Here is a 68275-nt window from a genome sequence, read left to right on the forward strand (position 1 = left end):
ACTCCTTCTTTAAAAGGGGAACAAGAATACCCTTGGCAGGGAAGAGAGAGGCAAAGATTAAAACAGAGACTGAAGGAACACCCATTCAGAGTCTGCCCCACATGTGGCCCATACATATATAGCCACCCAATTAGACAAGATGGATGAAGCAAAGAAGTGCAGACCGACAGGAGCCGGATGTAGATCGCTCCTAAGAGACACAGCCAGAATACAGCAAATACAGAGGCGAATGCCAGCAGCAAACCACTGAACTGAGAATAGGACCCCCGTTGAAGGAATCAGAGAAAGAACTGGAAGAGCTTGAAGGGGCTCGAGACTCCATATGTACAACAATGCCAAGCAACCAGAGCTTCCAGGGACTAAGCCCCTACCCAGAGACTATACATGGACTGACCCTGGACTCTGACCTCATAGGTAGCAATGCATATCCTAGTAAGAGCACCAGTGGAAGGGGAAGCCCTGGGTCCTGCTAGGACTGAACCCCCAGTGAACTAGACTGGTGGGGGGAGGGCGGCAATGGGGGGAGGGTTGGGAGGGGAACACCCATAAGGAAGGGGGGGAGGGGGATGTTTGCCCGTATACCGGGAAAGGGAATAACACTTGAAATGTATATAAGAAATACTCAAGTTAATAAAAAAAATATATAGAAAAAAAGTTCTCCTCTCTCTCTCTCTCTCTCTCTCTCTCTCTCTCTCTCTCTCTCTCTCTCTCTCTCTCACACACACACACACACACACACACACACACACACACACACATACACACACACAGACAGAGAGAAAAAGAGAGAGAGCTGGAGACAGAGAAAGGAGACAGAGACAGAAAGAGAAAGGAAAGAAAGGAAGGAAGGAAGGAAGGAAGGAAGGAAGGAAGAAAGAAAGAAAGAAAGAAAGAAAGAAAGAAAGAAAGAAAGAAGCACGTGCACACATGGGCACACACATATTTATCTGCTGCTCTTACATATAAGGAGAGGATATCCTCCACAATGCACATATTTTGAAGCAGAGTCTTCTTATATTGTCTAGGATGGCCTCATACTTGCTATCTGCCCTCAACCTCCCTGAGCACTGGGAACATAAGCATGCACCACTATAATCCAGCTTGTGCTCTCTTCCTTAATTCTGAGTTTGAAATAGAAAGCTGGCAGTTAGCATAAGGGCTTTTGCAGATATTCTTACTTGAATAAAATACTAAAACATAATCACTGTCACTAACATCTTCTGTAAATCCTTCCATCACAAAAGACTCTTGATAGAAATCACTGATTTAACAGACTTAAAATCATGTAGTTCCTAGACTAGCAACAAAGTATTATCTATAAGCTTTTTAGAAATATAAAATCTTACACCCCCATCCCAGAACTAATAAATCAGAGTTGACATTTTTATTAAGAACAGGTATTTCATCTACACACTGAAGTTTCATGTTTCCCTAAGAACACATATGCTCACAAAATTGATTTTTATGTGTTTCTTTCCCATTTCCCTGAAAATATTGTCCATTAACCTAAATGTTAACACTTAGAAAATACATTTGAACTTTCATGACAATGTGCAGCTAATTATAAAAATGTTCTTGAACGTTTTCTAGAACAAATGTCAATGTATGTATAGAATTAATCTATATTTACAGAATTTTCATAAGCCATTGTTCACATTTTAATTTCTGCTTACACAAAGTGAATTTTATAAAATTTCCAACAGTTGTAGTAAACAAATTACATGGCTGCATAACTTCTAAAAACCAATTAAATACATTCATAAGGTTGTTTTTGTTTTGTTTTGTTTTGTTTTGTTTTGTTTTGTTGAGGTAGGGTCTCATATTACCCAGACTAGCCTAAAACTCATTGTTGGGAATTGGTTCTAATGCTTTGTCTTATTTCGGCTCCCAAAAGCTGCACTTCCAGATCTGAGGTTTCTATAATAATTGCTGTACAGTCAATGGCTGGGCAAGGAGACAGCATGACTTTTAGATTTCAAGGGCAAGGGACCAAGGGAGGGGGAAAGAGGAGGAGAATCACTATGACCTGGAAGAGAGGGGTCAGATTTAAGAGCTGCAGAAGAGAAAACATTCAGCAATGTAGATGGAAGGGGAATGCAACCCTATGTGTGTGTATGGGAGAGGGGGTGCTGCCCAGAAGGTAACAGGGCAACAAAAATAAAATATAGATTTAGAAGGTGTTCACCCAGGAATATCAAAGGTGAATATGTGCTAGCCATGGGAAAGTTTAGAAGTGTCCAGACATTGTGCTAGTCAAGGCATATCAAAATTAGCTGATGTGTATGTGTGTGTGTGTGTGTGTGTGTGTGTGTGTGTGTGTGTGTGTGTGTGTGTGTGTCTTTCCTTCACAAATCCTAAGAGCTCTTGGGCAAGCGCAGGGTGCACAATGTGCTGGGAGCCAAAGCAGTTTAACTAATTCACTGCTGCAGCTCACTGTGTAGCTGGATGTATCACTGAACCTTTGATTCTTCTGCATCTTGTTCCTGCGCACTGTAATTACAGGCATGCATTACACATTCGCTTTATATAGATCGAACCCAGGGCATCTTACCAACTAATCCTTACTTATAAGTTATATAAACAGACTTACATATGCACATTGAAATGTATTCTTTGTCATATTCTATACCCAGTTGGTGAAATTGATCATACTTACTTAATCATACAATTCAAGAAGCACTACCTAAAGACTAATAAAAGTCTGCAACCCTGACAAAATAATTATAATATATTACTAAAGTCAAATAAATTAGCACACTCTTGTTATAACCCTAGTAAAATCAGGATTGTGGGCTCAAGGGAGGCCTTTGCCACATAGTGAGCTCCAGGATAGCCTGAGCTACATAATAAGAATTTATTTAAAAAGGAAAAGAAAACACCAGAGGAAAAAATTAGTTTTCATTATTGAGGAATTTTTGCTCAGTTAGGTTACACATAGATATGTTATAGTTTGTGGTTATTAAGAACAGAATTTTGCCCTGATTATTTTCACTCTGCTTGTCATTCATATATAAGAAGACTACTGCCATGTTTCTGAAAGTGTTTATTAACTCTAAAAGTTTTTGGTAGAGTCTTTCAGGTCCCTAATATAGACAATCATATCATTTGAAAATAGGAATACTTGGATATCACATTTATATCCCTTTTATTTCCTCCCCCTGCCTTATTGCTTTATATAAGACTTAAACTACTATTAACTAGGAATAGAGAGAGTAAACAATTTTGTTTTCTTCCAGATCTTTGCAAAAATATCTTGAGCTTTTCTCCATTCATCATAATGTTGGATATACGTTTGTTATATATAACCTTTGTTATGTTAAGATAGGGTGTCTTTCTCAAAAGACAAGAGAAATATATATATAATATATATATATATATATATATATATATATATATATATATATATATATATCAGCAGTTGTGATAGCATCCACCAAACCTATGCAAACTCAGGCCAGACAAAGTCCCAGCATGGAGGAAGGAGGTGGTCATGAATTCCTACTACTAGCTGGTGAACTGTTCGTAACTGAGAGCTGCTATGAGAAGAGGATTTAGCTATATTTTTTGTTTTATTTATATTTGGTAAATTGAACATATTCCAATAGAATTTCACAAACACGAGAGGATAAATGCAGCCAAAATTGAACTTGGTTCTCTGGGAAGGGGGATTGTTTGTTTGTTTGTTTGATTTTTTTTTGCATTTTTCTACTGAGGACACAATGTTGGGGGATATGGAATAAAGAGTGAATCTAGGAGGAGTTGGCAGAGAATACAGGCTTGATCAAAATATAATGCATAGCATTATCAAAGAAAGAATGAATATATTGTTTAAAAGATATGTTTTCCAACAAATAGAGGCCTTATATCCAAAATATACAAAGAACTCAAGAAGTTAGACTGCAGGGAGACAAATAACCCTATTAAAAAATGGGGTTCAGAGCTAAACAAAGAATTCACAGCTGAGGAATGCCAAATAGCTGAGAAACACCTAAAGAAATGTTCAACATCTTTAGTCATAAGGGAAATGCAAATCAAAACAACCCTGAGATTTCACCTCACACCAGTGAGAATGGCTAAGATCAAAAACTCAGGAGATAGAACATGCTGGCGAGGATGCGGAGAAAGAGGAACACTCCTCCATTGTTGGTGGGATTGCAGACTGGTACAACCATTCTGGAAATCAGTCTGGAGGTTCCTCAGAAAATTGGACATTGAACTGCCTGAGGATCCAGCTATACCTCTCTTGGGCATATACCCAAAAGATGTCCCAACATATAAAAAAGACACGTGCTCCACTATGTTCATAGCAGCCTTATTTATAATAGCCATAAGCTGGAAAAAACCCAGATGCCCTTCAACAGAGGAATGGATACAGAAAATGTGGTACATCTACACAATGGAATATTACTCAGCTATCAAAAACAATGACTTTATGAAAGTGGTAGGCAAATGGTTGGAACTGGAAAATATCATCCTCAGGGAGGTAACCCAATTACAGAAAACACACATGGTATGCACTCATTGATAAGTGGCTATTAGCCCAAATGCTTGAATTACCCTAGATGCCTAGAACAATTTGAAACTCAAGACAGATGATCAAAATGTGAATGCTTCACTCCTTCTTTAAAAGGGGAACAAGAATACTCTTGGCAGGGAATAGAGAGGCAAAGATTAAAACAGAGACTGAAGGAACACCCATTCAGAGCCTGCCCCACATGTGGCCCATACATATACAGCCATCCAATTAGACAAGATGGATGAAGCAAAGAAGGGCAGGCTGACAGGAACCGGATGTAGATCTATCCTGAGAGACACAGCTAGAATACAGCATATACAGAGGAAAGTGCCAGCAGCAAACCACTGAACTGAGAATAGGACCCCATTGAAGGAATCAGAGAAAGAACTGGAAGAGCTTGAAGGGGCTCGAGACCCCATATGTACAACATACCAAGCAACCAGAGCTTCCAGGGACTAAGCCACTACCTAAAGAGTATACATGGACTGACCCTGGACTCTGACCTCATAGGAAGCAATGAATATACTAGTAAGAGCACCAGTGGAAGGGGAAGCCCTGGGTCCTGCTAAGACTGAACCCCCAGTGAACTAGACTGTTGGGGGGAGGGCGGCAATGGGGGGAAGGTTGGGAGGGGAACACCCATAAGGAAGGGGAGGGGGGAGGGGGGTGTTTGCCCGGAAACCGGGAAAGGGAATAACACTCGAAATGTATATAAGAAATACTCAAGTTAATAAAAAAAAAGAGATACTGGATTTTCCCAAAGGCTTATTCTATATCTAATGAGATGAACAAGTCATTTTTGTTTTAATGTCTATTTATGTGATGATTAACACTTATTGATTTGTGTATATTGAACCATATTCACATTTCTGCAACAAAACCAATTTAGTCAGGCCGAATGATCTTTTTTGATGTTATTTTTAATTCAGTTTGCCAAATTTTTGTTGAAAATATTTATATCTTTGTTCATCTGGGGGTTCGATTTGTATTTTTCTTTGTCATATCGTTATATGATTTGGGTATCATAATACTTGCTTTATAAAAAGAATAGTATTGGGCTGGAGAGATGGCTCAGCAGTTAAGAGCACCCGACTACTCTTCCAGAGGTCCTGAGTTCAATTCCCAGCAACCACATGGTGGCTCACAACCATCTGTAAAGAGATCTGATGCCCTCTTCTGGTGTATCTGAAGACAGCTACAGTGTACTTATATATAATAAATGAATAAATCTTAAAAAAAAAAGAATAGTATTGATGTTATTTCTTCTTTGAAGCTCTGGTAGAATTCTTCAGTGAATCCATCTCATCCTGAGATTTTTTTTTAAACACATTTAACCTTTTTTTTTTTTTTTTTTCGGATCTGGGGACCGAACCCAGGGCCTTGTGCTTCCCAGGCAAGCACTTTACCACTGAGCTAAATCCCCAACCCACTTTGATTTTTATAGTAAGGAGGCTGCTTTAGTCTCAATACTGGTTAAGTTATTTCATTTTTGTTTAATTTTCAGACATTGTATGCATTAGAATTAATGTTTCTTTTAGACTTTCCAATTTAACGGGATAGACTTTTTAAAATACATCATTATGATTTTCTGAAATTCACTGATATCTAACCATTAAGAACCCAAATAAATAAATTGAGAAAAATATCAGACGACAGAAAGACCTCCTATGCTATAGACTAGCAGTATTAATATTGAAAAAAATGGACAAACTACCAAAATCAATCTACAGATTCAGTGCAACCCCAGCCAAAATACCAGGACCTTTCTTCACAGATAAAGAAAAATAAATAATCTCTACATATATATGGAGGCACAAAACTATCCTTGGATAGTCAAAACCCTGTGGATCTTTTTGTCAGAAGAATTTGCTTAATGTCAATTGTTTTAACATTGGCATTTTCATGAATTCAGAAAGACCAAATTGGAAAAGCACCCATGTCATGAGCTACCACACATGACTTTAAAAGATCAGCTTTAGACTAGTTTTAAGCATCAGCTCTTAATCCAACCAAAAATTCAGAAATTGAAAGTATCTTTACCTCCAAAATTACTTGCCTAACCCATATTCTACTTCTTAGACAGTGCTCATAGGCTCACTTGTAGAATGTGAGTGCGGCTAAAGGTCACTGTTTAATTCTGGTTATAGTTCTCAATTATTAATCTCTGTGCAATGTGAATCTTAAAGAATACTGCAAGAGGTATCACCACACCTCATTTCAAATTATACCTTAGAGCCATAGTAATAAAATAGCATGGCACTGGTACAAAAAATATACATATTGACCAAAGGAATAGAATAAATGTCCCGTATATAAATCCACACAATTATAGCTACCCAATCACTAACCGAAATGCCAAAAATTATTCATTAAAAAAAGACAGAATCATCAACAAATGGTACTGGGAAACATGAATTTTAACATGCAGAAAATAAAGATAGGCCCATATGTCTCACTTAGCACCAAACTCATCTCAAATGGATCAGGGATCTCAATGTAAGACCTGATATCCTGAAACTGATAAAGAAATAAGAAAAAAGTATATTTCATCTTATAGGCAAAGATAAGGACATTCTAAAAAGGAATCCATTCATTCAAGAAATAATACCTAAAACTGACTGTGAAAACAGGGTCCATGAATGAAGCTATGTGAAGATATTTCTGAGACATCTTGAGATTATAACAAAAGAGTCTTATAATCTCTGTTCCTCCATAACATGGGTCATTCTTGAAGAGCACTTCTGTGCCCCTCCCAAGTGTAGGAGTGAGTTTGTTGCAGATTATTCATTACAGCTAGATATTGTTATTTGTTTATATGTTTCTATGGAAAAAACATGCTTTTGCCACATTAAGTTTGTCCTTGAGATTGTATACTTCACATAGTTTACTTGTTAACCCTCAGAGTATAAGTTGTCTGATGCTATAAATAAAATTTGCTATTGCATAAGACGTTATTCCACTGCATTTTTCTTTTTATTTATTCTTCTTTCATACAATGTATTCTGATCACAGATTCCTCTCCTTCAACTCCTCATGGTTCCCCGCTGCCTCTCTCTCCCTCAGAAACCCCATCCAATACCTCTGTCTCACTCCAGAATGGGTGGTCTCCCAGGGACATCAACCAAACACAGCATAAGTTATAAGAAGACCATGCATAAATCCTTACATCAAGGCTAGGCAAGGCAATCCAGGAGGAGAAAAAGGATCCCCAAAACAGGCAAAAGAGTCAGGTATACCCTCACTTTTAGGAGTTCCCCACCCCCGCAAACACCAAACCAACAACCATAACATACCTGCAGAAGACCTAGTGCAGACCCATGCAGACTCCATGATTGCTGTTTTAGTCTCTGTGAGCCCTATGAGTCCTGCTTAGTTGATTCTGTTGCCCATGCTGTACGAGTATCCTTGACCTCTCTGTCTTCTTCCTCTCTTCAGAAGGTTTCCCCAGCTCAGAATGAAGGCAATAATAGATGGAGACCTGCCTGCTGTTTGGCTATGGGTCTCTGCATCTGCTCCTGATGACCGCCATAGGAAGCCATCTTGGTGCCAGTTGAGCTAGGCACTGATCTATGAATATAGCAGAATGTTATTAGGAATTAATTCACTGATTTTTTTGCCAGTTGTATTTGGGTCTACCCTAGGACTCTAGCTATCTAGCCTCTGGTTCCTGGCCATCCAGGCAATGATGGGAATGGGCTCCCTCTTGTGGAGTGGGCCTCAAATTTGACTAGCCATTGGTTGGCTGTTCACCCAAGTTCTGCATCTCCATTGCCACAGCATATCTTGCAGGCAAAACAGATTGTAGGTGGAACATTTTGTGTCTGGGTTGGTGTCCCAGTCCTACCTACTCTGGAAGCCTTGCCTAGTTACAGAAGATGGACAATTCAGTTAAGGCTCTCACTCTAGTTAGAATAGAATAGAACCAGGAATACAAATGACAATAAGCGCTGATGTGGATGTAGAGAATAAGAACCCTTATACACTGTAGTTGTACAGCCACTCTGGAAATTAGTCTGGTAGTTTCTCAAAACACTAGAAATAGATATGCCATGTGATTCAACTAAACCACTCCTAGGTGTATATCCAAAAGACTTTATATCATACTTTGGAAATACTTTGTACATCCATGTTTGTTGATGTCTTATTCACCATAGCTATGAAATGGAATCAATCTAAATGTCTATAGACTGAGAAACAGATAATGAAAATGTGAGATATATATACATATATATACACACACATGTAAAGAAAAAATTGGTATGTAAATGAAGGAACTGAGAAAATTATATTGAATGAAGTCACTGTATTACTTTTCTGATACTGTGCAAAAACATTATGACCAAGGCAACTTATAGAAGGAAGGGTTTATCTGGAAATACAACTCCAGAGAACTAAGAATGCATCACAGCTATGATGAGGAATGATGGCAGCATGCAATAAGAGAAAGTAACAGGGCTAAGTGCTGTCTATGTTGGAGTTTTGATCAAAAGCAAGTAAGGGAAAGAAGAGTTTATTTCATTTTACAATTTTCAAGCCACACCTCATTACCAAGGGAAGTAAGGTTAAGAATTCAAAGCAGGAACCTAGAAGCAGGAACTGAAGTGGAGGCTATGGAAGAAAAATTCTTATTGGTTTACTCCACGTGGCTTGTACAGCCTGATTTATTACACAACTTAGGACCAACTTTTAGGGGAAGCACCACCCACAGTGGTCTGGACCCTCCAACATCAATCATTAATCAAAACAGTACCCCCACAGACTGCACTACAAGTCATTCTAATGGAAGCATTTTCTCAGTTGAAGTTTCCTCTTCCCAAATGAATCCATCTCGTATCAAGTTGACATACAACCAAACCAGACTAGTGTAATCAAAATATGTTATATAAAAGTATGAAAATGACACAATCACATCCATTGTTAAGTATGATTAATAATATATGTTAATAAAATATTTAAATGAGAATAATAAATATTTGTAAAACTCATAGTTTGAACAGATAATTTATTCAGAAACAGCTAATATGGTAATGTGGTATCCCTTATGGGTAGAATCAAGGCATCAATCAAGGATATAGCCATCTGAATTGACTGGTTATATTGGTAAGTTCAGAGAAACTTAAGATTTGTTTCCCAAGAACCTCTGTAGAAACTGCTAGAATGCCTTCATAACTTCATAACTGGCTTCTGGGATGACTAATTCTAGTAAAAGCCACAGAGAAACCATCCTTATTTATATTCTAGCCTTAGAAGTCAAACAACACTAGTTGTGCCATACTCACTAGAAATAAGCCCATAAATCTAGTCCACATTCAAGATATCATATTTTTTCTAAAATCTTATCAATTTCATAACACTAGAAAGTTATTATTCTTCCAATTTTACATAAATTCTGAGTCTCAGAGAGGTCAAATATATTTTACTAGACCAGAAGGCTAAAAGGAGCAAGAATTTTTGTTTTTTTGGTTTTTTTTTTTTTGTCTTTTTATTTAGTCTGTGGTTTTACTTCAGTAGCGGGACTCACACCAGAATCTTGCACATATTAGCCAAGTGAGTATGGGATCTACGCTAACTTCTCAGCCTACAATTCTGGTTCAGTTTGGTTTGGTTTTGAGACAGAATCTCATTCAACAGTCCAGAATGACTTGTCATTTACTATGTAACACAGGCTGGCCTCCAATTTGCAACCATCTTTCTGTCTCCACCTTCCAAGTACTAACTAGGATGACACCACAACTAGCCCAGAACCCTCTCATCTTTTTTCAAAACTTCCAAATTTTGTTAAAACAATAAATCTTCAGATTAAAGAATTCAATTGAACAGCAAACAGAATGGACACAGTAAAACTACACAAAAATTAATCACTGTGTTGTTTAAAAATAGATACATATGTGAGAAAAATAAAGAGAAAAGGTAATTTTACCAAAATTCAGGAAGGACACAAAGCATCAAATGTATTAACAAATTCTTTTTTCTGAAGAGAACTACAAGTTAAATAAATGTTACTCTTTGAATATTACACAAAATCTGTACATATATAATAGATATCACAATAAATAGAAATTTAAGTTGGTTCATTCTACACTAACACAAGTCATTTCTTTCTTGTTTCTTTAGATTCATTTTTAATCATGTGTGTGTATGTGTACCTATGTGAATGTATGCCACATGTGTTTGTGAGTGTCTAAAGAGGTCAGACTCTGATCCTCTAGAGCTGGAATCACAGGTGGTTGTGAGTTACCTGACATGGGTGCTGTGAATAGAACTCAGGTCCTCTGGAACACTGATACATGCTCTTAACCCCTAAGCCATCTCTCCAGCTCCACACAAGCCATTTATAATGACATAATTCTCCCACAAGATTATGACCTCTATATGGTCAGGGACCTATTTTGGCCATCATTGCTCATTCTAATTCTTCCCTGCTTCAGTTTTACCACAAATGATGTGTCACCAACCAGACCTCTCCTCTCATCCTGTATCCCAACAGCAATCTAGCATGCAAATCCTACTTGCCCAGTTGTGTTTGAGTCAAGTGAGACAAAAGATGGAGACAGAGACTGGGGATATAGTTCTAGTAAAGCAGTTGCCTCTTATATGTGAAGCCCTGGAGTTAATCCCTAGCACCAAAAGCAACAACAATAAAAGTAAAAAACAAAAACATAGAGATCAGCCCTGAACTACTATATCCAAAATGAGACCTGGTTCTCAGCTGAGAATGAAAGAGAGAGACTTTTAGCACTTCAGACCTCGGACCCCTAGAGCCTTTGACAGCCTTAAAGGAGACTTTAGTGCCTTCTTTGAATTTGGGCTAATGGAATCCAAAAATCTACTCCAGGTATTCTAGTGCCATTGGTAAAATAGTAGTGCAGCTATGCAGAATTGGGACACTGTGGGGCTTAATCAGAGACCTCAGAGCTCATTTTTGACTGAACAAACAGGCAATTTAGTATGATGATCTTTGTTGTCAACTTGACTACATCTGCAATTAACTAAAACCCAAACGTCTGGATACGCCTGTGTGGGATTTTTCTTGACTGGATTATTTGAGGTGGGAAGAACCACCCTAACTCTGGATCATTTGAGATCAGAAGAACCAGCATAAATCTGGGCCCTGCTTCTGGTGGCAGCTAACATGAAAGGACATGAAGGAAGACAACGTACATTTTGAATGTTTTCCCTTCATTCTCTCTGGCAAACGCATCTATCCTGAAGTTGAGACATTACTTTTCTGGTATTTAGAACTTCTAACATAGAACAAAGACCACTGAGACATTCAGCCTCACGGACTGAGCAACTATTAGATTCTTAGCCTTCTCACTGGGAGACAGCCATTGTGTGAGTATCCAGACGATGCCTGTATGCTTTATTAATGCTCCTTTTATTATAGATTCATTCTATCAGTCCTTGTCCTCTAGCGCAGTGGTACTCAACCTGTGAGTCATGACCTCCTTGGGAATTTTAATAACCCTTCCATAAAGGTTACCTATGACGATTGAAAAACACAGATATTTATTTACATTATGGTTCATAACAGTAGCAAAATTATAGTTATGAATTAACAGCAAAGTTTATGGTTGGGGTTCACCACAAAATGAGGAACTGCATTAAAGGGTCACAACATTAGGAGGATTGAGAGCCACTGGTCAAAAACATCCTGAAGAATTAATATACCCAGTATCTGTGCTCTTAACCTCCAGCACTTGTGTTTTTGTAAACTGTGAATGAAACCAAAGGTATGTGAACCTAATGACCAGTTCAATCATTCATAGTACTGTGTCTATGCATGTGAAAATATTCTTAAGCACCTCATGCGGTGACGATATATATCTTATATTGAAATTTCACTTTGACCCTGAAGGGTCTTTTGGTTTGGTTTTAAGATTTATTTTTACTTTATGTGTATTGATGTTTTGCCTGCATGTACGTCCATGTATCACATGCATGCAATACCTACAGAAGCCAGAAGAGGGAGCCAGATCCTCTGGGTCTGAAGTTCAGACTGTCAGCTACCATGTGGGTACTAGGAATTGAATCCGAGTCCTCTGGAAGAGCAGCCAATTCTTTATTTTATTTTAGTTTAGTTTAAGTTTTTCAAGACAGGGTTTCTCTATGTAGTCCTGGCTGTTCTGAAACTCACTCTGTAGATTATGCTGGCCCTGAACTCACAGAAATCAACCTGCCTCTGATTCCCAATTGTTGGGATTAAAGGCATGTGCCATGATGCCTTGCCTGCAGCCAGGGCTTTTAACTATTGAGCTATCTCTCTGACCTCTAAGCCTGAGTTTTATATTATGAATATGGTCTATTGTCTCTAATTCAGGACATAAAGATGGAGACTCCCCAACATGGTTTTTTGTGGAAGCTATTGTGTCACTCTGGTATCTATCTGAAGAGGGTCTACTAGGGGCCAATGCAAGCTACAGTCATGGTATCTCAATATATCCTGGGGGAGGGGAGAAGCTATAACAAGAAACAACAATCTTTATCTCTCAGTCCCCTGTGGACCCCTTGCTAAGGGGAGATTCAAGAATTCCTAAACAACCAATCCTGATCCCACATAAATAATAGCAAGGGCTTTCAACTTTTATACTAGAAACTGACTCAATTTGGTTTAAAGTTTCTTGATAACAATTTAGACATTCTGTTGAATCCTCTATATAGAGCCTTGTGTCAAATAATGCATACAAAGGGTTTTATCAGCCTTCTGCTGCCTGGAGTTTTATTGGCCCCTTTTCTGGAAGAGGCACCAACAAGAGCATTGGGCTCCCCTGAAATAATGCACTAGAAAGGCTCTTAGTCTTCAAATAGACAAGCTGCTGATCACTCAAACAATGTATACTTATAGGCCTGTGACTGGTTTTTGCTTGCCATTTGAGGCCACTGTTTTATTGAGACCATATTCACAAGCACTTTCTTTCATAGGTTTGATCCTGGTGTATTTATTCTCTCCAAAGGAACCAGTATTTCAGATATAATTTTCACATTCCCAAAACCATTCCTCTAATTGTGGAAGTGCAGGCCTATCATAAACAATCCACTCTGAAAGGACAACATGTGGCCTTTTGCCACCATCTAGTGGAAGTGTTAAGCTTTACACTGAAACAGTTTTGGCTTTAATATGGTCAGTCTACTACTTCATCCAGTGGGAGGGCAGGAGAAGGGAAGCCTATGCAAAACAGCAAGAAATGCCCTTGCTGCCCATCTCTGCCAGTGCTCTATCCCCTCTTGTATGCCCTCCACATAACTTTTGTTTTAGTTCCTTCTTTCAGGGGAACCCAAAGGTCTTGTTGGTACCCCTTCCTGAAAAGGGACCAATGAAACTTCAAGCAAAAGTAATGCTGATAAAGCCCCTCACATACATTATTTGGTTAGAATATATCCCAGCTTATATTTGTAACATGAAAATTCAAGGCCTTGGTTGGTCAAAGGTAAACACAGGAAGGAGTGTTAAATGAGAAGAATATATGACATGCATATTACATTTAGTCTGAAGCTCTACATTGCCTCCAAACTCATAATAAATCACGAGATTTAAAGTTTCTTATGTGTATACACCACTGGGAACTTACTATTTGTTCCAACTTCTTTTCAGTTTCTTCAGTAAGAATATATCCCACTATCCCAGTGTTATCAATCTGTGGGTCACAGCTCCTTTGTGAGTCTAAAGACCTTTTCACAGAGGTCACCTGAGACCATCAGAAAACACACATTACTATTCATGACAGTAGCAATATTACAGTTATGAAGTAGCAATGAATATAATTTAATGTTTGGGAATTGCCAGGTTGAGAACCCCTCCACTATCCAATGGCATTCCACGAAACTTTGTACTACTGGATAAACTTTTCTATGAGGGCGGCCTTACTTTTTGACTCAATATAAATGGTGAATCTATTTATAAACAAATATTCCAGGCTAATAGTGTAGTTCCATGGTAGAGAATTTACCTAACGTGTGCAAGGTCCTAGATTAGATCTCCAGCACCACAACAAAGAAATCAATTAATTGATTAGTACATTAATAAAAATTTAAAACAGTATAGTCCAACTAAAAGTTCTTACCTAGAATTCTACCATCATTTTTATAGACAGTCTTGGAAACATCATAAGCAAAGACAAGAATCTACTGCAGCCCATGCCTTCCAGCACACCTCAGAAGAGCACCGGCTCTAGCACTTCTAGCTATTATCCAGTGGTCCTCTCTCTGACTATGCCAATGGCATGTTGAACTCATTAACCAGGCTTCTTAAGACCCACACAGATGTTGCTAGGTATTATCTGGGAGTTTGGTGCCAAATTATACATGAATTACCATGCCGTCTAGGATAATACAGACAGCAATGTGTAGGACAGGTATCATGTCCTGTTGATTCACCTCTTTCCACCTCCTTATTCATGTACATCCACATATGGTACAAGCAACAGTACACCTCCACCAGAGCTTGAAATTAGATCATCTAGTCTTATCCGAATGCCAGGCACAAATCCATCCTGTCATCTGGAGGGTGTCATCTGGAGGCCTTACATATAGTCAAACATAAGACACATTTAGAGGCTACTTTTTTTCCATTAAAAATAACGTGGCTGAGATTCCACCCATTAATCAGAATTTTATCTTCCATGCACAGAAGAAAGCCATTTCCTCAGGGAGCCTATAGATTCTACAGTTTATACTTCTTCAGGCCCTTGACTTGTCTGATATATTCATGAAAATCATGCATGTGTTCTCAAGAACGTAGTTGTACTGAAGCCAAGAGAAGGCAGAAGTGCTAACTCAGTCCCTATATCTGGGACTTCCTCATCTGGAGGGGTACTGAATACTTTTTCTTATAACTCTTGTATGATTTAAATTTTCACTTAAAATGGGTAACACTTTTAAAATAATAACTCTTGGGGAATATCTACTTCACTAAAGTTCTTACTTGAGACCTGACCATAATAAATAAGACCATAAGTGAGTTCAGAACAGCATTAGCTTTGCTTTGGAGCTCTCTAAACTCTTCCCACAATACACAGAACAACATCATTGATAATACCATACCTACTATCAACTCAAAAATACTTGTGTAGGGCTGTAGACTTGCCCCAGTAGTAAATACTGACACAACATGTGCAAGGCCTTGAGGTTTAGCTCTACCATACAATGTAAATAAAAACATTAATAAACAAGTTAATAAGTAAATACATAGATAAGTAAATACTTTTAAGTATCAACCCTTAAGCTGTGTTGTGTGACAAGGCTTTTCCTGGAGAAAAAAATACACACATATCTACTATCCCACCCCAAATAGGGAGACCAAGGTAAAGATGCCTCCTAAGCCCACCTTGGTGAGCCATCTTTTATTGAGATTACTTACAGGATTATGTGTTTGGACTTACCTACTAAAACAGAAATGATTCAAAGAGAGCAGTATCACTTAAGTCCACCCCAACATGGTTGATTACTCACAAAAGTTGGGCACCTAGATCATACGTACAGCCCACAAGTAGCTCAACATGTTGGAGAGTGTCCTTTTAAGTGACTCTGGTTTAAACCTCTTCCAGGCAGTTCAGCTGTTTTCTGCTTCTTCCAGGTAGCTGGTCTGTTCTCAGAGTCTTCTTTGTAGCTTGGATTCTCTGAGTTGTCTGTGAAGATTAGTTTGTCTGGGAGTGACTCTCAGCTGTCTATATTGCTTACTTTAGGAGGGAAGAACCCAGTGAATCTGAACAGTTTCAGGGTCTTCCTGCAGCTACTTTCTGGTTGTTTATACTTTGTCTTAAAGCTTCCTATGGGGTGGAGTGTTTTAATCATAGAGAAAACTGCTACACAGCAAACTCATAGATTAAATTAAATTACAAACCCTCAACAATTTTTACAGTGCCTACAAGAGCTTCTAAGAATCTCAGTGGTTTCTGTATTACTGCATTTAACATCTGAATAAACAGAATGCTTGCAGATGATAGTTTCCAGCAAACATTCATCAGTGAGTAAGACCTCTGGTTCTAGTAAAAAACAATGGCCCTCAACTTCTACCCTAGCCCTCCTTGTTCTTGAGAAAAGTGTGAATAAAAAATCCTCTTCTGTATGCTAAATAAACCACAGACTAAACAACATAGATGTCAGCATATGTCTCTTCATTCTCCTCCTGTCATCAGCAAAATGATCATTTTGGAATATGGATTAATCATTATGTAACTGGGTGGACTCTATTTTCTGTTCCAATAAAAACTTGTCAGAAATGAATGCCTCATCTTCTAGCTTGTTCTTAACCTTCTTAATATCATGACCTCTTAATATATTTCCTCATAAAGTTCAATTCATTACCATTAATTATTTTCATTGATACTTCATAACTGTAATTTTGTTACTGTTATGAATCATAATGTAAATACCTGATATGCAGGATTTCTGATATAAAACTCCCAAAGTGGTCACAACCCACAGGTTATTAAAGTCCAGGAATCAAAAGCCCACTTTGGCTTCTCTAATCAACATTTCCAATCAAAATTAAATACCTGATGCTAACACCGTGTTTGCTCTTTTACATTTCAAACTGCCATTTGTCTATGGGCCAGTCTGTCTCTTCTCTACCCAGAGGCAGTTCTTTGTTCCACTCTCCTGGGAAAATACCCTTTCCCCCTCTTCCTTGTTCAGTTCCCTTTCTCCCTCATTCTCCACCTCTTCCATGTCTCATTTCCTGTCCTGTGTCCCTCTGGGGCAAATAATCCTCTTTTGCGCTGACAGCATGGTCTTGGGAAATCGTGTGCTAATGCTAAAGCCTTTAGTATGAACCTCAGTACATTTCCATATAACTGTTCAATTATAATCAGGAGGGATCATGTATTTAATCTGTGGATTAATTTGTCACTAAACAAAATAAGTTCAATATCACAATGACACAAAATAGAGGGCAAGAACAAAGAAATGCTTCTATTGAATACATGCCACTTCCTTTGAAACAAATCAAGCTACAGGAATCACTAGAGTTCTTAGATCAAAGGTCAGATATGCCTCCTTCTCACTAAAGAATTTACAAACATGGTCTGTAAGAGCACACTAATATTCTAGATTCTATAGTGCTTATATTGGTAGCTTTTGTGAAAAGAGCAATCAGCACTAGCCCAGGGTTGGATGTACAGAGATGGCTCAGCAGTTTAGAGTGCTGGCTGCTCTAGCAGAGGACCTGAGTTTGGTTCCCAGCACTCACAGTGCAGCTCACAAGCACCTATAACTCAAGCTTCAGGGGATCCAGCATATTGCTGTAACAAAGGCAATTTATCTTAAGAAGCATTTAATTGGGGCTTGACTATAGTTTGAGAGAGTAAATCTAGGTCCATTGTGGTGGGAAATGTGGGCCCAGGCAGGAACATGGTGCTGGAAATAATAGCTAAAAGCTTGCATCTTTTGTTCTACTCTCCAGAGGAAAATATCCTTTCCCCCTCTCCTTTGATCACTTCCCCCTTTCCTCATCCTCTACCTCTTCTTTGTTTCATTTCCTGTCCTTTGTCCCTCTGGAACAAATAATTCTCCTTTGTGCTGACAACACAGACATGAGGTAGAGAGGGGGAGGATGGGAGAGGAAGACAGAGAGGCTGAGAGTCTCAAATGGTATGGCACGGAACTTTGAAACCTCAAAGCCAATTCCTAGTAACATTCCTCCTCCAACGAGGCCTCCTCATCTTTCCCAGTCATACCAGCTGGGACCAGCATTCAAACTTATGAACCTATGGGGGTGGGTTGTTTCTTATTCAAACCAACAGAAGGGGCTAGAGATTTATGGACCTGAATTTGGTTCCCAGCACCCAAGTCAGGTGGTTTACAACCATCTCTAACTCTAGATCTAAAAGATCCAATGCCTTTTTCTGGCCTCCTCAGGAAACTGAATTTGTACACACACACACACACACACACACACACACACACACACACACACACACCGTGTTTAAAATAAATAAAAATGGTATATACAATTATAATCTTGAAAACTTAGAAAAAACAAAAATAAAAGGGCAGAATTTATTTTATATCATGATTTCAGAGGTGCAAATCCAAAATGGAAGAGAGGATATGGTGGAGTAGGGGTAGTCAACTCTTGGCAGGCAAGACCCAGAGGCAGCAGCAACCAAGTAATACCTATCACACAAGGACATAGTCCCAGTGACCTACTTTCTCCAATGAACTGCTACTTTCCACAGCTTCACCATCTCCTGATGGTCAGTTTGGATTTTTAATTCACTGTGAATTAAATCATTCATTGGGTCAGATCCCTTATGCTCTAATTGTCTGTGGAAATGTCCTCTCAGACACACCTAGAAAGTGTTCAACTGATTTCCTGGTTATCTCTCAATCAAACCAAATTGAAAAGATTAACCATCACAAACCCTGGCTCTTATACCAGTTTTTACACTGTATTAGTAACTTTTACATTACTGTGATAAGACACCACAACTAAGGCAATTATTTAAAAAAGAGTTTATTTGCTTATGATTTCAGGGAGTTATAGTTCACAGAGTCAGGACATAGGTAGCAAACAGCAGATGGCTTGAGTCACAATTGAGAGCTTACAACTCAGAACCACAAACAGGAAGAAGAGAGTACTGGGAATGGTAAGAGGCTTTTGGGACCCCAAAGCACACACTGACACACTGTCTCCAACAGGGTCACACCTCCAAACCCTACCTAAACACTTCCATCCAACCAGTATACAAATATAAGAGTCCAAGGGGAATACACATATTCAAACCACTACACTACCTCCCATGTCCTCAAGATCCTTGGGGTAGCAGGGAGTACATGTTAAAGATGCCCATTTGTGGATGAACACTATACAGACATTTACCCTCTGTATTTTGATCAGTTTTGAGTTTCTATATTAAATTCCACGTGCTGGAATAAATCTATTAAACTATGAAGTCTAAACTTTATCCTTAGGCTACTTATCCATACTTCACTTGAGGTTTTCTTTCTGCACATTGAGCCTTATTTCTAAGTTAAAAGCATCTATCTACTTCTAACTGGCACTACTGATGGAGGCGGAATCTATACAAACATTTATACATTTATTTATTTTACTATATTTCTCTGAGAACCACATTGACCATATCTTCCCTTGCTAATCATACTGAGCTTCCATTAGTAATGAACTTTCCTGAGTCTTCTTGGTTATTGAAGGATAGAGTAAGTCATTCTATAATATGGAACATTGTCAATGTTTGTTTTGAGTGACATATTTTAATGAGTTGTAAATTACCTCTTCTATGTCATTCTCTTATGCATCCCATAACTATTCAAATTTTCCTAAGTGAACCTTATGAGAAGGATACATTAATTCCTGTGAATAAAACTTTTTGCTATAGTTGAAATAAAACCAGGTGCCAATTGACAATATTATGTTTCTTCATTAAAAAAAATGAAAGTATAAAAAGGAAGCTTTCCTTTTTACTATTATTATTACTAGTAGTAGTAGTAGTAGTAGTAGTAGTAGTAGCAGTAGTAGTATTTAACTTCTTCAGACAGGGTATCCATGACTTTCCTTGATCTCACTTTGTGGATCAGGCTGGCTTTGAACTTAAAGATTTGCTTGCCTCTGCCTCCCAGATGCTGGGATCAAAGGTGTGTACCATCACTGCCCAGCTCAAAAAGGAGCTTTTCTGATTAGCACTGAGCAAGACCCTCATCTATGGTCACAAAGATAAGTATTTATCTTTTTTTTTTTTTCCGGAGCTGGGGACCGAACCCAGGGCCTTGTGCTTCCTAGGCAAGCGCTCTGCCACTGAGCCAAATCCCCAACCCCAAGATAAGTATTTAGAAGGCAATTTGATACTATGTCCATTTAACAAAATAAAAGTAATAAGTTCTTCCCCCTGAGTATCATAAGGCTGCTTCACTTATATACTCACAATAGCTTGCAAAAGTTGCCAGCACAAGATTTTTACAAGATCAAGTCAATATCCCAGAAAGAACGAAGTCCGCACCAATAGCTGAGGAGCTATTGATAGTTGGTGGTGGCTAGGGGAGGAAGAGTCAGTTTTCTTTAGGAATGTGACCCATGTTAGCTTGGCCATGTTTCAGTGGACAGTCCCTTGGGCATGTACATAGGCAGAATTAATTAGACTTAGTGGGCTACTAAAATAAAGAGGCTGGGAGGCCAATGTAGGACGTAAGCAAGAAGAACTGAAGGGGGAAACGGTGTGAATGTGATCAAAATATATTGTATAACTTTATAAACTTCTCACATAATAAAAAGTACTATATAGTTAAAACTTAAAAGAAAGTTACCCATCACAGAGTGAAAGAAAAACTGTTGCAATGACCTTTCATGTAAAATAGGAAAATTAGTAGGCCATGGCTTCATATTCTCTCTTGTTCCAGCATGAGTTCTGGAAATTTTGCTACATTCATATGAGCTATGCTATAAGATTTCCCATATATTTTCTATACAGATATATCCTTTTTGAGTTGGGCAGTGATGGTACACACCTTTGATCCCAGCATCTGGGAGGCAGAGGCAAGCAAATCTTTACATGGGCATAAAGATCCTGAAAATTAGAGTGAGCTCATAAAGCTATACTAATTTAAACAGTGTGGAACTAGCATAAAAACAGACATGAAGACAATGAACCAAAATAAAATCTAAGAAATAAACATGTATAAGTACATATATGGTAAACTAACCTTCAGCAAAGATGTCAACAATTCATAATGGAACAAGAATAATCTCTCAATAATGTTAGAAAATTAAATATACACACAAAAGATAGAAATTGGGACATTATTTTACATAATACACAAAAATAATACAAACTATATTAAATATTAGAGATTTAAAACTATAAAATTCATAGGAGGAAATGAGTTGATATTATTTCTGGCAGTGGTTTGGGAATAAGACATCAAAAGTAGAGACAACTAAGCAAAATTAAATAAGCAGGACTATATTAAACTAAAAATCTGATTATCCAAGAAAGCCAACAAAATGAAATGATAATTATTCAGAAAATATATACATACCAAGCCTCATAAGGGATTAATATCCAAACTATATGAGGAACTCTTATAACTAACAAGAAACTAAAAACTACCCTCAGTTATGAGACAGGGCAGAGAGTAGGTAACAGTTACTTCAGAAACTCATAATTAGTCAAAGAACTGAGAATAAGCTACTGTTTAATGCCTAGCCCAAAATGGGACATTTGTGTCACTCCCTCCAATGCTCAAAGAATGTAGATGAAGAGTGAACAGGAAGCTGTAAGGGCTGGAAGAGAAGGTGAAGTGTTATAGTCCTGTCTTCTGTGCTGAATGCCACAATACTCTTGAACTCTGCTTGCCTGCCCAAGACTGGGGAAAAGAGATGTTTACAAGACCCTACCCATGCTGGACAATTTATACAAAGTTGACAGTTCTAACATTCAGGGACTTAAGAAGCTAGGCCTACCCCTCTCTGAGAACCTACAGGCCATTAATGGTTGCTAAGGGAAAGAGGTTTTTTTTTCAATAGTATAGCCACAGCAAAGTGACTGTGTTTCTGTAAATAACCTCTCACCCATATTCCTGTAACTAGCCATACTTAAAATCATTGGAGACATTCTCCAAAAAAAATGGTCAAAACACCTGAACAAACTTGTATGTTTTTACAATGATATACAACAGGGTATATTAGAATGTACTCATATCTCTAAACATCAGGGAAATGCAAATTAAAACAATGAGATATTTCATACATGTTAGGGTGGTTATTATCAAAGAATCAAAAGATTACAAGTTTGTCAAAAACGTGGGAAAGAGGGAATCTTTTTGTACTCTTTGTGAGAATGCGAGTTGGCACAGCCACTATAAAAACCAGGGTAGAAGTTCCTCAAGAAAGTATAAATAGCACTACCATATGTCCCATCAATCCCACTTCTGGATATATGCCCAAAGGGATTGAAATGGGGACTGAAAAAATACCTACATTCTCACATCCATTACACTATTATTTACAGCATCCAAAATACAGAAAGTATGTGACCATCAATGAGTGAATAAATAAAAATGAAATGCAAGTGGATAATAGGTTATTTGACCTTAGAAGATAAAGAAATTCTGCCATTTGTGGCAACATGAAATGGCCTAGAAGAGATTATGCACAGTGAAAGAAACCAAGTATAGGATATTTATGACCCCACACCTATGTCAATTCCAGGAAAGGAGAGTATAATGACAGCTAAGGGTTAGAGGATATGGGAGAGGAGCTGATGTAGTTCAAAGGGTAAAACAATTAAGCTAACCAAAATAATTTGTTTCTAGAGATTTAATGTACATGGTCACTAGAGCTAATCTGTAGGTCAAAGAGTATATCCTGAAACAGATCATCCCTCACAGCCCTCAGGAGAAACCAATTCTGCTAGCACAGATGTTTGCCTTGTAGGGCTGGGCATGTCTCTCAGTGGTAGAATATTTGCCTAATATGTATGAGGTTCTAGAATCAACCACCAATACCACCACCCACGGTATGTAAAGACTTCTCACTTCCAAATTCCCAAATTTTGAGACAAATTTCTGTTGTTTAAAATATCAAATCTGCATTCTAGAGGGTCTCCTAGGGTTACATGTTTCCATTATTTCTGCTGATACTCAGGACTTCGGTCGTCCCTCCCCCCCCACCAGTACTGGAGACCTAGGAGGTTAAAGATTCTCAAGACTCAAAAGAAGGACCTTAGCTTAAATGCTCTACAGTGGGGAGAAGGAACTTGTAGAGTCTACCATCTCCAATAAAAAGATGGGACATCAAGTGGAGAGATGGGGTTGCTATCCCACAGTTAAAAACTCTGACCCAGAATTGTTCCTGTCTGAACTGCAGGGACAAAAATGGAGAAGAGCCTGGGGGAAAGGAGGTCCAGTGACAGGCCCAACTTGGGATCCAGCTCAAGGGGAGGTCCTAAGGCCTGACACTATTACTGATGCTATGGTATACTTACAGACAGGAGCCTAGCATGGCTGCCCCCTGAGAGGCCCAACAAGCAGCTGAAAGAGTCAGATGCAGATACTTACACCCAACCAATGGACAGAAGTCGGGGACCCCTGTAGTTGAATTAGGGAAAGGCTGGAAGAAGCTAAGGAGAAGGGTGACCCCATAGGAAGACCAGCAGTCTCAACTAACTTGGATCTCCACAGTCTCTCAGACACTGAGCCACCAACCAGGCCCCATACACCGGCTAATATGTGGCCCCCATTACATATACAGCAGTGTACTGCCTGGTCTGGTTTCAGTGAAAGAAGATGGACCTAACCCTTGAGAGACTTAAGGCCCCAAGATGTGGGGATGCCTGATCAGGTTGGGGTGGGGACATCCTCTTGGAGATGGGGTGGCAGGGAGGAGGTATGAGATGAGGAACAGTCAGAGGGTATGGACAGAGTGGGGAATAGGGACTGGACTGTAAAAAAAAAGAATAAAAATAAATAAATAAATAAACAAACAAACAAACAAACATTTTTAAAAGTCTTGAAGGATACTATAAAAAAATACTAAATCTATAGTACTTGCTGCAGTAATTTGATCAGGCTTCAAGGGCAAAACCAAAAGCGTCCAATGATGCCATAATTTAAAGTGAGATATTAGGACACCTTCCAGAGAAGTGGAAACAGACATGATATGCTAGAACTACTTATCATGCACACATGGAATTTTTAAAAATGTGTAACTTACAGAAACAAGTAGAAATGTGGTTCCCGGTGTCATATCAAAGAGATTATATTGGTCAAGGCATAAAATGCTTCATATTATGAAGAAAAGTATGTGTTGGTCTAATTACAACACAGTGTGTAAAGTTAATAGTAGTATACTATGTTCTTGTATGCATACACCAAATGGTTACTGTGAGATGGTGGATATGAGAATTGATTTAATCATGGAAATAATTTTATAATAAATATCAAACCTATAAACCTCAAAGGAGCACTTCAAATATCAACCCTTTCTAACACCTATATAAAAAAAATAGAGAGGAAATACATTGAGAAAATATGTGGTAAGTATTTTCTTGAATTCAGACTCAATCAGTACTATTTCCTTTTGGAGAGACATTTTACTTGGCTTACAGATTAGAGTTCATACCAAGGGAAGGCAGACCAACAGCTTCTTTACAAATTTTTGTCAGTCACACATCAAATGACTCTGGGAAAAGGTCTGTGTGTGTGTGTGTGTGTGTGTGTGTGTGTGTGTGTGTGTGTGTGTGTGTGTGTGTGTGTGAACAAAAGAACAATTAGTGTACAAATAGGCCGGGAATTTGAGGGGGAGCAGACAGAGGTATACGGGGAGGATTTTGAGAGAGGTAAGGGAATGGAGAAACGCTTTGGTTAAATTATAATAGAAGAAAAAGGAAGAAGAGGAAGAAGAAAGAGGAAGAGGAGGAGGAAGGAGGAGGAGGAGGCTGCCACCTAAGTTTTGTAAGGCATTTTGTTATTTCTTCTGGGGCAAATTTTAAGTCTTAACACTCTGACCAAGGCAATCTGTGTAAGAAGGGATTTATTTCGGTTTACAGGTTAGTGTCCATCATTGAGAAAAGCGAGGATGGGAGCAAAAACAGGAAGTGAAGCAGAAACCACAGAAGAAAGCTTTTTGTTACCGACTTGCTCACAGACTCATGTTCAGCTCCTTTTCTTACAGAGCCCAGTCTACCAGTTCAAAAATGGCAGCCTCAATGGACTGGACACTTTGACATCAGTTAACAATCGAAAAACCCTTTGTTTTTTTTTTTGTTTGTTTGTTTGTTTGTTTTGTTTTCTCTCCATCTTTATTAACATGGGTATTTCTTATTTACATTTCAATTGTTATTCCCTTTCCCGGTTTCCTGGCCAACATCCCCCTAACTCCTCCCCCTCCCCTTCTATGTCGGTGTTCCCCTCCCCATCCTCCCCCCATTACCGCCCTCCCCCCAACAATCACGTTCACTGGGGGTTCAGTCTTGGCAGGACCAAGGGCTTCCCCTTCCAATGGTGCTCTTACTAGGCTACTCATTGCTACCTATGCAGTTGGAGCCCAGGATCAGTCCATCTATAGTCTGTGGGTAGGGGCTTAGTCCCTGGAAGCTCTGGTTGGTTGGCATTGTTGTTCATATGGGGACTTGAGCCCCTTCAAGCTCTTCCGGTCCTTTCTCTGATTCCTTCAACGGGGGTCCCGTTCTCAGTTCAGTGGTTTGCTGCTGGCATTCTCCTATGTATTTGCTGTATTCTGGCTGTGTCTCTCAGGAGAGATCTACATCCGGTTCCTGTCGACCTGCACTTCTTTGCTTCATCCATCTTATCTAGTTTGGTGGCTGTATATGTATGGGCCACATGTGGGGCAGCCTCTGAATGGGTGTAAATATCTTCAACAAAATCGAGAAACCCTTTGACATTGAACAATCAATAAAACTGTTCCATAGACATGCCCATAAGCCAAACTGTTAGAGTCAATTCCTAACCTCTCCCAGGCTGCATGTTAATTTGACAACCAAGATTAGCCATCATATTGCCCATGCTACAGTGCTTCAGTGACAGCTTTACATCCATGTGCATTCATATAGCACTAACTAGACTCAGTGGGTTACAAAAAATAGAAGAGGCTACGAATTTGAATAGGGCACTTCAGGATTCTGGGAGAAGTTGGTGGTGGAATAATAAGAAATGGATCCGATCAAAATACACCTCACACCTGTATGAAATGTTCTAAGAATAGATAAATAATACGATTTTGAAAAGAAAATCCCAGAAAAATACTAGTCTTAATAACCCTGGTGGAATATGTAGAAATTATTCAGTAGGGAGTTATTTCTACATACAGGCAGGCAAAAATATATACATAAAATGAGATATTAAATCTTAAAAATCAAATTATTTATGAAAATATAAAGCTTAAAATATAAAAACCAAAAGGATACCAATGGGTAGATGTATTTTGATAACTCATAATATAATGTCATATATATTTGTGTGTGTGTGTGTATGTGTGTGTATGTGTGTATGTCTGTATGTGCACATGTGTGTGCATGTGTGTGTCCCCCTGAGCTTATATCCTCTTTTGAAATACATGAGCTGGCTAAGAAGATGTAATCTCAGACATAAATTCAAATTGAAGTTACTTTGCATTAAACAAGCTCCTAAAAATCTGTCTTGAACATGACATGGACAACTGTGTGTATATATATATATATATATATATATATATATATATATATATATACATATATATATATATGTGTGTGTGTGTACATATATATACATATGCGTGTATATATGCATATATGTGTATATGTACATATATGTGTATATATACATATATATGTATGTATGTGTACATATATATGTGCGTGTATACATACATATATATATATGGCATATACAGCATATATATAGTTGTTGCATTTGGGGAGATGATCTCGGTGCACATGTGTAGGAGGTTGACATCAAGTGTCTTCCTTAATCATTCTCTACATTTTATTTTGAGGATACTCCTGTTCCGAACTCAGAGCTTAGTAATTTAGCTAGTTATCCTGTTCTAGGGATCTCCTATTTCTGTCTCCCAAGCACTGGGCTTATAAGCAGGCTGCCACACCAGCTAAGGATTTATATGAGAGCTTGGGATTCAAATGCTGCTCGCCTTGTTTGAGCTCCAAGCATTTAACCTACTGAGCCATCTCCACATTCCCAAGAAGCATCAATATATGCTTTCAATTTTAAGCATTTTGACAGAGCTACCAAAGGCCAAAACAAGAAATGCCTAGGACCCTGTATTCCAAAGCAAAACACTACACTATCTTGGTTAATACATGCTTGAGCAAAACTGAATCAGGTGCTATTCATCCATTCCCTACCTCATAAGTACAAAGAGTTGAGGTAGAAAAGAATGAAAAGGAGAAGATAGGAGAATAAAAACTTAACATCTGTCTTAACTACAAGTGAGTTGAAGCCTGGGCAATTTAATGAGACCCTGTCTCAAAAAATGTTTTTAAAACTAGGGACATAATACAGTAGTAGAACAGTTGGCTATCATATGCAAGGCCCTGGTTTCAATTCTCAGTAAAAGAAAGGAAGAGGGAAAGGGAAGGAGGGAAAAACAAAAAGAAAAGAATAGAGGTGAGGTGTGGAGAAAGGTAGGGGCATGAGAGGAAAGGAGATTATCTCATTTAGGGTTTTATTATTGTGAAGATCAAGGCAAGTCTTATAAAGGAAAACATTTAATTGGAGCTGGCTTACAGTTTCAGAGGTTTATTCTATTATCATTATGGTGGGAAGGATGGCAGTGTCCATGAAGACATGAAGCTGGAGAGGTAGCTGAGAGTTCTACATCTTGATCCAAAGGAAGAAGGAGACTGTGTGGCACACTGGGTATAGCCTGAGCATGGGAGACCTCAAAACCTACATCCACAGCGGCATATTTCCTCACAAGGCCATACCTACTCCAACAAAGCCATACCTCCCTACCAGCCAAGTATTCAAGCACATGAGTCTATGGAAGCCATACCTATTCAAACCACCACAGAGATTTTAGATGAAACTGTAATTATGAAAAGCATTTTGCCTGGCTTCAGTCAGGCTTCCTCCATGTTTCTTAAGCTTCATAAACAAATATTTAACTTGAATGGGAAAAATCTTATAGGAAAATGTCAAATTCCTATCAAATTGGCATTCTTTAGTGAGTGCCCCAATTTTATATTCTTTCTTTCTTAAAAAAAAACTGAAACCACATCATAACAAAGCATAAATGCAAACCAAAACAAATAACACATGATGGGTTTTGATATTGTCTGCTTTGGTTTGGGTTTATGCTTTGTTTTGGTTTGGTTTCGGCCTCATTTTTTTGATAAAGAATATGATGTTGAGTTTTGGGGGTATCTGGGAGACATTGTGGGTGGGGACAAACAAAATATATTAAAAATTTTAATAAAGATCTCATTAATGTTGGCTATCTTTAATTTGAGGTACTTTAAACACATGAGATTTCCATATGGCTGATAAAGTTATTGATAAGACTACTTACAGGTCCCAAATAAAGAGAACTGAATGCCTTTCTACTTTAAAAATTAAGGAGCAAGGTGAATTTGGGGTGATTCTTTCCAAGGCAAGCAGAACAGTTTATATCTAAACCAATAAAGTAGAATTATCTTCCAATACACATAAGTAAGTAGATTTTGAGAAGATTGTAGAATCCACAGCCCATTACAACCAATCCATCTTTCAGTTATGGATATATCCATAAACAAGACTGCATATTCAGGAACCTGATGCACCAAAGCAGTAAGAAAAATCAAGTTGATAGCATAGATCCTGAATCTAAGACAGCCACATGTGAAGAATGATTGGGCACCTCTACAGTACTTTTACTATCTTTATTACTTTTATTGCTGCTATGACAGACTACCTGATGGAAATAACTTGAAGAAGGAAGAATTTAGTTTTGACTAGTGGTTGGAAGGGATGCAGTCATCATGGAAGAGAAGGCACAGAAACATGAATGTAACGTGGCTAGCAATACTGCATCTGCAGTCACTAATCAGAAAGATGAATGCTGGTTCCCCACTTTACTTTCTCCTTTGTATTCAGCCAGAGACCACACAGCCCTTTCAATGTGCTGCCCACATTCAGGATGGGCCTTCCCTCCATAGTTCCGATTTTCTGAAAACACCTTCACAGACGTATTTAGAAGTATGTCTTCTAAGTAACTCTAAATCCTATCATGTTGAATGTGTACATTAACCATCATATTTATTACCTGTAGTGGTTTGAATAAAAATAGCCCTCATAGGCTCATAGGGAGTGGCACTATTAAAAGGTATGGACTTGGAGTAGGTGTAGCCTTGCTGGAGGAAGTGTGACTGGACGTAGGCTTTGAGGTTTCAGAAGTTAAAGCCAGATCCAGTGTGTAACTTAGTCTTCCTGCTACCTGTGGATCCAGACATAGAACTCTTGGCCACCTCTATAGAATCTGCATGCAGCCATGTTTCCTGTCATGACTATAATGGACTGAATCTATTAACTTTAAGCCAGCTCCATTTAAATGCTTTCCTTTATATGAATTTCTGTGGTGATTGTATCTTTTCACAGAATAGAAACCTTAACTAAGGATACTACCAGATTGACAGTTTATATAAAAATGCACTTTTCTTCTTTAAAAAAAGAAGTTTCTTGGCTGAAATTCGCATTGCTATTGTTCTCCAAAACACTAACTTTGGTCAAAGGTCACTAAAAATCATCACTTGTATTCTTACTGTATTCTTAGCCACTAACAAGCCCCCAGAGGTACTTAACAGGGTACATTACAGGTACCTTGCCTAGTAGTTACAGGCAAGGACTACAGATTAATCCCAGTGTGCCACTGCCCAAGAGGTCACATATTTTGCTAAAGGTTCTTATTACCCTTAATATTAGTTACTGACTTTTTTCACAGTGCTCTTGGATGACTTGCACCTAGTTAAAAACTAATGCAGACAGCTTATTTGAGAGTTTCTAAGGCAGGATGTTGATTAATTTGAACACCTTTCAAATGATTCTATGTAAAATACGGCATGTGCCTAGTAATAAATAAGCTATCATGTTCTATGCCAAATTAAATTTTATGGCAATTTTAACACCATAATTTTTTTTCTGAACACAGAAATTATTCTCCAGGCAACCACCCACGTAGTTCTTCAGAATTATATATAAATGGCTATCTGCTGATTCTTGACAGGGTTAACTTTCCAGTGTGAGTCACTCAGAAATTTGACTCTCTGTTAAACACATACAATATGGTGTGTTAGCCCTTCCAAACACAGTAATGTCATCATTTAAAGGTTCCAGAAGTTTGCTGTATGGACTTCAATCTGCAGATTTCATGGACTGATGAGAAATCACATGCAAGTTTACATCACTACAAGATGATCACTGTTGTTATTATTATTGTTGTTGTTGTTGTTGTTGTTGTTGTTATTATTCTCTCATACAATATATCCCAACTTCAATTTTTCCTCCTTCTATTCCCTTCACACTTCCACCTCCCTTCTCTGCCAGATTTACTCCTCTATTTCCCTTCCCCAAAGAGCAGTTCTTCTAGGGATGTGAAAAGAATATGACATAACAAGATACAGTAAGACTAGGCATAAACACTTATATCAGGGTTAGGTGCGGCAACCTAGTACAAGAAGAAGGGTCCACAGATCAGTTAAAGGTCTCGGAAATAGCCCCAGTCCTACTGTTAGGAGTCCCACAAAAACACCAAGCTAACAGTTACAACATATATGCAAAGGTCCTAGTACAGACCCCATGCAGGGGTCTGTATTTCAGTCTCTGAGCACCTATGAGCCTTGTTTAGTTGGTTCTGTGGAACGTGTTCTCCTGGTATCCTTGACCCCTCTGGCTCTTACAAATTTGCACCCTATCTCTTCTATTGGGGTTCCCCTAAAAAAATTAGTAATAGATAGATAAATTGTTCCTTAGTAATACATGGAGTTCAATAAATGGAAACACTGTATTTCAAGTGCTGTTATTAGCAGGTAAGTTCTGAATTGTATTAAGAATCCAAAACTCCCTTGTTGATGGTACAGAAAAAGTCATATGGAATGACACCCTCAACTTGCCAATCAACAAGACATCAAAATATAGTGAAAACATTGAAGATAGTTTGGAGTAATAGGCCCTTCTGTCACCTAAAGATAGCAGAACTGTGATTTCCATTGGCAGCATATGGACCCTGTGAAATTAAGTGCACTAAAACTGGGTTTAAAAGAAAGAACCCCAATGGAACCCCTCACTAAGAGAAGGGAAAGTCACAGAATCTGGATGTTGGAGTACATCTAATGTCCTGCTAGAAGCTGGATCCATGGAGCCTTCAGTCAAATGAAGGCAAGCCTCAGCATTAGACTGGTGTAGAAGAAGATGGTGATGGAACTGCTTTGCAAGGGAAACGACCTTGTTTACTATGGTCGGTCTGGAGCATCTCAGAAAGAAACAAAAGTGGATGTATTCTTTCATCAAGGATGGTGCTGTTCAACAGCCTTCTGAGCATAAGCACCCCACGAGCAAACCTGAGCCTCGGGACCACAGGTAAGACCAAATTTTCTGCTGCAAGAAAGCTGCCTGGTGAACTCAAGACACAGGAACAGCTGAAGACCTGTAGAGAGGAAAAACTACACGCCCGAAAGCAGAACACTCTGTCCCCATAACAGACTGAAAGAGAGGAAAACAGGTCTACAGCACTCCTGACACACAGGCTTATAGGACAGTCTAGCCACTGTCAGAAATAGCAGAACAAAGTAACACTAGAGATAATCTGATGGCGAGAGGCAATCGCAGGAACCCAAGCAACAGAAACAAAGACTACATGGCATCATCGGACCCCAATTCTCCCACCAAAGCAAACACGGAATATCCAAACACACCAGAAAAGCAAGATCTACTTTCAACATCATATTTGATCATGATGCTGAAGGACTTCAAGAAAGACGTGAAGAACTCCCTTAGAGAACAAGTAGAGGCCTACAGACAGGAATCACAAAAATCCCTAAAAGAACTCCAGGAAAACATAAATAAACAAGTAGAAGCCCATAGAGAGGAGTCACAAAAATCCCTGAAAGAATTCCAGGAAAAAACAATCAAACAGTTGAAGGAATTAAAAATGGAAATAGAAGCAATCAAGAAAGAACACATGGAAACAACCCTGGATATAGAAAACCAAAAGAAGAGACAAGGAGCTGTAGATACGAGCTTCACCAACAGAATACAAGAGATGGAAGAGAGAATCCCAGGAGCAGAAGATTCCATAGAAATCATCAACTCAACTGTCAAAGATAATGTAAAGCGGAAAAAGCTACTGGTCCAAAACATACAGAAAATCCAGGACTCAATGAGAAGATCAAACCTAAGGATAATAGGTATAGAAGAGACTGAAGACTCCCAGCTCAAAGGACCAGTAAATATCTTCAACAAAATCATAGAAGAAAACTTCCCTAACCTAAAAAAAGAGATACCCATAGGCATACAAGAAGCCTACAGAACTCCAAATAGATTGGACCAGAAAAGAAACACCTCCCGTCACATAATAGTCAAAACACAAAACGCACAAAATAAAGAAAGAATATTAAAAGCAGTAAGGGAAAAAGGTCAAGTAACATATAAAGGCAGACCTATCAGAATCACACCAGACTTTTCGCCAGAAACTATGAAAGCCAGAAAATCCTGGACAGATGTCATACAGACCCAAATGCCAGCCCAGGACACTGTAACCTGTAAAACTCTCAATTAACATTGATGGAGAAACCAAGACATTCCATGACAAAACCAAATTTACACAATATCTTTCTACAAATCCAGCACTACAAAGAATAATAAATGGTGAAGCCCAACATAAGGAGGCAAGCTATACCCTAGAAGAAGCAAGAAACTAATCGTCTTGGCAACAAAACAAAGAGAAGAAAAGCACATAAACATAACCTCCTATCCAAATATGAATATAACAGGAAGCAATAATCTCTATTCCTTAATATCTCTCAACATCAATGGCCTCAACTCCCCAATAAAAAGACATGGATTAACAAACTGTATATGCAAAGAGGACCCTGCATTCTGCTGCCTACAGGAAACATACCTCAGAGACAAAGACAGACACTACCTCAGAGTGAAAGGCTGGAAAACAACTTTCCAAGCAAATGGTCAGAAGAAGCAAGCTGGAGTAGCCATTCTAATATCAAATAAAATCAATTTTCAATTAAAAGTCATCAAAAAAGATAAGGAAGGACATTTCATATTCATCAAGGGAAAATTCCACCAAGATGAACTCTCAATACTAAATATCTATGCCCCAAATACAAGGGCACCTACATATGTAAAAGAAACCTTACTAAAGCTCAAAACACACATTGCACCTCACACAATAATAGTAGGAAATTTCAACACCCCACTCTCATCAATGGACAGATCATGGAAGCAGAAATTAAACAGAGACATAGACAGACTAAGAGAAGTCATAAGCCAAATGGACTTAACAGATATTTATAGAACATTCTATCCTAAAGCAAAAGGATATACCTTCTTCTCAGCTCCTCATGGTACTTTCTCCAAAATTGACCATATAATTGGTCAAAAAACGGGCCTCAACAGGTACAGAAAGATAGAAATAATCCCATGCGTGCTATCGGACCACCAAGGCCTAAAGCTGGTCTTCAATAACAATAAGGGAAGAATGCCCACATATACGTGGAAATTGAACAATGCTCTACTCAATGATAACCTGGTCAAGGAAGAAATAAAGAAAGAAATTAAAGGCTTCTTAGAATTTAATGAAAATGAAGGTACAACATACCCAAACTTATGGGACACAATGAAAGCTGTGCTAAGAGGAAATCTCATAGCGCTGAGTGCCTGCAGAAAGAATCAGGAGAGAGCAAATGTCAGCAGCTTGACAGCACACCTAAAAGTTCTAGAACAAAAAGAAGCAAATACACCCAGGAGGACTAGAAGGCAGGAAATAATCAAACTCAGAGCTGAAATCACCCAAGTAGAAACAAAAAGGACCATAGAAAGAATCAACAGAACCAAAAGTTGGTTCTTTGAGAAAATCAACAAGATAGATATACCCTCAGCCAGACTAACGAGAGGACACAGAGAGTGTGTCCAAATTAACAAAATCAGAAATGAAAAGGGAGACATAACTACAGATCCAGAGGAAATTCAAAAAATCATCAGATCTTACTATAAAAGCCTATATTCAATAAAACTTGAAAATCTGCAGGAAATGGACAATTTCCTAGACAGATGCCAGGTACCGAAGTTAAATCAGGAACAGATAAACCAGTTAAACAACCCCATAACTCCTAAGGAAATAGAAGCAGTCATTAAAGGTCTCCCAACCAAAAAGAGCCCAGGTCCAGACAGGTTTAGTGCAGAATTCTATCAGACCTTCATAGAAGACCTCATACCAATATTATCCAAACTATTCCACAAAATTGAAACAGATGGAGCACTACCGAATTCCTTCTATGAAGCCACAATTACTCTTATACCTAAACCACACAAAGACCCAACAAAGAAAGAGAACTTCAGACCAATTTCCCTTATGAATATCGACGCAAAAATACTCAATAAAATTCTGGCAAGCCGAATCCAAGAGCACATCAAAGCAATCATCCACCATGATCAAGTAGGCTTCATCCCAGGCATGCAGGGATGGTTTAATATACGGAAAACCATCAACGTGATCCATTATATAAACAAACTGAAAGAACAAAACCACATTATCATTTCATTAGATGCTGAGAAAGCATTTGACAAAATTCAACACCCCTTCATGATAAAAGTCCTGGAAAGAATAGGAATTCAAGGCCCATACCTAAACATAGTAAAAGCCATATACAGCAAACCAGTTGCTAACATTAAACTAAATGGAGAGAAACTTGAAGCAATCCCACTAAAATCAGGGACTAGACAAGGCTGCCCACTCTCTCCCTACTTATTCAATATAGTTCTTGAAGTTCTAGCCAGAGCAATCAGACAACAAAAGGAGCTCAAGTGGATGCAGATCGGAAAAGAAGAAGTCAAAATATCACTATTTGAAGATGATATGATAGTATATTTAAGTGATCCCAAAAGTTCCACCAGAGAACTACTAAAGCTGATAAACAACTTCAGCAAAGTGGCTGGGTATGAAATTATCTCAAATAAATCAGTAGCCTTCCTCTACACAAAAGAGAAACAAGCCGAGAAAGAAATTAGGGAAACGACACCCTTCATAATAGACCCAAATAATATAAAGTACCTCGGTGTAACTTTAACCTAGCAAGTAAAAGATCTGTACAATAAGAACTTCAAGACACTGAAGAAAGAAATTGAAGAAGACCTCAGAAGATGGAAAGATCTCCCATGCTCATGGATTGGCAGGATTAATATAGTAAAAATGGCCATTTTACCAAAAGCGATCTACAGATTCAATGCAATCCCCATCAAAATACCAATCCAATTCTTCAAAGAGTTAGACAGAACAATTTGCAAATTCATCTGGAATAACAAAAAACCCAGGATAGCTAAAACTATCCTCAACAATAAAAGGACTTCAGGGGGAATCACTATCCCTGAACTCAAGCAGTATTACAGAGCAATAGTGATAAAAACTGCATGGTATTGGTACAGAGACAGACAGATAGACCAGGGGAATAGAATTGAAGACCCAGAAATGAACCCACACACCTATGGGCACGTGATTTTTGACAAAGGAGCCAAAACCATCAAATGGAAAAAAAGATAGTATTTTCAGCAAATGGTGCTGGTTCAACTGGAGGTCAACATGTGGAAGAATGCAGATCGATCCATGCTTATCACCCTGTACAAAGCTTAAGTCCAAGTGGATCAAGGACCTCCACATCAAACCACATACACTCAAACTAATAGAAGAAAAACTAGGGAAGCATCTGGAACACATCGGCACTGGAAAAAATTTCCTGAACAAAACACCAATGGCTTATGCTCTAAGATCAAGAATCGACAAATGGGATCTCATAGAACTGCAAAGCTTCTGTAAGGCAAAGGACACTGTGGTTAGGACAAAACGGCAACCAACAGATTGGGAAAAGATCTTTACCAATCCTACAACAGATAGAGGCCTTATATCCAAAATATACAAAGAACTCAAGAAGTTAGACCGCAGGGAGACAAATAACCCTATTAAAAAATGGGGTTCAGAGTTAAACAAACAATTCACAGCTGAGGAATGCCGAATGGCTGAGAAACACCTAAAGAAATGTTCAACATCTTTAGTCATAAGGGAAATGCAAATCAAAACAACCCTGAGATTTCACCTCACACCAGTGAGAATGGCTAAGATCAAAAACCCAGGGGACAGCAAATGCTGGCGAGGATGTGGAGAAAGAGGAACACTCCTCCATTGTTGGTGGGATTGCAGACTGGTACAACCATTCTGGAAATCAGTCTGGAGGTTCCTCAGAAAATTGGACATTGAACTACCTGAGGATCCAGCTATACCTCTCTTGGGCATATACCCAAAAGATGCCCCATCATATAAAAAAGGCACGTGCTCCACTATGTTCATAGCAGCCTTATTTATAATAGCCAAAAGCCGGAAAGAACCCAGATGCCCTTCAACAGAGGAATGGATACAGAAAATGTGGTACATCTACACAATGGAATATTACTCAGCTATCAAAAACAATGACTTTATGAAATTCGTAGGCAAGTGGTTGGAACTGGAAAATATCATCCTGATTGAGGTAACCCAATCACAGAAAAACACACAGGGTATGCACTCATTGATAAGTGGCTATTAGCCCAAATGCTTGAATTACCCTAGATGCCTAGGACAAATGAATCTCAAGATGGATGATCAAAATGTGAATGCTTCACTCCTTCTTTAAAAGGGGAACAAGAATACCCTTGGCAGGGAATAGAGAGGAAAAGATTAAAACAGACACAGAAGGAACACCCATTCAGAGCCTGCCCCACATGTGGCCCATACATATACAGCCATCCAATTAGACAAGATGGATGAAGCAAAGAAGGGCAGGCTGACAGGAACCGGATGTAGATCTCTCCTGAGAGACACAGCCAGAATACAGCAAATACAGAGGCGAATGCCAGCAGCAATCCACTGAACTCAGAATAGGACCCCATTGAAGGAATCAGAGAAAGAACTGGAAGAGCTTGAAGGGGCTCAAGACCCCTTATTAACAATGACAAGCAACCAGAGCTTCCAGGGACTAAGCCACTACCTAAAAACTATACATGGACTGACCCTGGACTCTGACCTCATAGGAAGCAATGAATATCCTAGTAAGAGCACCAGTGGAAGGGGAAGCCCTGGGTCCTGCTAAGACTGAACCCCCAGTGAACTAGATTGTTGGGGGTAGGGCGGCAATGGGGGAAGGATGAGGAGGGGAACACCCATAAAGAAGGGGAGGGGGAGGGATTAGGGGGATGTTTGCCCGGAAACCGGCAAAGGGAATAACACTAGAAATGTAAATAAGAAATCCTCAAGTTAATTAAAAAAAAAAAGGGCACAAGAATACCCTTGGCAGGGAATAGGGAGGCAAAGATTAAGATAGAGGCAGAAGGAACACCCATTCAGAGCCTGCCCCACTTGTGGCCCATACATATACAGCCACCCAATTAGACAAGATGGATGAAGCAAAGAAGTGCAGCAGACAGGAGCCGGATGTAGATCTCTCCAGAGAGACACAGCCAGAATACAGCAAATACAGTGCGAATGCCAGCAGCAAACCACTGAACTGAGAATAGAACCCCCGTTGAAGGAATCAGAGAAAGAACTGGAAAGCTTGAAGGGGCTCGAGACCCCATATGTACAATAATGCCAACCAACCAGAGCTTCCAGGGACTAAGTCACTTCCTAAAGACTATATGTGGACTGACCCTGGACTCTGACCTCATAGGTAGCAGTGAATATCCTAGTAAGATCACCAGTGGAAGGGGAAGCCCTGGGTCCTGCTAAGACTTAACCCCCAGTCAGCTAGATTGTTGGGGGGAAGGCGACAATGTGGGGAGAATGGGGAGGGGAACACCCATAAAGAAGGGGAGGGAGAGGGGTTAGGGGGATGTTGGCCCGTAAACTGGGAAAGGGAATAACATCGAAATGTAAATAAGAAATACTCAAGTTAAAAAAAGAAAAAAGAAAAAAAAGAAATAAAAGTTAAGGTGAAAATCATATTTGAAATTGACCTTTCTCCTCTCCTTTCCTGTTACATGCCATTGCTTGCCTAAACAAAAGACGGGCAGAAGAATTTGCCCATATTGAGCTAAAGGGGCTGCTTTCAATGTGACAGTGGGGTAAGATAAACAGCTGTGATGTTCTGCTCTGCAAGCCTTTGCTGCTGACCCTAGGCCAGCCTCACTCTTCTGAACTCTTTTAAAACATGTGTGTGTATGCATGTGTTTGTTTGTACAAGTTCACACTCATGTGGAGATCAGAGAATAACTCTGCAGGAATCAGTTCTTCATTTTTCATCTTGTTGTGACAGGATAACTCTTGTCTCTACTGTGTACTTCAGGGCACTTGGCCACCCATCTCACTCTAGGAGTCACTGTTATCTGCTTTTTAATGTAGATTCTGGGGTGTGCTGATTAGGTTTCTATCAATTTGACACAAGTTAAGGTCATCTGGAAACAGGAAACCTCAATTGGAAAAAAAAGTACCTCCATTAGACGACCTATAGGCAACTCTGTGGGACATTTTCTTAATTATTGATTGATGTGAGAGAGCCAAGACCAATGTGGGGAAGGCTACCTGCTGACATTTGGTCCTGAGCTGTATAAGTAATCAGGGTGGGCAAGCTATGGAGAGCAAGCCAATAAGAAGTATTCCTCCATAGTCTCTACCTCAGTTCTTTGCCTCCAGATTACTGCCTTAGTTCCTACCCTGATTTCCCTTTATAATGAACTATGATCAGAACTGTAGACAAAACAAGCCATTTTTCTCCAAATCGCTTCTAATCATGGTGTCTTAACACAAAAATAAAAAGCAAACTGTGATACAAGATGAAACTCAGGTGTTGGGTTTGCACTCTTACACACTGAGACAACCCCATGGCCCTTAAATGTTTAAGCTGACTCTGACATGGTCTAACATGAATAAAAAGAGTAGCAATACAGCAACCATATTGAGCCTTTGCTCTTTATGTCTAAAACAGTAATAAATATTCATTACACTCACAGTTTATATGGGTCATAAATTCAGAAACAAGTAAATTGCAGAGATTCTTGCCTGAAGTGTTCCATGTAGCTGCCATCAAAATGTCAAATAAGGCTGCATTCACCAGAATGAAACATAGCTATATCTGCTTCCAAGACCATATGTTCGCAAAGTGGTAGTGGTTCTTCAGGGGAGACCTCATTTTCTTCCTACATGGATCTTTCAGGTTCTATGGGATGTGTTTAGGATGATGTGGCCATACATGGACCTTTCAAAAAGCTGTTTCAACATACTAATAACTTGGTAAATACCTTCTGGAATGAGAGAGGAACAAATGTCCCCATGATTAGGTCCCGAGAAACCAGGGGAAAATGGCTAAATGAGGTGCCTTTTAACATAACAAAGCAGACACTTGCTACCAAGCAATTTCAGCATCATAAGTACCAGTTACAAAGTCCTGTCTCCTTCAGCCTCTACTCCAAACTTTGTCTCTATATCTCCTCCTATGAAAACTTGGAATGGCCATTCAAAACCTGGCCCATCTAGGGATCCAGCCCATATACATAAAACCACCAAACACAGACAATATTGATGAAGCCAAGAAGTGCATGCTAACAGGAACCTGATATAGCTGTATCCTGAGAGGCTCTGCCAGAGCATGACAAATACAGAGGCAAATGCTAGCAGCCAACCATTGAACTGAGAACAGGATCCCCATTGGAGGAGTTAGAGAAAGGATTGAAGGAGCTGAAGGGGTTGGCAACCCCATAAAAACAACAATGCCAAACAACCAGAGCTCCCAGGGACTAAACTACCATCCAAAGAGTACACATGGACAAGACCCATGGCTCCAGCTGCATATGTAGCAGAGGATGGCCTTGTTGAGCATCAGTGGGAGGAGAAGCCCTTGGTCCTGCCAAGGCTGGCCACCCCCACCCCCGCCCCAGTGTAGGGGATGTCAGGTCGGGGAGTCAGGAAGGCGTGGGTGGTTGAGTTGGTGAACACACATAGAAAAGGGGGATGGGGATATGATAGGGGGTTTATGAACAGGAAACCAGGAAACTGGATAAGATTTGAAATGCAAATAAAAAATAGACAATAAAAAAAGAAAGACAACATCAAGACACTAAGTAGCCAGAGAGGTGAGAGGACAGCTAAGGAGAGAGCAGGAAGAAGCCATAAGATGCCGGTAACCAGTAATGCCAGGTAAGGATCAAGGAGGATGAATTGACTTAAGGTGGTAAACATAAAAATTTACAAAGTAGTATGAAACAGAATAAATGTGGAGAATAATTAATGTGATTGTTAAACCTAATATGCTAAAGTAACACTTTGTAAACATAAAAGTAAACATAACACTTTGATAAAAGTAAACTATAAACATTAAAAAAAAAACCAGAAATGTAGTTGAAGTGTTTGGGGTTTAGCCTGATTAAGGGCTGAAATAAATGAAGTTACATCAGTTACTTTTTTAGCTTTGCTTTGAGAATGACAAAAATTTAAGTCCAAAGCCTCCAGCATTTCATCTATGTATTTAATAGTTAACAGTCTTCAATGGAATTCTGTAAATGTAGCATTAATTCCTGATTATAAAAACATGAATAATGGTATCAGTTTGCTTAAAGTGTCAAATTAGTTCATTGGTTTGGATAAAAGATGGAAAAAAATATGAGCATATTTCCCATTCCATTTGAAATCAAGGATAACCTAATGATACATTTCAAATGGCTAAGTACTGTTATTATGGAGTTGAAGGTTCCTTGGTTTAGATAGATGTCCCACTTAAGTTCCCAGTTGTCTTAAAATAATTTGTGCCCTACACTCTCCCTTTCCCATTCCTAACAGTATTTCATTCCAACCAGTCCACATAAAGCATGATTATTATGCAAATCCAGAACTAATCTGTGATGGTTTGAATATGCTTGGCTTAGGAAGTGGCACTATTAGGTGGTGTGGCCTTGTTGGAGTAGGTGTGTCACTGTGGAATGGGATTAAAATCCTGACCCTAATTGCCTGGAAGCCAGTCTTCTAGTAGCAGCCTTCAGATGAAGACATAGAACTCTCAGTTCTGCCTACACCATACCTGCCTGTACTCTTCCATGCTCCTGCACTGATGATAATGGACTGAACCTCTGAACTTGTAAGCCAGCTCCAATTAAATGTTGTCCTTTATAAGGTTTGCCTTGGTCACAGTGTCTGATTACAGCACTAAAATCCTAACTAAGACATTAAAATAAGAAGTCCTGGCTCCCCCCAGCACTTCTCACCCGGTCCCTACCCTAAATGTCTCCAGCCTGGGAGCTTTGCTTCCCCTCCCCCAGTTCTTGATTTCCTGTATAACTCAGCCATTTGGCCTAGTGCTCTCTTGGCCTCCTGGTTCTTCTCTTGGTTCTTAGTTTTCTCCTGGTTACCTCTCTTACCCATCTCTTGCTCTTCCCCCCATCTCTCTCCTCTCATGGACTAGTTCATTCTGGAACCCTCCAGATGCCTCTGGCTGTTCTCTCCCGCATATCTACAATAAAAACCTTAGCCTCAGCCATGCCTTGGAGCCATCATGTCCTTATTTTCATTCACACATCACCTTCACAAAACAACAAAAAGAGTCAGAAAGCTTGACCTCTGTCCTCTTTAAGCTAAGGATTGCAAGAATTGGTATCTGACTGGTAAAATCTAGAGGCTGAGGATGGAGCTCCTAACAATAAGGAACAATAAAACAAACAATAAAATGGCAGCTTCAGATACAACCTAAACCTCCAGCAAACACCAATTATAGCAACAAAACCAAATCACTGTTTTCCAGGCACAAACATTGAACATTTGGACAAGTAGTTATGTAGGTTACCCAGAGAATTGAAAGGAGTCCAACACAGGTATAGATTACAAAAAAGCCTGGTGCAGTGACTGAGGGTGTACTTATCAGTCAGAGGGATTGGATTGGGGCCTTCACTTGAGATCCATAGTGGAACTGAAAGAATAAAAAATGCAGCTAAGAAGTCAGAAGTTTAAAAATGCTATTTCACCCCTAAGAAGCCCTAAATACCTCAAATTCCAGACCCTGCCCTCTACCAGTAAGTAAGTAAAAGGTCACATTTCTTGAACCTGGTCTCCCAGGAACTAGAAGAAAGGACTTAAGATAAGGCCCTTAGATATGCAATTCCTGGGCTGGAGAGATGGCTCAATGGTTAAGAGCACTGACTGTTCTTCTAGAAGTTCTGAGTTCAAATCCCAGCAACCACATGGTGGCTCACAACCACCTGTAGTGGGATCCAATGACCTCTTCTGGTGTGTCTGAAAACAGCTACAGAGTACTCATATAAATAAAGTAAATAAATCTTAAAATTTAAAAAAAAAGATCTGCAATTCCTAACCTAGTAAAGATGACAGAAAGCTTCTCCCAGGAACTAGCTGACCACTAAGTTAAACAATCTTGAGAAACAGGAAGCTCCTCCTTGTGATTTTTCACTGGTATTCTTGACATTTTCCAATGATGCCCTCCCTACCCACCTTGGGTTGTGGTTTCTTCCTTTAAATTCCCCTTCTCTTAGCTACTGGGGGTCGAACTCCACTGCCCCTGCGTGGGATACGAGTTTCGACCCCAGTGCACTGGTTCCTATCGATAAACCTCATGTGATTACAGCAAGGATGGTCTTATGTGAGTTCTTGGGGGGGCGGGTCGCGTCATCCCTAGACTTGAGTGAGGGTCTCCCCACTCTGGGGGTCTTTCAGAACCTACCAGTATACCCAGGAAAATTTCAGATAGGGATTCCACAAAGATATATTGAAACTTTAGCAATCATACAAGGGTGTGCATTTTTTCCCACAATATCTGGACTATTTAGGGCTCCATTAGAAGTCAAAAACAATGTATGAGCAAATCAAGAAACTTAGGTGACCACTGATTAATATCTGTAATATTATAGATTTCAGAGCAACCCCTCTGTCTGATGGTATTACATTTTTAATATTTTATATTTTAAATATTACATTTTTAATATTGTAACCAACTCTAACTGTATGGTAAGTGCCTTGTGGGTCAGGCCCCCTACAACAAGATTGCTGGTGGACAGTATTATGACAGCATAATGATTGCTCAAATGTCATTGGCTAAAGGCCTCAGGGTTAGCGCATCACTCAGAATGCCAGCCACCAAGAGATTTCAGATGAACTGAGGGACAGAGAGTAGGTGCCAGGGAGGTGACCGACTCGGTCACTCTCCCCAGTGGGCAGAGTGTTTACTGGGGCCCAACTGGTGAGCGGTCCCTGGTACCAACTGGGACATCTCACCTTAGCCTAGGATAAAGAGGTGTAGGGATATATCATTCTTTTCCACCTTTTAAAACAAAGTTCAAACTTAGAGGCCCAACTCAGGGTTTATAATTCATTAGGGCTAGTGGCTGTTTTACAGTCACCATGGATCACCGTAGCCGTTCACGAGGCATGAGCCACAGTCGAGTCCCTGGATCTCAAATCCGAGCTCCCAGGGTCCCACTTCCATTCCATGTTGAGCAGGAAGCTAGGGAAGGAGAAGAAACGGAGCGAGAGGTACCTCGTCAGAGGCCTACCATCTATGTACCTCCAGAAACCGAAGAGTTACAGGAAACTGTTATGAGTAAGTATATTCTCTGGGGGTCGTGAGGGCTTGTGGGTACTGAAATATCCTGGCCATATGCTTTAAGACTGAGTGAGCTCGGCTGCATCCGTACCTGTAGCACCGTATTTGATTTTAAAATATACATACCTGGGACACACCAAACTGCCCGCTTACCACAATTCTTACTGGAAGAGAAAGGCTAGTCAGGAGATACCACTTTTCAGATTTGACCCTTTTACCTCTGTGTTTTCACCAAACTGAAAAAGGCTATGGCTAGAAAGGGAAGTCACGAAGTTCCTCACACTGTAACGAAAAGAATACTAGACTCATAGAGTCATAAATATATGTCAATTGTGCTTTGGGAAAGTATTGTGTGAAAGGATTAACAGGTCAAACGTGTAGAGGAAGGGAGAGCAGACATGTTAACGGCCCATAGTCAAAAGTTCTATATTAAAGATGGGATTAGGGTGCTGGAAAGATGACTCAGAAGTTAAGAGCACTGGCTGCTCTTCCAGGGGACAAGGGTTTGGTTTCCAGCACCCGCATGGTAGCTCAAAATTGTCTATAACTTCAGTTCCAGGAACTCTTTCGAAGTCCTACCCTGGCCTTTATGAGCAGCAGGCACACAAACACTGTACAGACAGACAAAAAGCCCATTTTAAATAATTTTCAAAAGAGGATGGGCAAGGTCTAAACCAGAATTATAGAAGGGGCTGACCGGTGACGTCATAATTCAGTCTTTGAAAAGCTACAAAGGGACTGAGCACCTAGGCGCTGGAGCAATCACTCAATGGTTGCTGGATATGCCCTGGTGTATCATGGGTAGGAGAGTAGGAGAGGCAAAGCAGCAGAGGAAGAGGACTAGATGGGTAAAGCGTAATTACACAGTTGTACTGCGCTGCGCTAGGAGGTGTTTCTAAGAACTTTTCAGGTATTGACTGGAAAAGCAAATCTTTGAAGCAGAATTAATTCACCCAAACTTCTGTTGGAAAATAAATGGTTAGCTTTTTGCTCTCAAGTTTTTCTGAGACTGAAAAGAGCTGAAAAGATGACTCCTGGCACTGTACAGTCAAATCACTTTGGGATTTCGGGGTGGGGGGAGCACATGCATGTCTGGTAATTTCAGCAATTTTGTACTGCCCATGGCCTGGAACCCCTCAGCCTCCCAAATCTTGAGTAATCAACAGGACAAGTTAATCAGTATATTTCAAAATAACTGTTTTGGATGTTTCCCCATAAGAAAGTAAATGTGGTGGTGACTACATTCCATGTTATATTCATTAGACGGTACCCTGTAAGTATGATCTGCCAAAAACAAAAACAAAGAACAAAAAGGTATGGTGACCTTAGAAGTATAAATTGTGGTGGCATGCACCTTTAATCTCCGGCACTCACGGGGGCGGCAGAGACTAGCGGAACTCTGAGGCCATCCTGGTCTACAGAATAAGTTCCAGGGCAGCCAGAGCTACACAGAGAAACCCTGTCTTAAAACACCGAAAAGTCTGTACTGCAAGTCCTTCACAGGCACAGAGGTTATTTTGAACTTGTAAGGGGATGGAGCGAGGAGATAGGGAAGCTCTGTTATAGGCATGGACATGGAAGCACACCTTCAAGAACGTGGACAGCTGGTGCTCTGGAGATCAGCCACCAGCCACCCCTGGAAACCGCTTTTGTTAAATTGAGAAAACACTCCAGCTTGGGCCACCCTAGGACGCAGGCGCAGAAGCCCATTGGGGGAGGGGCGGAGCCTGCGCCCACGTGGCGGGGGCAGGAGGGGCGGAGTGGGGCGGAGCAAGTCTCGCGAGGCCGCGCCCTTGTTCGCGCGGTCTCCAGCGCGCCCTTTTAGCTGGCTGCCTGGCGGCGGGGGACTTGGTTTTTTAACTGAGGGATGTGTTTTCGTGCTCGCTTGGTCATGGAAACGTGGTCCAAGCTGCTGGACGGGACCACGCCGTCCCGTCGCTGGCGAAAGCTGGTATTGCTCCTGCCGCCTCTGCTGCTGTTCCTGTTACAGACTGAAGCTTTGCAGGGCTTGGAGAGTGATGATCGGTTCCGGACCCGCGAAAATGAGTGCCACTTCTACGCTGGTGGACAAGTGTACCCCGGAGAGGTGTCCCGGGTTTCGGTCGCAGATCACTCCCTGCACCTAAGCAAAGCCAAGAGTAGGTGGTGCCCGGCGGAGGTTGGGTGGATGAGGCAGAACTCTGGGACTTTTAGACCCTAATTGTGGATGCTACAAAAGGGTGGGGCTGGAGTTGGGCCGCACCCCCAAGGCTGCTTGGGAGTTCTTAGTCCACCCTTTGTGGGTGAGGATGGAGGTGGGTTCCTGTGAAGAAAGAAATGGTTTCCCCTGATCAGATTTCAGGAGAGTTAGTGGTTACCCCAAAAGCCACAGCTTGGGGTGTTCCTAGTCCCGGGCTTACAGTCGTGTAGGATGTTGTGCAAACCAAAAGATATCCTTAAATATCTGAAAGTCCCTCAACAGTATTGTCTCTTTCTTCCAGGGAAGAAAGTACATTGATAAGTTGAATAATGATTCACAGAAAGTTTGGTTAAACAGAAAAGTGGTTAAACAAAATGGTCAGGAGGTCAAACTTTTTTTTCTCAAGCTTATAAAGATTTTTTTATTGAAAGTCATCTCCCCAAACTTTGTAAAGTTAATAGATACTCATGTTTATTTTTTAAAAAAAGAACCCGAAGACTTTCTTATGGAGAATTTTGTAGGGAAACTGGGTAAGATGTGGAAGAGGCACAGTTGGGTTGGTGGAAAATGGGGTGTACTGCCAATTGGGTTTTTCATTATTTGTCTTTCTGTCCTGTTTGTAGCTAGTAGCCACTCTCAAAAAAAAAAAAAAAAAAGACACGTCAGAGTAAGAAGATAGTGAGAAAATTGAGGCCTGCTGCATCTGGATATTAATATTGCCAAAAAAGTGATCAGAGCACACAGATACAAACCATATCATATTTGTTTTTCCGTAACCCACTTTTCCTAGGGATTATTTGACATTCTGTAAATGTGTGTGAATTTCAGTTGTTGTAGGACATTCTGTGCTAGTATTCAGTGAAGCAACAGTTATATTCGACATTTTGGGGGTCTGGTTTATTTATTTATTTATTTATTGGCATGGGAACTGGACAGATCTGACAAAATGGCTTCAGATTCTGTGGTCCTCCTACTTCAGTTCGCAGAGTGCTGTGATTACAAATGTGCCCCACCACACCTGGCTACTTCCCAGTTATGAACCTCTAAAGATAGTGGCATGTTGCTACCACATGCCATGAATGAAAAAAGCCAAGCTGATTTGCCTCCTTAAGTAGTTTCATAGTACAAGTTAACTACTTTGGAGTTGGTTTTAGAAAGACAGATTTGCTTTAAAAAATATTTCTAAGTTTCATTGATCTCACTTGCCTGAGGAAGATATTTTGAAATGTGCTTCCTCAAATACACTTCCTGTTGGAAACAAAACCATTTCAAAGGAGATTTTTGTAATCATAAAAAGTAGATATTATAGAACAATTAAGGCTAATTTTAAATCATTTTAATAAATGAAAAATATCATGATACATTTTTCTCAATGAGAGTTAGAAAGGAGGATGCAATCTGATCCAGATTTGTGTTTGTGATCCGAAGAATTGATGGTAGTTAGAGAGATGGGGGATTTAAATTGTCTTCATTATACTTGTCTTTGTATTTACCAGAATTCTTATGTTCAGGGTTGTTAAGGATGTTCTAAGGATGTTAGGACAGTGTTGCTTGCTTTGTTGAGACAGGGTCTCACTATGCAGCCCTGGTTGGCCTGGAACTCTATGTAGACCATACTGGCCTCAAACTCACAGAGACACACCTGCCTCTGTCTCCTGGATGATGGAATTAAAGGTGTGCATCACCATATTTTAGAAAGTAGATGCAAAGTGCTGCTTTTGGAATTGTATTTAAAGATCTTAGTAAAGCAACTGCATTCAATCAAAAATAAAAATTTGCAATAATCAATTTTCAGAATAAGATTTTCCTGACATGGTTTTCAGTATATGTACAATCATTAAGTAGTGTTATAACAACAGGTCATTACAGTTTTATAACCCCTTGTTTAAGCATTTGAAGTACTATATATTTTAGCACATTTCTAATTTTCTCATCTGGGACTTTTCTCTTAACAAATTCAGGATTATTTAGGTAGTTTTGACTCTGGTAAGAATCAACTTCATGAAAATTCATCCTCAGTTTGTCTATCGTGTGGCTTAGTGCTGACTTTTACACAAAAGTATGAGAGTTGATTTTTAGAAACCTTAGTCCAACTTGGAAGCAAGCATTGATCTCATTATATGTAATGGTTTTGAAAGTGTTATCTGAATGTATCAGTAGCATGAACGAACATAATTCTCAAAGGGTGCTGGCTAGTGTTACAGCATGCCCTTACGGGACAGTAGCACTATTGAATTTGCATCAGGTCACTTGAAACCTGTTTGTGGTTGGGGGGCTGTCTCCTTTTTCAAAGACTTCCAGGAAAACTATCCCATGATCTGGGATAACTTGGAGGAGCTGTAGTGAAATATCCAGTAGGGTTTAGTGCAGGGATAAGATGTAAGACTTTGTGGGTATGAGAAGACATTTTTCTCATTTTATTCAATTTAATGTGTGTTAATTAAAATTCCATAAAAATTCTTATAAAAAGTATTTTCACTATCTTCTCCTATTACAGATATGGGCAATAACTCACACTCCAGAATTACTTACTTGTACCTGTTGCCCATGGCACCACACACAGACTTTCATGCTGTGTGATAGCTATTGCAGGAATTCTGACAGTGGTACCTTACAGATTTACAAGATCACTCCTACATCTTGCACCTTGAAGGTGTTGTGAATAAGCACACGCTATTATTCCATCACTAACTTTTAAAATGTTTGTACTTACATTTCAGCGTAATTGGTTTCCTTTGTAATTCCTGGTATCTTATTTATTCTCTAACAATAAATTATTGTTCTACATTCTCAGAAGTCTGTAAGCTTCCAGACTGCCAATGATGTTCAAAGATTTAGAAGCCCAAGTTTTAGTGTTTTTCTAACACTGTCCTATTGCCACCCCAACAGTTTTCTCAGTTTTATAGATAATTGCTTTTCTTTCTTAGTTTCCAAGCCAGCACCTTATTGGGAAGGAACAGCTGTGATAAACGGAGAATTCAAGGAGCTCAAATTGACCGACTATCGTGGGAAATACTTGGTTTTTTTCTTCTACCCACTGGATTTGTAAGTAATACATACAAGTAGCCACTAATGAAGTGCCAATCTTTGTCATTTGTTCTTTAAGAGCAATAAATGGGCTTTTCAGCTGATAGTTCTTAATAAGTCGAGCTGAAAGAAGGAAGATAATATCTATTACATATCTGAGTCATAAGAAAAAGAAAATAAACTGGTAATATTTCAGCAGGCAGTTATTGTGAGAGTACATACACAATTCTATTTACTATAGAGACTTTGATATTTTAATGCTATGTTATTTTCCTGAGTTTTGAACATTTTAATATTAATACATATTTAATATATGTAATACTTTTTGATTGTGGGGTTCAGTTCTGAGAGCATTGTTTAGACAACTGGCCATAAAGTCAACTCACAGTAAATTGTCTTATAGCTTTAATCACATTGACGAGTTTATTTTGAAAAATATAATTCTAACAAGAATGAAATTCTTGACAAGTGTAAAAAGAAACTCCCCCCTAAAAGAATTAGTTATCTGAACCTTATATTTTTTTCCTATATGAATTTTAGGGGTTATATATAAAGTAACTAAAAGGTCCCTCTACCTTTGATACTGCACCTTTCTTTCTCCAGTAAGATGAATCTAGAACTGTGTAGGTGAAATAGTGTATACTCTTTGTAAGCCACGAGTTAACATTTTCCCGGTAGGACACAGAACAGTAAGTAATTTTAAGCTTATTATCTCTCTGCAGCTGTCCATCTTCCTCATTCAGGGCTGGGAGCTATAGATAAAATATACATGGTGATTGTTGCTTTGCAGCAGAGAAATTTGACCAAATACGGATAGGCTTTGGCCAGTAGAACAAAGTTTGCCAACCCTCTCGTACTAAGCCAAGTGGAAAGAATTTTAATAAAAATTAGGACATTAAAGCCAAAATAAGTTCTTTCGAATAAGCTTATACTCTGGCTCCATTAACTAAAAGATTAAGATCATTTCTAATGGAAACCAGAAGTAGAAATTTTGAGATAATAAGAAAGAGGGCAGAATCTGATCATTATCTCTTTTAAAAAATACTGAAGTATATCATTTAGTCCAGGTTACCAAAGACAGTACTGTTCGTTTTCACATCAGTGTGCTGTGCTTGAACAACTTGAGTTATTTTAACCATTACTGGGCTCAAGTAGGAACTTGTCCATTAAAACTATGTTTTTCACAATTTTGAGCCAAAACCATAAATTAAGACTCACATATTTCATTGTCACCCAATACACATGGATACATAACCCAGGGTAACATTCAGTCTGTGTGCATAAGCACAATGATGCTTGATGTTAAAATACTGAAAAAAATCCACATAAAGTGGTAAATAATCACTTTTCCCACATAACTTTCCAATTTGGTTTTCCCAAGTGGTCCCTTTCTAAAAATTTGAGATCTAAACCTAAGTTCAAGATTGAATATCACTACTGAACACACACACACACACACACACACACACACACACACACACACACATGTCTAACTCTACCCTATGTATTGTATGGTGTATTATAGTTTGTATTTTAATACTGATTATAGCTCTCTAAATTAGTTTAATGTAATTTGAAAAAAATGACTACCCAGGAGGGCTGGAGAGATGGCTCAGTGTTTAAGAGCACTGGCTGTACTTCCAGAAGACCAGGGTTTAATTTCCAGCATCCACATAACTTCTCACAACCCTTTGTAACTCCAGTTTCAGCTGACTTAATACTCTCTCTGGCTTCCACAGGTACCAAGCACATACATGTTACACAGACATACATGCCAGCAAAACGCTCATAAAAATAAAAGAAAAGAAAACTTCAAAAATTACTGCCCAGAGTAATATCCTCTCAACCTGCCATTCTGATAAAATTTTATATTACTGTGGACAGTAAATTTATGAAAGAGGACATATTCAGAATCAGGACATAGGACTAAAGTATATTGCCTGGTCTGTAAAATACATGTAGAGGCTGGCCCATAGGAATAAGAAAAACAAGTAACAAGATGATATAGACATTGTTTAGATCCCTTCAAATCTATAAAGTACTGGACTACAGAATATTAAAAACTTATGAAATAGGGGTGCTGCTGCGAGGAAGTAGGAAACACATTGGCTACTCACTGATCAATAGAATTATAAGAAGAATCCTTGTTGAAATGCTATAGAGAACTCAACATTTCTTTCAAATATTTAACTAAATAGTCTTAGAATTTCACTTGGAGAAAACTTAGTTGTTCTTAAGGTGTGTTTTTGTATGCTCAGAGTGCCTGTAATAAACAAAAACTCATTTGAAAGTTCGTTCAGGTATATGCTTATTTTGAGAATACTGACTTGTTTTCTTTTTCCAAATTTTTAGCACCTTTGTGTGTCCAACTGAAATCATCGCTTTTGGGGATCGAATTGAAGAATTCAAATCTATAAATACTGAAGTGGTAGCATGCTCTGTTGATTCTCAGTTTACTCACTTGGCCTGGTCAGTGTTTTGCCTTAAAACTGGGATAAAATTAATAGATTTACTTCTTAGTCCTGTTTAGATAGCTCCTAACATGGTAATATTATATATAGTAATTATAAATTGGGTATCCTTAATGTGAAGAAAAAGTAAAACATTCCATTTTCTGTTAAATAGACATCAATGTGTTAGTTCAAATTCATTAGCTTTTATACTTTTCAAAAGAGTAATTTTAAAAAATTAATTTTAGACTAGTATGACTCAAACAGAAGGATCTCTGAGATCAAGACTAGTTCAGGCTACAAAGTGAGATCCTGTTTCAAAATACAAAACCAAAAAAATTAGTTCTAAAAGTAACCTGTAAAAATATATTATCATGAGAAAATGTTTCACCTAACAAGCTGCAAGGAAAGTGCAAGTAAAAATGAGAAGACCTGCCATTTCTCCGTGACTGATAAAACTGGTGTAAAGGAATGACACTCCAGCATAGTAGAGATTTCAGCAATTCTGGAGAACAGCTTGGTGACATGTCTCAAAATCTGAAAAGTGTATGACAATATATGTATTTTCAATAATGTCAGCAGTTCTGTGCTGAAATATTTTCACATAGTGTAATTGAAAATTCTTTTGATTTTAAAATGCAATGTTCAGTTCATTAAACTTATAAATACAAAACACAGGTGTTTTTGATAAACACACTAAAGCTTTTTGGTAAATAGAGCTCTGTGAGTTGGAGGTTAGTTTCTTATAATTATCCTGCACACCTTATGTGCACACCCTTTAAATTAACAGAGACGAGACATTTAAGAAAATGTAGTATTCATTCATTCCAGCAGTATTCATAAAAGAAAAATGTAATCAGTTTTACGTCTGTCAGTAGAAATCAATAAAATATGGTGTTTCATAGATTTTTAAGTGCCTTGTATATAAAAGATATGGATATACTACCCAGTAAGGAAAAAAAGGCACAAAAATTGAAAGTACAGTTGCCTGTTTTTGTTTTAAGGGAGGGGGCATATGTATATAGTTATAATAATATACTTTTATGTGTAGAAAGTGGACTTTTAATACATGCCATTTACTTATCACTGAGAGGTGAAGTGTTCGGTCTATTACAGGATCAATACCCCTCGAAGACAAGGAGGACTGGGGCCAATAAGGATTCCACTTCTTTCAGACCTGAACCATCAGATCTCAAAGGACTACGGTGTATACCTTGAGGACTCTGGACATACTCTTAGGTACCCTTCAGTGGTTAACATTTTGAAAAATCCAAGTACCTTTATAATCCCCCTAGAAATAGGTGATGATTAGGCGTCAGAAGATAGATATTTTGATCAAATATATTATTTTGGTCTATTTGCAGGAATGTTGTAGATTGCCTTTAAATTGTCGATGCCCTATTTCAACTAAACCCAAGTTGCACAGTTAGAGCTGGAGGCCTTTGGCAACCTCTCTATTTATAGATAAAAGAAACAGATGTGTGGATTCCTATAAATTTAGTCACAGTTCTAGAATAAGTTGATAGCAAAGACCAGACTGTATCTCCTAACTCCTTAGTACTTTTTCCTTTTTTTCTCAACTGGCTCTAGTAATGTTTTTCTAACTCATACTTAGTACTTCAGAAACCCATATCTTTGGAGACACTAAGGCAGTATTCACCCAGTAGTCTTTTCAGCCTTCTTGCTTTTTGGTTTTTTGAGACAGTGTATCCCTAGCCGGCCTCAAACTCAAGGATCTGCTTGTCTCTATCTCCCAACCACTCCCAGCTTTACCCAGCAGCTTTCACTGAAGTACATGAGTACAAAATAGAATTCTATGACAAAAAGGACTATTTTAACCTTAAAAGTTGTTAAACATTAACCAAGTAATATTACCTAATAATGAATTTGCCATTTTATTTTTATTAATACCTTTTCTTTTTTTGAGATAAGGTCTCTCAACCCAGGCTGGCCTTGAAGTTGAACTACATAGTTAAGGATGACCTTGAATACCTAACTGTCCTGCTTCTGCTCCCCAAATGTTGGTATTATTTAAAGTCAGGTTCAAGACTTTTTTCCCCCTTCAAAGAGAAAGACTGTGTATTGCTTTCTGAGGCAGAGTCTTAGGTGTATCCTTGGCTAGCCTGGAACTGGCTGACTCCTAACTCAAAAAGATCTATTTGCCTTTGTTTCCCTGGAGCTGGGACTAAAGACAAAGGTCACCAGGTAGATTAAGAAGTTTTTTTTTAATTTTTCCTAAACAGTCATAATTATATGTAATATAGGATTTCATTATAATATTTTCATATGTGTATATAATGAATCTGTCCTGATCATATGAAAGTCTCCATTATATACTCTTGCCCAACTCCTGCTAACCCTCTCCTAATTAGTCCTACTTTTATGTCTTCTTTGCCCGTGCGTGCGTGCGTGCGTGCGTGCGTGCGTGCGTGCGTGTCCCAGTATATTTAAGTAGGGTGGTTAATAGAACCATGGAATCCTTGCCAGTGGTTCAAAAAATGTATTTCATTCCCCCAAACAACCATTAACTGCCTGTAGATACACAAGGGTTAAGGCCTTCCATTGTCTTCTTATAGATCCTGAAGTGTGAAAGGAAGCCCTCCTCCCAAACATTTTTCTTAAATTAGATATATGGACATGTCTGTGTGTAGATAGACATATGTGAGTGATGGTGCCTTCATAAAGAGCCATCAGATACTCTGACTTGTAGTTACAGGCATTTATGAGCTTCCTTAAGTGGGTGATGGGAAGACATGGGTCTTCTGGAGGAGCAGTATGTGCTCTTAACTGCTGAACTATCTCTCCAGTTCCCCAAAACAAAATTTTTAAACTACTATTTAAGAGTGAGTAATAATACAGAAAGTATACAGTAGATGAGGGAATAGGAGTGTATGTGGCAATAGACTAGGTAATAGTATACTACCGATTCTATATAGCAGAATACTTACCTTAACTGAGAAGAAATAAGATCACCTTTACCATCCCTGTACTTCACAGAGGGCTCTTTATTATCGATGACAAAGGAGTCCTAAGACAGATTACTCTGAATGACCTTCCTGTGGGTAGATCAGTGGATGAGACACTGCGTTTGGTTCAAGCCTTCCAGTACACTGACAAGCATGGAGAAGGTACCTTTCTTTTGTAAAACCTTTTCTTTTTTTACTTGAAAATATTGTACATATTTATAATGAATTTTGCTCTTTTTACCCCTCATTACCCTCTTATCTGCTTCTTCTACCAAAATTCTTTTCCTTCCTTCCTTCCTACCAAGCTCCCTTCTACATTTATGTTTTTATTGGTGACCCATTGAGCTTATAGGGTTGCATGTATGAGGTGACTAGAAATGGGGTTATTTATTAGACCATGGAAAATGTATCAGTAGCTATACCACAGAAGAAAATGACACTTCCTCACCCATTAAATGCTTCAATGAGGAGGGAAGTCTATGCATCCTTCCCCTTATCCATGGCAGAATGTTGATAGGCCCAGTCTTGTGCAGGTAACCACATCTGCTATGATCATGAGCACAACTGTTGTGTCATGCCCAGAAAGTGTCATTTCCTAATATTCCTCCTCATTCTCTGCTTCCTAACACTGTTTCAGTCAGTCTTCCAAGACGTTCCCTGAGCCTTGGAGGGGTGATACAGATGTTTTCTTTAGGGCCAAGTACTTAACAGTCACTTATTCTCAGCATTTTGACCAGTTATGAATCTATATGTTAACTGCCACCTACCGCAAAATAGCTTTTCAGATGCAGGCTGAAAGCAGCACTGTCTACGTGTATAAACATGAACATGCTATATGTGTAACATTGTTAGAAGGCAATTTGACATGTCCATGGAGCAAACCAACAGTAATAGGATTGATCCCTTATAAGGTCTTTGACCTTCTGCCCATCATTTTTGTTTGTTAATTTTTATTGTATGTGTGTCAGGCAGGGAATAATTTTTTCTTGATTAGACACAAAAATCTTATTAAACCATAAACTATAACCTTTCCTTTATTCTCCCACCCCTAAATCTCATGTTAACATCTTAATAGCACATTGAATTGCAGTCTTTAAATTTTCAATACTTTAATAACAGTCCAAGTTATCTTTTTCAATTTAAGGGTTTTTTTAGTGAAATAAAAAATAGGCTGATTAATATTTCTGTAGATTCTACCTCTAGAATTGTCAGAGTAGAAATCTTGTCTGACTTTTTACTCCTTTAAGTAAGTCACTTGGATTTTTTTTTTAAAGCACAAACTAGAGCCTTGAGAACTAACACAGGGAAAATCTTATCTCAGAAGAAAAATAGAAAATAAATTCAACCCACCCAATACAATAATCATTGCTGTGTTTTAAAGATCATTTAAACGGTGTTCTTTTATTTTAGTCACCAGTTCATAAAAATAAGGAATCAAAATAAAATTAAACAACAAGCAATCATGCTATCTTTCTAAATATATTTCTCATTTGTCTCCTTGATAATTTTGTTTCAAACTGATGAAAATTATATATTATAATTATAAAACTAGACAATAGATGAGTCCTTGTTATCTAAATAAATACACCCCAAGCATACTAATAATACTTGATGCAGAAATGTTTCACTCATGAGCTCTTTATATTAAAAGACACAATATTATCCCCCAAAATACTGCACTCATTAGCAAGAACATACCTGATATTTTAATTTATTCTTAGAGATAAGGCTGAGCTCCTCACAGATTGAATTCGCACACACTTGGCGAGCCAGCACCTTTTAATCTGCTGATCCTATTTACTCAAAACATCAGTTCTCTGAGTACTTGCTACCCATTGCTAGCAAGCCATTAAAATTCCTCTTAGAACTTATCAACTACATAATTGGCTTAACAGCTAAAGATAGAAAGTCATTTTAATTATTTTTGTGGCAATGGGCAATTTATTTTTTATTGTACCAGAGTATAATGTATGTTTTGTAATTTTAATATGAAAGTAGTTTTATATTTCTAACTTTTGTAGTACATAAAGAAATCAATTTTTTTAACTTTTTATTGGTTCTTTGTGAATTTCATATTATGTACTCTAATCCCACTTATCTCCCTGTCCCTTCATATCTGCTTGCTGCCTTTGCCCCCCCCCAACCCCCGCCAAAAGCAAACAAACAAAACAAAATCTGGTTGTGGAAGCTATAGTATGTCACAGTGTGCCCCACAGTATACCTCTGTCTACACTTGTTCATTGCAGTGAGCCCTCTGGCTTTTGCTACACTTTCAATAATGGATCCTCACAGGGTCTCCTCTCAGATAATCCTGTTGTTGCCCTGTGTCATGGAAATCCTGGAGCTTTGGATCTGCAGGACCTTCACGTACTTCAGCAGTTCATACATGGGGTAGATGTTGGGGTGGGCCAATTCAGACCTGGATCTGGTTGTGGGTATTAACATAATTTAATTTCTTATTCTAAATGTAATTTGAATGCTTCAAACATACTCTGATTATGGTTTTCAATTTAGTAGATTTCTTTTAGCAAGCAAAATTGTTAATTAATTTTTTAACAAAATATCACTACTATCTTCTGATAAAAATATTCCTTATTTTGCATAGTGTCTTTGAATAAATTTTGCATAGTCCCTTTGAATAAACTGAAAGAAAAAAGTTTCTCCTAGAATTTTTAAAAGTTTAATAGAAATTTCTATAAAAATGTAGTACAAATATGACAATATTTAGTAGTGTAGGTTTTATTTGTATGTTTCATTATTATATTTAGCTATTTTATCACTGTACTGTAATGAACTCAATTGAGAAAATGCCTCCATCAGGTTGGCCTATAGGTAAGTCTCTGGGGTATTGATTAATGATTGATGTGAAAGGGTTAGCTAAATGTGAACAGGACCACCCCTGCCTGGGCTGGTGGACACACACACACACACACACACACACACACACAAGAAATAAACAAACAAACAAAACAGGTTGAGCAAGCCATGGGGAGCAGGCCATTGCAGCATTTTTCCATGGATTCTCTTCAAAGATGAACTGTGATGTGAAAATGTAAGTGAAATAAACCCTTTCTTCCCTAAGTTGCTTATGGTCATGGCATTTTATCATAGCAATAGAAACTGGAAGACAGTGCTCAAACACTTGCTCAGTGTTTGCCCACAAACCCAACACATCGGTCAACTTGTTATCGGGCCATTCTGATATAGCTTTCTATATTATGTAGTCCTTAAGATTATTCAGTATCACACCCATAACCAATATCTGTCTTTCACAAGTTCCAGCAGTAGCTAAATAGAAAAGGGCAAATTCTGCTAAAATAGGGTTTGTTATATAAATCTTTAAGAATGTAATTGCTCTATGTAACAATTTAGATAACAAAACATTAAAAATGGAAACCAATTTTTGAAATAGAATTAAAACATGGCATACTGCAAAAAAGGAAAGTACGTAATTTCTGAGCTGCACAGTAAGTTATTTGATGTAAAATAGGCTAATTAGCTTGATCTAATAATCACAAAATGTATGCATAAAACATTACTCTGTACCCCTGAAATGTGTAATTTGGCCAAATTTGAGGAGTATAGAAAATATAGCTCAGTCCCTAACTAAGCACATTCTAAAGTCTATTGATAAACAGGAAACCTTGGCAGTACCACAAAATATAGCAGGATATAAGCCAGATAATCTTACAGGTCATGTATATAAATTGAGAAGAAATTTTGCCTCACATAGGATTTTTAGTTCACCAGCTACCCATATCTTCCATTTCATTATAAATATCCATTTTATTTTTCATATTATAAATGTAAGTATAATTGGTAAAAATTAAAATAGATAAGGTACCTTCTAATAAACTCTATACATAAAATTCTTTATTGTTAGCAGACAAGCTAACAGAAGCCAAGTGCTTGATGGTCTGGACATGTTTTTTTTTTCTTTTTTCTTTTTTTTTTTCCAGAGCTGGGGACCGAACCCAGGGCCTTGCGCTTGCTAGTCAAGCGCTCTACCACTGAGCTAAATCCCCAACCCTCTGGACATGTTTAATATGGTTTTTCTTTCATAAGGAAACAGGATTAGGAAATACTAAAGAAAATTAAGCTGTTTTTAAACTGTGTTTTTCTTCCTTTTGTTTCTTTTAGTCTGCCCTGCTGGCTGGAAACCTGGTAGTGAAACAGTAAGTTGTATTAATATTGTTATTTGTTTTAAAGGCATGGCCAGAGCCAAAATTCTATGCCAACTTTAATGTTATCTTTCTTTATAATCAGACTGTCCTGATTTCCTAAGTGAAGTAATTATTACTAAGGAGAAATCATACTGCACACATTTTTCTGGGCTGTTGGGAGTGTAGCTCAAATCAGGGAAGTGAGAATTTAGGTAATATTGTAAATTTTTAAAAGCTAACTATCCAGAGACATACACTGTTAAGAAAAAAAAAAGGAAAGACCAAGAAGGCACAGTAGAGCTATGGGAGAATAAACTTAGAGGATGTGTATGGAATTTCTTCCTATAGTGCGAGCCAAGAAAACAGTTCCAAGCAAAACCTCTCTGTGCATAGTAAAAAGCTTCTGAGAAAATCTGGTTTTCCTAAACACTGAGGCTAAAGAAAAAGATTCAAACAGATACATTTCCACACTTAGGGATACTGTTATGGTTTATAAGCAATCAATCCCTGGAGTAGCCTTTGGCTAGAATATAATTTGGAAACTTGCTTGAAACTTTTCTTAAACAACATCTAAAACTTCAGATTTTACTGGGAAGAGGAATAACATTTGAAATGTAAATAAAATAACCAATAAAAAAGAAAAAATCAAACAGTAGTTGGGAAAAAATATTGGATGGAAGGAAGAAATTATCTTAAAATACCATTAACCAAAGACATGGAGTGGGAGTGGTAGGTAACTCTTCTCCTTCAGATGTACCCCTTTTTCTTTCTAGAACATGGATCCTGCCTTTAGGCTTTGCCTTTGCTATTCTTTCTTTAAAAAGAACTTATGTGTTTGGAGAACAGAGGACAACTTATGGGGTCTGCTCCCCTTTCACCTTTATGAGGGTTCCAGGGATCTTCAGACTTCTATGGCAAGGGCTTGTACTTCCTGAGCCATCTTACCAGCTCCTTTGGTGCTCTTTCTTCATTGGTCTCTGTGACTGGCTGGCTCTCCTTTTCATTCATATTTCAGCTCAGATGTAATCTGAAAAGTCTTCCTACAGTACTTCATACCATCCCTATTCACTATCCCATCAACCTGGGTTTGTTGTTTTGTTTTGTTACATTTTCTGGTTTTGTTTGCTCGTTAAAAAGTAGAAATACTTTTTAAACCATAGCTTCTTCGTCATAGTTATATATGTAAGCCTGTACAATCAACCAAATATAAACCAACCTTATGCAAATTTATCATTTAAAAAATCTAGTACTCAGGATACCTTTAATACAGTAACTTCATGTCTCCATGTTCCTTGGAGGAGTTTCTTTTTCTTTTGAGTATTCATTCACTAAATTTTTATTATTTATCTGTGTTGTCCTTTATACTTTTCAGCTAGAGATTATAAAATATTACACTGTGAGCCGGGCTTAGTGATATAAATCTATAATCCCAGTTACTTAGTAGGCTGAAGAGGGAAGATCAAAAGTTCATGTCCTGCCTAAACTATACATGAGTTCAAAATCAGGAGAGAAAATACAGCCAGGTCCTAATTTAAACACGAAAAGCCTCAAGCAGAGCTTTAGATACAGATCAGTGATAATGCTCTTGCTTAACAGTTGAAGGGCCCAGGGTTCAACCCCCAGTACTCAAAATACCTCTGAAAATCCATTCAATAAATTCTTAGTGAACATACTGCCCCCTTTTCAGGTTATTATTATAACATCAGCAAATCAGCAAATCAATTTTAAAATGCATCTGTGGTGCTTTCAGTGTGAGCTATTAGCTCAGGCTCAAATGTGCTATGAAAGCTTGGTGGTCAAAGGAAATTTTATAAATAAAACTTGTAGTAAATTTTGGGTTGCCTGGGTACAGATGTTAATTCATTGAGAAATATATTTGCTTTTTGGAATAGCTAAAATTAGTAGATAGGGCAATTGTACTTTTTCCTAAACAGTAACAATCTGATTTGGTATACAAAAATCAATGGTTACATCTTTAGTCAAGAGGGGGCAATTAATGCCAAGCTATTCATAATGGACCTTGGCATTTTTAAATGAATAATTTGCTTTTTGTTTTAACAGATAATCCCAGATCCAGCTGGAAAACTGAAGTATTTCGACAAGCTAAACTGAAAAGTACTTCAGTTATGATGCTTAGACCTTCTCAATAAAGGTCATTGTGTTAATTACCATATTCATTTGCCATTGTGATTTCTTGGATACTATTAAAATCTATATCGTAGTCCAAAGATATTTACTGATCAAGGTAGGCATTAAACATAGAAAAGTATTCTCTATCTTTCTAAAGTAAAAAGTAACAAATTTAATCCACATAGCTGCCATTTATGAAATGCATACAACAAGGCCAGACACATTTTCACTTTATATCACAACTGTTTATTGTAAGATGAGGAAAGTTCCAGTAAATTACCCGATGTTAACATACTTGCTGAAATAGGCACCATCAGAATTTGAACCCAGATAACCTAACTCTGATGTTTGAGTTCTTAACAGTCCACTTGGCCTTATATCTCTGCAAATCTCCAAGGAGAGATCAAGTTCTGAATACTTTTCACAGCATCATATATGGATAGCTAACCCCCATAATTTAAGTTCATTGATCTATATATAATACAAAGCTTTCTAATGCTCCATGCTTTTCTAAACTCACATTTTCAAATCTAAAAGTAGTATATACTTGTATTTAAGAAAAACTGAATCTCTAAGTATGTGTATGTATGTGTGTGTTTTTATGTATGTATATCCCCACATACAAACTACTAAATCACTCAAATATAGCTTTTATGGTAATTCTATGTGTTCCATGTAGTTAAAAGGCCTGGTATCCAGAAGAGTCAACCTCTTCCTCTCTTGGATGCTCATGCTCTCACTATTGAAACCCCCTTTCCCTGGAAAGGCCATTACTGTAAGTGGTGGACTTAGACTTTTAGAAATGGACATGGGGGGTCTAAGTGCCTTTTAAGTACTAACTTACAGTAAGAATTTTAGAAAACGGCCTTTAAGTGAATCGAAGACTTTATATTTTGTAAAATAGACTTGTGAGAACTTTGATATACCCATTACAATTAGATTCCTAAGACTTCCTTTCTACAGAATAAGTACAGATTGCTTTCTTTGTGGAATAAGCCTCTATCTTTTGCTTGTTTACTGGGACACAGTCTGTGTCACCAAAGCTAGTCTCAAACTTCAAACTTCAGATTGTCTTATTGCCCCAAGTACTATGATTATGTGCCTTCTTCCTACATAGTTTTAGTGACATTTTGTCAGATTCTTGTGCATTTTTAGGTAGTAAATGTAACATTTTTTGAGCCACTCAAAAAATCCAGTCATTAATTTGTCAACATTTAGCAACTTTTGATCATCTAAGCACCTGGCAGAAATAGTGACCAAATGGCAAATTTCTGCCTTGAAGGATTACCGAAGCAGTGTTGATAGTGTGATGATTTCTGGATATCTACAAGTAAATAACAACACATTAATGTTCTTGACTTTTCATAGTAACTGATACAAATATCCTATGAATAAAATAATACATCCATTCTTGTCTGTTTTAAACTTACCAGTGGAAGTCCACAATCCAAATGACACCCTAAACAAAAACCTGGGAGAAAGTGATTTAAAAGGTGGCCATTACTATATTGGAAAGAACAGGGCCTGGCCACTGCCCAAAGACCCATTCAAGAAGATGCTAACCCCCTGCCATCATCTAGAGAGGAGCTGCTTAGCGAAGTGAGGGAGGGGTTTCACCCTCAGTGGTCATGGTACTTGTCTGGAGACACTTTTTTTTTTTAAACCTAAAAGCCCTTGGCTTCCTAAATGCTTTGAGGATCACCTTGTCAGAGAGTACTGTTAGGATAGCAGTGAATTGTGAAGGACACAATGATTAAGGGAATGCTTTTACTAGCTAGCTAAAAATGCAACCTAAGTGCAATATATGGGAGGGTTTATAGAAAAATTGAAAGAAATGGTGTAATTATACTTTCAAAAAGAAAACTTAAAATGTATTCATAAAAAGAGTAGAACCTCATGGTAACTTGTAGGGACTGTTCTAGGGGGTAGGGATTCTGGAAGAAAAAGTACATTATCTCAGTACAGCACTAATTATTCCTCCCATCTGGGTAGCATGGCTTCAAGTGAACCTGACTTTCGGAGAAGTATTCCCTTGGCCAGGTAATTGACCAGCCCAACTGTATCACAAAGATTTTGTTTTTATTTTTGAGTCAGAGACAGAGACAGAGAACACACATGAGTACAGGTGACTCAGAGGCCAAATGCATTATATCCCCCGCAGCTGCAGTTACAGGTTGAGCCATTTGACAAAGGTACTGGGAACTGAACTCTAACAGTAAGTGTTCCTAACTCTTGAACTATCTTCTCTAGCCCCTTCTATTAACTTATGAAGACACAATGAACAACTCTACCTGGAGATAGGTTCTATTCTTTCTCTAAAGGTCTTCCCTGCCATGTCACTACTGGTCTACTATGTTGTAGGCATGGCTTTTTGTCCTTTTTCTACCTCCTTCCTTGGATAGGTACTTAAATTTACAGCCTTTCTGCCCAGAAATTGTTCTTGAAACCCTCACGATTGTCCTCAAATTTAAAAACATACGTGGAAGAGCTGGGGGCCAAAGGCTCAGGGATAGAGCATGTATTTAGAATGCATGAAGCTCTGAGTCCAATCCCCAGCACCCAGAAATAAGTGCTATTACCATCAACTGGGTAGAAGTCAAGGATACTGCTAAACATCTTGTCAACTATGTTAGCAATTCCACAGGAGAATTAAATGGCCACCCCTTTAAGAGGATTTATGAGCAGTTATCAGGTGCTTTGGGGGAGTAACTCATAAGGCCCTCCCCTTTATAAATTTCTATAGGTACTTGATTGGTGTTGGAAAAGAAGAATTTTTGTCAGTGATATAACCATTGTTAAGGTACATGTAGACTTATGACAATTCACGTGTGTTGATATAAACAATGATAATGACAGGTGGAAGAGAGAAAAAGTGTGTTTGGGGGTGAATATAATTACACCATAGTGTAGACATGTATGAAACTGTCATGAGACATTGTATATAATCTATACTAAGGAAAGTAAATAAGAGCCTAGGCTAGAGAAATGGCTCGCTCGATACTCTTGAAGGATGAAGCTTCAGTTTCCAGCATCCACATGGGGAATTACAACCATAATGGCAGTTCCAGATGAACTGACACCATCCTCTGACATCCAAGGGCACATGGTATACATAAATGCACGCAGGCAAAACACTCAAACACTTTAAAAGAAGATCAGGACCCAAGATATCAATAGTGACAAGGTTGAGAATCCCTGTTCTAAAGATAGCTGCCAATGCATCAAGGAAAATAGGAAGCTATTGTTTAATAGTTATCTGTGCAGTTTAAGGTCCAAGCCATGCCATGGGAGGAGCTCATCTGAAATCATCACTCAATAGCCAGCTTGAAGCTTCTGTAGAATATGTTAGTCTCTTTAGTGTAGTATTATGTCACATTTCTAGTCTTCTGTCGAACATATATTATTCAGTTAATTATTGCCAGCATTCTGAGCTTCCCTATTTGAACAAGAATTCCTGGGGCGGGGGGGGGGGGACCTAATTCTGCAAAGGATGATTGATAACAACTTTAGCAATGTGGAGAGCTTGGAATGTTGTAGTTTCAGAACCTAATTAGTTTACCTTGGGCTATCTTTATCAAATAAGCACTTCTTGCCACCCACCCACCTGAACCCCTACTTATGCTAACATCCTGTGACTGGGATTTTGAAGGCCTTTTGGGATGTATTAACAAAACACTACCTTCTCGCCAATACAAGGACTAAGAATGCTGTCAGATAATATCTAAGTCAGTAGTTCTCAACCTTCCTAATGCTGTGACCCTTTAGTACAGCTAATGTTGTGGTGAGCCACAACCATAAAATTATTTCATTGCTATTTAACTGTAATTTTGCTACTGTTATGATTCATAATGTAAATATGCAGGATATGTGACCTGAAAGGATTCTGAACCTACAGGTTGAGAACCACTGATCTAAGTCCTATAACCAAGTTCTCCCTGTCATGCTATAGCCCACCTACATGATGTACTGACCATTTGGAAAGTGCCTTAATCAGTTACTTTTCTCTGTTTTGTTACTATAAAAAAATCCATGGAATTATTACCACAGTAAAACATGCTATTTGCAGTAACAAAAAAAATCTGTATTCTGAGGTCACAGTAACTTATATTTTGCCCCAGAATACATTATTTCCCCTTTGAGGTGAGAGCTGTGTTTTTGCAGCTACACCAATGATCATGATAGATTGTTCTTTTAGGGATTTAGTAGTTTCCAGAATCTCACACAAGGAATCATTTCCTACAGTCTACCCTCAGAGCCAGCATTTCTGTCCAAAGGTACATCTAATGCTAAACAGTAAACACTAAACTTCCCATCTATCAACAAGCTTCCAGGTTGTAATGGTTAGTTAATTTTTTTAATTTAGCTATTAACTTTTCACCCTGATTGCAGCTTCCCCTTCCTCCTCTCCTCCCAATTCCTCTCATGTCCTCTCCCTGCATCCACCCCTTCTTCCCTTTCTCAAAAAAGGTAAGCTGTCCCATGGATATCAACCAGCCTTGGCATATAGCTATTGGCATATAGCTATTGTATTAACAATTGTTTTACATCTTAACTTTTAACTCTGAAATAAGTATGGCATCCTTACACTGTTTGTTAACCTGTGACTATTATGATAATACTAGGTCTCTGAAATATCATTTTTAAAAAAAAAACATACTAGTATTCAAATTCAGGACTTCACACACAGGGTCACCGTAATTATTCTAACACCGAGCCTTATCCTCAGTCCTCCAGGCCTATAAAATGTCCATGCATACAGTGTTTTTAACATGCAAAATATAAAGATATATTTATTCTGCAGGAAAATGGGTCCAAAAATGCATCTTCGTAAAAGGACTCATACACACTCATACACATGTATGCATGCATATATGTATATATTTATATATTCGTACATTTACATATTGAAACACTTCTATATATTCTTAGCTTGCTTATCTAGCTTTACAAAAAGGACAAACAGTAATTATTATACTCACTATGCCTGGGTATAGTAGTTCATACCTGAAATCACTGCAATGGAGAGGCAGCAGCAGGAGGATCACAGTATGAAGCCATTCTGATGAACCCTGTTCCCCTAAAAGTCAATGGCCAAGATAAGTAGGTCAATAGTACAGAGCATACCTGGCTGGCCCTGAGCTCCACCTCCAGCTCTGAGCAATAAAGGGAATAGAGGAGGAAAACAGGAGGGAAGAAGGAAAGAAAAGAGAATTTACAAGTTTTCAGTTAAAGGAAGTGTGCTGCATTGCAACGTAAAGACCACAAGATGGCAGCTCGCACAAGGAAACTGAATGGTGCCTTAGTGAGTCCTGGGGCCTTTTCAGGCTGTTTGAAAGACAAAGTCTCATTTTTTTTTTTTTTTTCTTATGAGACAGGGTCTCATGCAGCCCAAGCTGGCCTCAAACTCATGTAGGTGAAGCTAGCCTTCCTGATCTTTGTGTCTCTACCTCCATGATTTTTTTTTTACAAATAGAGAACTTAAATGAGAACAATTCAAAACAAAGTACGACTCAATGAAGCATCTTGTACTGAACAATATTATTTATGGCAAATCAATTATTTTTTGTCATGACCCAGTTAGAGATACGTTTCTATCATTAGCTAATTATTGTATACATAGATATTATATGTATTATTCATATATACATATATATGTCTTATAACTATTACTATATATGATACATTCTGGTATTTTTAATATTCCTAGATCGTTCGCTAAATTTCGACCCAGTAAATTTCAAATTTGCTTTAAAAAGCATGTTTTACAAATATATAGGTATACTAAACAGGTTTCATGCAGGATGCAGCAATGCCTAATATACCAGTACTTTGGCAACTATAGGTTTTCATCTTATAACCATTATGATTTTGATCATTTGTCATATTTTTAAAAATTTGATCAGGTTTTGTATGTGTCTGTGGACAGTGCACAAGAAGCCAAAATTAACCATCAGGTGCCTCCCCTATTACTATCTGTTCCTTTGAGGCAGGGTCTCTTTCTGAACATAGAGCTGATATTTTCTCTGTTTGGAAGGCAGCAAGCCCCAGAAATATTTCTGTAACCTCTTAACCCAGAACTTCATTTTGGTATACAGAGGACATCCAGTTTGTTATATAGGTGCTAGGATTTGAAATTTGATCGTCATGATTACACAGCAAGTACCCTTACCACTGAGCTATATCTCTAGCCTGTTTATTTGCTTTGGTCATACTATTCCTTCCGTTGAAGGTTCACAATTTCTGTTACACACACACACACACACACACACACACACACTCACACACTATCCTTTTTTCAGCTACTTTAACCCTTTTTTCTAGTATATTGAAGCTTTCAGCCATTTATGAAGAACTGGTTTTTAGCATAAGAGGCAAAGGATGGAGGAATGCTCTGAAATGCTATCTTCTGAACATGATGACATGGTTGTTGTGCCCAAGAACTCCCAGCAAAAACAGCCATCATGTATTGCTTTTGAGGGGCTCAAAAGGTTCAATTCTTAACTGAGAAGATAAAGGCAGTTAATGCTTGCCCAGGGGAGGAGCGGGTCACAGGGGATGTTATTACTCAGTAATATGTAATAATTGCGTTCACTGTGGTTAGTGACACTTGTGGCATGGAGGTCCTGGGCACTCCAAGAATGCAGGTTGAAAAAGCCATAAGAAGTAAGCCAGTAAGCAGCATTCCTCCATTGCCTCTGCCTTAAGTTCCTTCCCTAACTTCTCTAAATGATGGGACTACAAGCAATAAGATAAACTAAACCCATTCCTCCTCAAAGTGCTTTTAGTTGTGGTGTTTTATCACAGCAATAGAAACCCAAACTAAGACATACACATACTGTTACAGATCTCCAGACCTTAGTAGGCCCCCAGATCTTAGCACTACTAACTCTATGATAAAGGTAATATTCAGGGCATAAAATGTGGCATGTTGACAGTACCACCTGCCAAAATGAAAACAAAAACCTAATCCATCAAGGTCCATAGTTTTGGGAAAGTCTCTAAATTTACTAACCTTGCTTTTTAGCTTCTGTAGTTCTGCTTTTGGCTAACTGTCCTTGTTAACTGAAGTATGTCAACCAAGAACATGGTTTGAGGCTTAAAAGCTCACCCTGAGAAAGACTCTGGGCTACACTGATATCCTGAACATGCAGTAGTTGCTAGCCAGAAAATAAAGACTTTCTATTGGATTGTAGCCTAGAGGGTGGCACTGACCACAGTGAACTAAATCATTCTACATTACTGAGATCAGTCTTCTTTTGGTAAATACTGGACAACATTTCTGGAATTTCCACTGAGATTCCAGAGACCAGACCTTGAGACACTAGGGGTGGGGGCCTCAGAGCCGCTCAGAGTGAGGAAGAGTACAATGCTCAGGGAACATTTAGGGGAGCATAATCTGAGGTATTTCAGGTCCCCATGGCTCCTTTTGATCAACTGAAATCTAATGTTTTGGAAGAGCGTGACACTTCACCCCTCCCTCCCCCCAAAAATAACAAATTAGAAAATCACCTGGCCTGACACATTTCATTTTAAGTCTGGTTAAGACACATTTTGTGTGGGCTCTACTACAGATCCAGTGTCCAGGACCCATGTGAAACATAACTGAGTTCCTCC

General features: G+C 38.5%; 1 protein-coding gene across 3 annotated transcripts; it reads left to right on the forward strand.

Moving 5' to 3' along the window:
• The first annotated feature begins 43210 nt into the window (after positions 1-43210).
• Positions 43211-60704, forward strand: Prdx4 (peroxiredoxin 4). 3 transcript variants are annotated; one of them, XM_087600933.1, is made up of 7 exons: positions 43211-43743; positions 48853-48970; positions 51305-51421; positions 52519-52641; positions 54400-54530; positions 58509-58543; positions 60593-60704. In XM_087600933.1, the coding sequence occupies exons 1-7, from the start codon at positions 43545-43547 to the stop codon at positions 60641-60643; spliced, it is 774 nt and encodes a 257-aa protein (XP_087457059.1). In that variant the 5' UTR covers positions 43211-43544; the 3' UTR covers positions 60644-60704.
• The last annotated feature ends 7571 nt before the right edge of the window (positions 60705-68275 follow it).

The sequence above is a fragment of the Rattus norvegicus genome, chromosome X, assembly GCF_021556685.1.
Source record: "Rattus norvegicus strain SHRSP/BbbUtx chromosome X, alternate assembly SHRSP_T2T, whole genome shotgun sequence".
Classification (NCBI taxonomy): Eukaryota; Metazoa; Chordata; class Mammalia; order Rodentia; family Muridae; genus Rattus; species Rattus norvegicus.

Bases quoted from the DNA above. Each gene is read 5' to 3' on its own strand.
- Prdx4 (XM_087600934.1), top strand. From the start codon at position 45,614: ATGTGTTTTCGTGCTCGCTTGGTCATGGAAACGTGGTCCAAGCTGCTG. The intron at 52,642-54,399 runs GTACCCTTCAGT...TGTACTTCACAG, and splicing joins GACTCTGGACATACTCTTAG to AGGGCTCTTTATTATCGATG. The intron at 54,531-60,592 runs GTACCTTTCTTT...TTGTTTTAACAG, and splicing joins CACTGACAAGCATGGAGAAG to ATAATCCCAGATCCAGCTGG.